Genomic DNA, 72,089 nt, shown 5'->3' on the forward strand with positions numbered 1-72,089 from the left:
ACTAGCGCTGGGAAGGTAGCAGCAGTGGAATTAATTAAGGTACACCTGTAGCATTTTCTTGGTGTGAAAATGGGAACCCACGGCCAAACATTTTTTAGCTGCCGGCGGTGGGATTCAAACCTACCATATCCCGAGTGCAAGCTCACTGCTGCGCGACCATAACCGCACGGCCAACTCGCTCGGTAAATGGAAGAATGCTGCCGCGTGTGTGGTGTGGTGTGTGTGTGTGAACTTTGTACCACGTACAGATTTTGTGAGACTGTGTGTGCGGGCGTAGACAATGAAGTGTACGGCCGCTATAGCAGTACAGTGAGTACAGCGAACTACCCTAGCATCTGAGTGACAGTTGAAGAAGTGGCCGCAGTGTAATCGTTTTAGCTTGTACGTGTCAGAGCGAATTACATGTGTGTCTGAACATTGAGAACACAGAAAGAGAGAGCTAACTAGAGTGATTGTGTGCGTGTGTAATTTTATATCCATTAGTGTTGGCTAATACATCTTAGGATAAACGCTACACCGGGCGAGTTGGCCGTGCGGTTAAGAGCGCATAGCTGTGAGCTTGCATCCGGGGTATAGTGGGTTCGAAACCCTCTGTCGACAGCCTCGAAGATGGTTTTCCATGGTTTCCCAATTTTACACCAGGCAAATGCTGGGACTCTACCTTAATTAAGGCCACGGCCACTTCCTTCCCACTCCTAGGCCTTTCATGTCCCATCGTTGCCATAAGACCTATCTGTGTCTATGCGACGTAAAGCAAAATTCCAGAAAAGATAAACGCTACCAGTCTTGTATTTATTTACTTGCTACCCGCCTACACGTTAGAATATTTAGAGAAAAAACAATGCTCCATAGTCCATAAGTTTTAACTATGCATTATTTACCATTTATTTTTTTACGTCTTGTATTTCATTTTCTTTTTCTGTTCACATCGTTTTGTAGCCACTATGCCACACCACTGCTTCATTAGCAGAACGCCAGCAAGCTTTGATTTGTCACATCAGAAACTGGATTGGCAACAGCGAAGGGAAGGAGGCAGGCAAGGTCAGAGTCCACGCATTCCATTACTCATTCCCTTTGTCACAACATGACAAATGATGTTTCTTTAATTCGTTTGACCCGAAAATAAATTCTTTTCAGTCGTTTCGATTAAAAGGTATTTCGGTTCAAAATGTTTCAGATAACAGAGTTTCTACTGTAATTATTGCATTGCTTTGTTGAATGTGGCTGCCTTGAAGCTCCTTGGTATAGCTACGTCGAAACATATTCAAGCATTGGACTCACACTGCACGCTCGTTCATTTTCCTCCTGTTGTAATTCACTCAGGTGGAAACAGCCTATCGCTGTCTTCAACGTGAAAATATTAGGTGGTTCAAGTCACGGACAATACACGTGATATTTCGGAAATGTCACCTTCCTGTGGTTCAGATTCCACATAGAACTGGGGGTCCCTTGGCTATGATCGTGATTTCAACAATCGCATAAAATTACAAGCTTGCATTTCTGTAACTTAGGTTGCATCTATATCTACGAAGCTATCTCTTGAAGGATGCAAGATTTCTGCCTCTGTGTTTAGAGACAGGCCAGAGCAAAATGTAGCTTCCATCGAAGTCTATATCTCATTTACGTCTGTGGCAGATGCTGAGGTATAAGTAATGCTGAGTAATGACATTCAGAGCACGATTAGTGTGTCTCGATTAGAGTCCTGCATTACCGAGTATGAAAACCATTGATTAAATTAATGAAATAGTCTGACGCCTGGCTCTATCGGCAAACACCAAACGTTATCGTGAAGCAGTACTGTATGCTACAAACGAGTATGATGTATCCGGCCGAGTCAACGTATGTTCGATCTTTCTGTCTATATGAAATGTCTCCCTTCTGGTTCCCTTGTTTGTCCTGGAAACGTACCACCACCACCACCACCACAACAACAAAAACTTCGTCATATGGTATTGTGATTTTTATGGCTTTAGTGTCATTATCAGCGTCGGGCTAAGTAGCTCAGACGTTAGAGCCCTGATCTACTGAGTCGAACTTGGCAGATTGGATCCCGGCTCAGTCCGGTGGTATTTGAAGTTGCTTAGATATGTCAAGCTCGTGTCGGTAGATTAACTGGCACGTAAGGGAACCCTGCGTAACAAAATAGTGGGACGTAACACCAGTATTATTATTGTTGTACCAGGGGCACATCTTCCCCGGCTAGTTAAACTGCGCGCCTTCTCTAAGGCGATCTATGTAAACAAACTTGAACTGGTGAACTACAAGAAACTTTGGTCTTCAACTGTTATATGTCTCTACCATTGGTTTATTTGCTCTCTCTAGCGGGCTAAACTCTAATTACTTCATTAAAATGTTTATTTTTGATATTTATAAACCTGGTACTGAGGATTGTTTTTTTCAATGTTCCGAAGTTCTCAACACTTCAGCTGGTTCCTCCTCGATTGCAATCAACCTATAAAAAACTTGGGAATCTGGGATGTATACAGGAATCCAGCCTATCAGAGAAGAGTTCTGCAATCTTCCCCTTGTGGTACTATACGGGCCATATTTTGAGTGCGGCGTGTACGAAGGGAGGCAGGGGCGCGGCCTGCGTGAGGAAGGCCCGGCGACTCAAGGTAATGGCAGAATTTTCATAGACATGTGCTTGCTCCTGAGGGGAAGGTTTCAACCTCTTTTATTTAATGCAAATTTCGAAATCTGGTGGTTTAAATGTAGAATTTTCGACAAGTCTGTGGACTCTTTTCTATTCTATTCTCCATCTGTCTGTAAACTGCACTCCCCGGCAGGCATATCCCCTCCGGGGTTACGTCATGAGCCAGTAGAGGACCAAGCTCACCCTCTCTTTGGTCACCAACCTCCAAGGAGACGGCTCAAGTCAATGAAAATCTTTGTGCGGACAACAACAGCGCTCACTGCAAACCTGACCTAGCCGGGACAGAGCTATAGCAATCCACTATACCACCAGACTGGACGAAGGCCAAAGAAAGCCTTTCTGCAGGCCACGGCACCAACTGGAATATCTGGCGATCACTCAACATACTTCAGAGTGGTGTGGGGAGATGTAGAGTTTCTTTACTTAATTGGGGATACCTACAGAGTTCAGACCTCCGTGGGTGTGGGGAGTGACAGACAATGTTACAGCTGTGTACCTGTGAACTGTGGCCATACTCTTGCACAACCCAAGAGTTAATGGTAGGCTGTGATAGCGCTATGAAAGTGGCATATTTCTGGGCGAAGATCTTTTAATCTGAGACATTTAAATTATTCATTTTTCAATCGTATACTTGTAAAATTCCTTTACTTCGTTGTACGTTATTGCTTCTGACTCGAGTAAATATTAAGGGGTTTTGAACTCCGCACAACAGTACACTAAACTCACTGAAAGTAGTTGTAAATAACGATTTGGCGAGGTATTTAAAAATGCAATGCTATCTTTCTTCTGCCACTTTTTCCAAACCCTGGTGGAGTCACGAGTACGAACTCAAGTCTTCACTCAAGTCAGACATGTGAATTTCACCATGTTTTATCGCCGGATTCCCTTCCTGACTTCAACCCTATCTGAAGGTATGTATTTATTATTTTGTGCTTCTGTGGTGGTTGGTAGCGTGGTTCTGAGCGTATCAAGAAGGGTGGATTGGGACGAACGCTAACATGTTAACCTCGAGTTCGAGGAATTAACCACACCTGGCTAAAATCCCCCACCCGGCTGGTAATCAAACCTGGGACCCTCTTATCTGAAGTTCTGAACGCTGACCATTTAGCCAACGAGCTGGACGAACTTAAAATCTAACAGGTGAGTTTAATTTTCCTGGGTCTGCAGATGATTACTTTTCAGTTAGAACATATAACCTCTATTTTTCCCCCTTACTGGAGGATAAGAGGATAAATATTCTAACATATATTTTCCCATGCTTTTGCTGGCGAGATGTAGTGTTTACAGTGCACTATGTCTTCTGGTGTGGGCTATATCAAATTTGTTACTTTCATTGACCTGTCTCAGTCTCATCCTTGGCTTTGACAATATGAAAGTGACTGAGGTATGAGTGATGCTAGTAATACCATTGCTTATACAGCCAGTCCCTGCTATGAATGGTGTGAAAATATCGCTCATATGGTCGGTTGGTGCATGCATTTCGGTGGGCTTGGCAGACTGATATGTAATAACAACAGCTGGCTCGGCGAGGAAAGCAACGGGAAACTACCTCACTCCTCATTTCCCTAGTACGCCTCTACAGTGACGCCTAGGCTATTTATGACAGCTGTTGGCGGAGCTGCAGAGGATCAAACCAGCCTTCGGGCTGAATACCCAACGTACAACGTACATATTTTTATCATTTCGTATTATTAATCTAATTACCCTCATTAATCAAAGTATTTCATTTCGGTTCATATGAGTATAATAATAATAATAATAATAATAATAATAATAATAATAATAATAATAATAATAATAATAATAATACCGGGCGAGTTGGCCGTGCGCGTAGAGGCGCGCGGCTGTGAGCTTGCATCCGGGAGATAGTAGGTTCGAATCCCACTATCGGCAGCCCTGAAAATGGTTTTCCGTGGTTTCCCATTTTCACACCAGGCAAATGCTGGGGCTGTACCTTAATTAAGGCCACGGCCGCTTCCTTCCAACTCCTAGGCCTTTCCTATCCCATCGTCGCCATAAGACCTTTCTGTGTCGGTGCGACGTAAAGCCCATAGCAAAATAATAATAATAATAATAATAATAATAATAATAATAATAATAATAATAATAATAATAATAATAAATTATATTATATTATATTATATTATATTATATTATTATTATTATTATTATTATTATTATTATTATTATTATTATTATTATTATTATTATTATTATTTATTGTTTTCCTTTACTTATGGCTTAATACCGTACCAACTCAATCAGGAATTTTTGGCGACATTGACGTAGGAAAAGGCTCGGACCGAGCAAGAAGTGACCGTGGCTTTAATTGAATCGGTTATTTATAGAAGGCCGTAAGTCAGTTTTTGGTGAAAATTGGTTCATTGCAGTAAATGAATCCTTGGACGTAAATGCATCTCGTGTCGTGCAAGGATGTATGTCTGGCCCCTAGAAGTGTATGGAACCTTCCCGCCTTAACGCCTTTTATTTATGTAACAACTTTTAGTAAGCAGGCTTACTGCCTTTTCTAAATACAGTAATCGCATTAGTGTGCCAATTGTTGGGAAGTAAAGTTCTGCGTTCAGTTGTTTTTCCTGTTTCACAGTTGGAAGTACTGCTAAATCTGTTGTAATGTGGAGGGAAACATTGGTAAGTTAACTGGCTATGTAAGAGTATGGATTCTAATGATGTTAAGCTTGTAATTCCAAACAAACGGAAGAGGGGTGTACGAAATACTGAGTCTTATAGGACAGAAAGAATTTAAAAGATGCCACTTGAAGTGAAGAGTACATTAAGAGGGCGTTAGCCTGATATCAATCATACATGCTAATATTTACAAAAAAATTCTAACAAATGAAGTTACCAGTCAATCCAAGTAAAACATTTTGACATAAGATAAGCAATCAAAATTGCCTTTGAAATGGTGTGCGTAAATTGTGTTTTTTACATCATATGTTGCTAATAACAGCCGTTAATTATTTATTATAAATATTTTATCACTCCACTAAAATCAATGTACCTTTTGAAGCCAACCAAAAAACCCAGTGTCCTTGAACTCTGTATTTATTTCTGTTATAAGTTGCTTTCACAATCAAAATCAATTAATTTTCGAATTCCCTTCACTTGTATTTATTAATAATTTGTTAATTAATATTTCCATCAAATTCTAACGTTAAAACTGCTTCGTAGAAAATAAAATAAACATTTTCTTGATGTTCTGTATGATTCAGATTGTTTGAAATGCATAAAATACGTTCAGGAAAAATTTGAAGTTAAGAGATCGAACGGCTCCAGAGAAAAGGAACAGTGTATTTGAGAAAACTAATTCGAGAGAAAAGTATCAAAAGAATGACCTACTTAATAAGAACACTAACACAGTCGATGCACTGAAGAGTTCAATGTGCAGATTCAAATGCTCAAAAGAAAGTGGAAAAGTTAAGATTTTCGTCAGAAATTTTAAACAGAGCTGCATTAAACACTTTTAAATAAAATTACATTAAAAGTATAAACATATTTCTTCCCGATTTTTTCGATTAACACCCCTCAACAAATAACCTGCAGAGTCAGTACCCTTAAGTCGATGCGCTGAGGTGACCAATGTACAGTTTTAAATGCTCAAAACAATACGAAATAATAAAATCCAAGGGATGTACCTTAATTAAGGCCACGGCCGATTCCTTCCGACTCCTAGCCCATTCCTATCCCACCGTCGCCATAAGCCTGTCTTTGTCGATGCGACGTAAAGCAACTTGTAAAAAACCGAACCAAAAACAAAACGAAAACTTAATATTTTCGTCTGAAATTTCACACCGAGTGCATTAGACTCTTAGAAATAAACTTACATGAAAAAATGCAGATTTTTCTGTTTAATGACCCGTTAACAATAAAAATAATCTTGTCCCACCTAAAGCTACAGTCCGACTCGTTGGCTGAATGGTCAGCGTACTGGCTCTCAGTTCAGAGGGTCCAGGGTTCGATTCCCTGCCGGGTCGGGGGTTTTAATCTTCATGGTTAATTCCAATGGCCCGGGGGCTGGGTGTTTGTGATGTCCCCAACATCCCTGCAACTCACACACCACAGAAAACACTATCCTCCACCACAATAACACGCAGTTACCTACAGATGGCAGATGCCGCCCACGCTCATCGGAGGGTCTGCCTTACAAGGGCTGCACTCCGCTAGAAATAGCCACACGAAATTAATTTTAAAACCTGAAACTACAGGCAAGTATTGTTTGAATTGTTTATATAACAATATCTTATTCCGTTTAGCGTGAAGAAATATTAGTATGAAACAGCCCACATTATGGTTCCATCAGAAATGCATAATAAACATTGAATGTTGTAGTGGGTTAGCACAATATTACAGTGATAGGTACCTAATGCTGATTTGTGGAAACCTGTTTTCAGATGTACGAGACAAAGTTTACAAAAGATATATTTTTCTCTACAGGGAAGATTTCTAGATTTTGTACATTCATTTCAGACCAAAAATGAACAGGAAATATTCCTGCCGGAGGTCTACAAAGGGTGAAACTTCTGGAAAGAGGAACTCCTCCTTAAAATATAATGTAATGAAAGGGATTAGAGATTAGAAGTATGAAAGAATTATTTTCTTCAGTTGTACGCCGCATCAGAAAAGAGAGTACAGATAATGCAGAATTTGCTATTGATGGAAAAAATCACTTACAGCCAAACGGGGCCAGCAAGGCATCAGAAAGACAATTCCAGAAGGAACTGTGGACCTAATTCTACAGTACATACGTTACATTCAAGTTACTATTAGTCATTATTCTTCAATAGATGTAAAATATCTTAATGTCGATGTGAATATTAAGATGTTTGCTACTTTTCCAAGAAATATACCCGGAGACAGAAGTTAGATACATAGATTACTGTATTTATCCTGGCAAATTTAAGGACAGCTGTCCCTGTCTTACACTTAACCGGTATCAAAATTAGATTGATAACTAATTATATATTATTTAAATGTAACCTATCATAAAATTAAACTATGCATAACTATTCAACTATAGCTAACAGTAATTACTTGTACAGTAAAATTACAAAAATCAAAGGGAAAGAGCACAATAATATAGAAAAGATGTACAGCTTTAAAGATATACATACACAATAAATTGTAAAAGAAAAGAGAATTACTAACGAAATAGAATTATCTGCGAAATATAACTCTTGTCCTGTGAGTTTCCCCCATGTTGAGAAAGGTACAGGGGTAGAATAAAGTGGAGAGGAGGGAGAGGATTTAAAAGAAAAGAGGACGAGGGAGTAGGAAAGAGATTATGTTTTGCTGCCTTGCTATTTATATCTTTCCATCAGATATTTTGCGCATGCAATTTTAAATTTCTTCGACGCTCATATCCCTTTGATGCCTTGAGGCAGGTTCTTCCATTCATGAATTACAGTAACTGTGAAGGAATTGTCATATGCTGCCAACTTGTGACTGGGTATGGTAAGGATATACATGTACTGTGCTCTTGTGTTTTCTTCGTGGTTTAATGAGTGATTACAGAAACGTTCTTTAAGATAAGGAGGAGAATAGACATGTAAAGTTCGTTGCAGCAAGGTTAGTCAGTGAAGATTACGCCTGTCTTGAAGACGAAGCCAGCCGATTTTGGTGTAAAACGATGTCACATGGTCTGTGTATTAAAGGTTGCAGATGAACCTCACACATGCATTTTGCGTGCGCTGTAAGTTCTGTAGTGATTCATCAGTGCAGTCGATGTAAACTATATCACAGCAATAGAAAATTGGCATAACTAATGTTTCTATTAAAATATTTTTGAGCTTAAAGGAAATATAAATTTGAACTTGCTGAGGGTATGCAATGCCGCAAATACTCACCTGCACATTGATGCCGTTTGTGCGGACTATGCTAGGTGTTCACCTAGAGTGATTCCAAGGTTTTACTGTAAGATATGACTTTGTTCTGTATCCGTATCGCTGGAAAAGTTGCGTAATCTGCTTCAGATAATAGTCTTGGATTGGCCATAAGGACTGTTTGGGATTTGTCAGGGTTGAGAGACAGTCCATGCTTTACTCACCAGTTGTTTACTGATTCGAGATCTAAATGTAATTTCTCCGTTGTTTCAAAAATGTAATCCTGTCTACAATGAATGCACAGTTGCACGTCGCCTGCGTATATGTGATGCCTGCTGTACTTAAGAAATTTAGATAGTTCATTATAATACAGTGAAAAAAGAAGAGGCGCCAGTGTAGAACCTTGAGGAACACCTGTTTCCACTGTCCGCCACGAAGAAGATTGGCCACCTTTGTTGTAATACATTGCTGCCAACCGTGTATAAGTTCATCCAGTTCAAGGTGCTACACTATTTGAGAAACCTAATAGATAAAGTTTTGACAGTATTAAATTATGGTCTGCAGGATCGAATGCCTTGCTGAAGTCGGGGAGGACCATTAGTGTTGTCAGTCTTTCATCCATCGCTTGTCCTACGTCATCAGTCACTTTAAGTAAGGCAGTGCATGTGCTATGATTGCTGCGAAAACCTGATTGAAATGTGTCTAGAGTATTGTTTTCACCCACATAAGTTTTGATTTCATTGTAAACAATGTACTCTAGTCTCCTTAAGTACTCATTGTACTACAAGATATTCAACAATTGTTTTGATTTAGTGTATGTTTCGGTAACCAAAAATTGACACTTGTGTCATGTGTGATGCCTTAAGGTACCGAACGAGTAGCTGCGCGGTTTGTCTAACGTAGCTTTCAGATTGCATTCGGGAGATAGTGGGTTCGGACCCTACTGTCGACAGCCCTGAAAATGATTTTTGCTGTTTCCTATTTTCACACCAGGCAAATGATGGGAATCAAAGTCACTTCCTTCCCAGTCCTAGTTTTTTCATATCACATTGTCCCCATAAGACCTATCAGTGTCGATGTGACGTAAAGCAAATTGTATAAAAGAACTTAAGGTGAATATTAAGAATTCAATTGGAATTTGAATGACTGTAAAGCGCGTGGCATTTGCTGAATTATCAGTTCACGTAATAAGAAGTGAGAGTTTTTAGAGCAATATACGAAAGACCAAAGTTGTGTGTAAAACCCACGGCAAGATGTGACAAGATGAAGGGCCTCACATTTGATTTCATGCAGAATATTTCACTTCCATGTATGGCTGTACATGAATTGTATTACTATAGACAGATTTCTGTTTTTAAGTTTGCTATACATAGCTTTAAAACTGGATGTCATGATTCCCTTTTGTAGCATGAAAGGCAGGGAAGAAAAGGGAAAAATGAGATATGCTCGTTTTCTTGGAAATGCATGAACGAACATGTTCGTACTAAAGACGGAGAAATCCATCGTTACAGCGGTTCTTTTGGGTGGGTAGCGTGGGGGCGGGGGCAGAGCAAAATTCACATTATGATAAGGTTCTAGGTAGCTCCCACAGACATTGGGATGTTTTCAAGGTTTATTCGTGGCTCTGCGTGATTAGATTACTCATGTTTTGTCATGAGACCATGGCTGTGGCCTTGTAGAGAGGGTTTTGAGAAAGAACGATAGGTATTATGAGTCCATTACATTTTTGAAATATGTTTTTCTGCCTATCCACGGAAATTTAATGTCCACATGATTTCAGCAGATGATTTCCTGAACTTCAAAGTACGGTGGTCCAAACATTATAAGAAAACGTGTATATCTGATAAATCCAAGTTTTCTCCAGTTCCGTAATCCCAGAAACAGGATTTCTCTATCGCAAGCCACAAGCAATTTGAGTACAACAGTAGCACCAAACGAACTGTTACGGCATATTAACACATAAAGGGTTTGCTGACGAATACGTTTGTACTATGGCACAAGTTTCAGGAGAATTTCCCGTATCGAACGTCAACTGAGAAAGCATATGGTGACAACGAAGGTAAAGAGTCATGCCTAAAATCTCCATCTGTCTGTAAACTGCACTCCCCGGCAGGCATATCCCCTCCGGGGTTACGTCATGAGGTCATAGCACAAACTGAACGAACAAAGCCAGTAGAGGACCAAGCTCACCCTCTCTTCGGTCACCAACCTCCAAGGAGACGGCTCAAGTCAATGAAAATCTTTGTGCGGACAACAACAGCGCTCACTGCAAACCTGACCTAGCCGGGACAGAGCTATAGCAATCCACTATACCACCAGACTGGACGAAGGCCAAAGAAAGCCTTACTGCAGGCCACGGCACCAACTGGAATATCTGGCGGTCACTCAACAGACTTCAGAGTACCGGGCGAGTTGGCCGTGCGCGTAGAGGCGCGCGGCTGTGAGCTTGCATCCGGGAGATAGTAGGTTCGAATCCCACTATCGGCAGCCCTGAAAATGGTTTTCTGTGGTTTTCCGTTTTCACACCAGGCAAATGCTGGGGCTGTACCTTAATTAAGGCCACGGCCGCTTCCTTCCAACTCCTAGGCCTTTCCTATCCCATCGTCGCCATAAGACCTATCTGTGTCGGTGCGACGTAAAGCTCCTAGCAAAAAAAAAAAAAAAAAAAAAAGACTTCAGAGTGGTGTGGGGAGATGTAGAGTTTCTTTACTGAATTGGGGATACCTACAGAATTCAGACCTCCGTGGGTGTGGAGAGTGACAGACAATGTTACAGCTGTGTACCTGTGAACTGTGGCCATACTCTTGCACAACCCAAGAGTTAATGGTAGGCTATGATAGCGCTATGAAAGTGGCATATTTCTGGGCGAAGATGTTATAATCTGGGACATTTAAATTATTCATTTGTCAACCGTATACTTGTAAAATTCCTTTAATGCGTTGTACGTTATTGCTTCTGACTCGAGTAAATAAATAATACTGAAGATATAAAATCAAAGATTTATTCAAAATTATTAAGTACATACCGGCAGAACATCAAGCGGTCTATACTGACATTCTGCAATACCAGACTACCAGGAAATGCTACTAAAATTAGTGGTGCACAGCTAATTATTTTTTTTACGTTTATCACTATGAAAATAGTTCCATAAAAGCTTCTTGCAGTGTCCGAGACATGAGATTATTTTGTTACCGGCATATACTTTGTACATTTAAAACTCTGAAAACGAGTCAAAAGTAATACATAACGATATTATTACAATAATTTTGAAGAAAAAATTTTATGTTTATTTTTGGAAAGGTGTAAGTCAAGCTTTCATAAAAAATGTTAACGTGCCACTCTTAATAAACTACGCTGTTGAGATACAAACTTTCATTGCTGATACTCGCAAACTATGTGACGGAATAACTTCACGGCCTTTGTGCTGTTCCAACATTCCTGCAACTCACACACACAACACTATCCTCCATTTCACAAACACGCAGCTTCCCATACACAGCAAATGTCACATATTCTAGTCGCAGGGTCTACCCTACAAGGGCTGAACCAGGTTAAGTTTTCATCCGTGAAGCTTGGGAAAATTTATCAAGTTTATAATAATAATGTTATTGTTTATATGCCGTCTGACTCATTAGCTAAATGGTCAGCGCTGACGCCTTCGCTTTAGAGGGTCCCGGGGTCGATTCCCGGCCGCGTCGGGGATTTTAATAGCGTCTGATTAATTCTTCTGGCCCGGGGACTGGGTTTTTGTGTTTGTCCCATCACTTTCCTCTTCATACTCCGACAGCGCACTACACTACCACCCACCACAGAAACACGCAATAGTGATTAAATCCCTCCCTATAGGGTTGGCGTCAAGAAGGACATCCAGCCGTAAAACATGACCAAATCCACATATGCGACACAGTTCGCACCCGCGACCTCACAGATGTGGGGAAAGCGGAGGAAGAAGAAGAAGATTGTTTATACGCCCCACTAATTACTTTCATGGTATTCCGAGACGCCGAGGTGCCAGAATTTAGTCCAACAGGAGTTCATTTACGTGCCAGTAAACCTAGTGACACGAGGCTGACGTATTTGAGCACCTTCAAATACCACCGGACTGAGCCAGGATCGAACCTGCCAAGTTGGGTTCAAAAGGTCAGCGCTTCAACCGCCTGAACCACTCAGCCCGGCTGCATCAAGTTTTAACCCAATTCTCTACAGTCGATTTTTTAAACTTATATCCTTTCATAAATTTTCACTTCAATTTATGTGGAAAAACCATTTTCAGGTCTGCCGATGGTAGGGTTCGTACCCATCATCTTCCATATTTAAACTGAAAGATAAGTTGTTTTGGGTTGTGCGTCCACTTACGATTTTTGGAGACGCCACCGAGCTGGAATTTTGTCCCACAGGTGTACTTTCATGTGTCGATAAATCTTTTCTACACAATGCCGGGCTGAGTGACTCAGACGGTTGAGGCGCTGGCCTCTGATCCCAACTTGGCAGGTTCGATCCTGGCTCAGTCCGGTGGTATTTGAAGGTGCTCAAATACGTCAGCCTCGTGTCGGTAGGTTTACTGGCACGTAAAAGAACTCCTGCGGAACAAAATTCCGGCAACTCAGCGTCTCCGAAAACCGAGAAAGTAGTTAGTGGGACGTAAAGCCAATAATATTCTTATTTATTATTATATTTTCAAGACGAGGCTGGGGTGTTTCAAATACGAATGAACTGAGCCAGGATCGAACCCGCCAACTTGGGTTCGGACGACCTTTGCTCTACCGTCTGAGCTACTCGATCCGGCAGTATTTTGAAAAACTGATGTGATTAACTTAACGTTTCAGTTCTGCCAAACGTGTACACTTACATTTTTCAATTTACCATAATTTATGAAATTTTAATCGTAAAACGTTTAACTCCGTTGGCTCGGGAACTAAGCATTTGTTCAGACCCCAACATTCCTGCAACTCACACAGCACACATGACACAATCATCCACTTCGCCAGCTCGCAGTTTCCCAGCAGAACCGGGCGAGTTGGCCGTGCGGTTGGAGGCGCGCGGCTGTGAGCTAACATCCGGGAGATAGTTAGTTCGAATCCCACTGTCGGCAGCCCTGAAGATGGTTTTCCGTGGTTTCCCATTTTCACACCAGGCAAATACTGAGTCTGTACCTTAGTTAAGGCCACGGCCGCTTACTTCAAACTCCTAGGCCTTTCCTATCCCATCGTCGCCATAAGACCTATCTGTGTCGGTGCGACGTAAAGCCACTAGCAAGAAAAAAAGAGTTTCCCAGTACATCTTAGTCGGAAGATTGGCCCTACAAGAAATACAACAATTTATCAATAGCCAGGCAAAATCATTATTAAATTCTATCGTCATCGAAGGGATGATACTTGATACAGTAGGCTGCACTGAGAAATCAGGAAGTACTGAAGTTAAATGCGTAATTCTCCTTGAAATTATCAAGTTCCTTCAGGACTGTTAAGAAGATAAAATTTAAAAAGGTGAAAAACCACACACACACACACACACACACACACACACAGAGTTCAATGTCATACAGCCATTGACCTAGTATTATTACTTTTAATGTCTTATATTGCTGAGAACTTCAACTATGTTATTAGAATTTGCTCTCTCGGGGAAGGAGACGAAGTATGGTACAGTGAGGGTAAAGTACAGCCCCACTAATTGGAAACAAGTCCTGATATTAGTCGTAATTAAGTGGAATATTCCGCATCGAATGCCGATGTCTAATAAAGACTTCTTGTTAAATTAAACAGAGCTCCACTTCAGAATTCCTGTAAATATTCAACTCTGGGCCAAGTCAATGATAACAAGCGAAAGGCTCAATATACGTTAATGAAGACATAATCTGCCTCAAAAATTACGCAGACTGCATTAATTAACTGTCAACTCTCGGGGGAAGTTTTTAGTAGAGTGAAGACCTGTATGCAGTATTTGTACACCCTGTTCATAATGTAAAGTATAAAGTCGAATAAACCTGAAACCAGCGAAAACTTGCAATTGACCAGCGTAGCGTAATACGAACTTTCGACAGGGTTCGCGACATGCAACTGCAAGGATTCAAGGCGCGCCAAGGACGTTACGGCCTTATCTACCAGGTTACAGGTTATCTTTTTTTAAATTTTTTTTGCTTATTTTTTTTTTGATAGCATTGCATTTTTTTTGCTAGTTGCTTTACGTCGCACCGACACAGATAGGTCTTATGGCGACGATGGGATAGGAAAGGCCTAGGAGTTGGAAGGAAACGGCCGTGGCCTTAATTAAGGTACAGCCCCAGTATTTGCATGGTGTGAAAATGGGAAACCACGGAAAACCATTTTCAGGGCTGCCGACAGTGGGGTTCGAACCTACTATCTCCCGAATACTGGATACTGGCCGCACTTAAGCGACTGCAGCTATCGAGCTCGGTTTTAATTTCGTGTGGCTATTTCTAGCCGAGTGCAGCCCTTGTAAGGCAGACCCTCCGATGAGGGTGGGCGGCATCTGCCATGTGTAGGTAACTGCGTGTTATTGTGGTGGAGGATAGTGTTATGTGTGGTGTGTGAGTTGCAGGGATGTTGGGGACAGCACAAACACCCAGCCCCCGGGCCACTGGAATTAACCAATGCAGGTTAAAATTCCCGACCCGGCCGGGAATCGAACCCGGGACCCTCAGAACCGAAGGCCAGAACGCTGACCGTTCAGCCAACTAGTCGGACATCGAGCTCGGTAGGTAGAGTATATTAAACCCACGATCTCCCGGATGCAAGCTCACAGCCGCGCGCCTCTACGCGCACGGCCAACTCGCCCGGTATCTCGCACGCATCCTTGCTGTGGTGTGTTGCAAGTCAATACAGCACACAGGCGGTACAACTTGTTACGGCATGTAATAGAATGAATGTACAGTGTCTCTCATATAAACTCAGACCGAACGCACATTGTTTGTACTCTGCGCTATGGCAGCTGCCTCAGCCGAACTTAATGTCGCGCGCGGCCGCTCTGCTTTAAACGTGTATAACATCTTATATGAAATCTTACCTTATAAAAGATGCTGGAAGTATCGTCCTTCCTGGGTTATACCGACATTGCATCCGGTAACCCATCTCACACAGAGCTCGATAGGTGCAGTTGCATAAGTGCGGCCAGTATTTAGTATTCGAGAGATAATGGGTTCGAACTTCACTGTCGCCAGCCCTGAAGATGGTTTTCCGTGGTTTTCTATTTTCACATCAGGCAAATGCTGGGACTGTACCTAAATTTTGCTAGTTGCTTTACGTCGCACCGACACAGATAGGTCTTATGGCGACGATGGGACAAGGAAGAGCTGGGAGTGGGAATGAAGCGGCCGTGGCCTTAATTAAGGTACAGCCCCAGCATTTGCCTGGTGTGAAAATGGGAAACCACGGAAAACCATCTTTAGGGCTGCCGACAGTGTGGTTCGAACCTACTATCTCCCGAATACTGGATACTGGCCGCACTTAAGCGACTACAGCTATCGAGCTCGGTGTACCTAAATTAAGGCCACGGCCACATCCTTCCCACTCCTAGGCATTTCCTTTACCATCGTCGCCATAAGACCTATCTGTGTCGGTGCGATGTAAAGCAACTTGTAAGAAAATGTAACCACATTCTGGCTGACGCGGGTGAGTTATGCCACTGTAATGTTTCTGATTTCATTCGTAATGTTTTCTTTCAGTTCCTCCAATGTGTGAGGATTAGTTCGATACACTTCTTCTTTCAGTTTAGCCCACAAGTAAAAAATCACACACTGTTAGATCTGGAGAACGAGGGGGGAAGTGGACCAGCACTGATCATTCTGTCTGCAAACTCTTCCGAGATTGTAAGGAAGAAATCTTCCGCTGTATGAGCAGGGGCGGAATATTGTTGAAACCACCCACGCGATTTTTCTTCTTCCGTTAACTGATGGAAGAACAGCATCAGAATGTAATTTTGATACCTCTCTGTATTTACTGTCGTCTCGAAAAAATAGGCCCAATTATTCGTCTTGCACGAACAGCACACCAAACACCAATCTTCCTATCATAATGAGGGACTTCATAAGCACCATTAGGAGTATCTGCACACCAATAGTGACAGTTATGACTGTTCACACGACCATTAAGATGAAACCAGAACTTTTCATACGAAAATACGTTGTTGCAATGGTAACTCTCACCATGTTAACACCTGAGATCCAGAATGGCAAATTTTGCTTGCCAGGTCGAACATGTGCAGGCTGCTTGCAAGGTGCGCGCGCCTCCAATACTGCAGCTGCCGTAGCGAAGAGTACAAACACCGTGTGTTTCGTACTTATGGACCAATCAAATGAAGTTAGTAGGCCTACTCGAAATCAGTCGAAGACATTCGAATGAAATGTCTGTTATCGAGCAAGTGGCCGCGTGGTTTGGGTCACTTAGCTATCAGCTTGCATTAGGGAGACAGTGGGTTTGATCCCTACTGTCAGCAGCCCTAAAAATGGTTTTCGGAATTTTTCTCATTTTCTTCATCATCTTTATCTGTTTACTCTCCAGGGTCGGATTTTCCCTCGGACTCGGGATGCCACCTCTACCGCCTCAAGGCAGTGTCCTGGAGCTTCAGACTCTGGGTCGGGGGATACAACTAGGGAGGGTGACCAGTAGCTCGCCCAGCCGGCCTCACCTGCTATGCTGAACAGGGGCCTTGCGGGGGGATGGGAAGGTTGGAAGGGATAGACAAGAAAGAGGGAAAGAAGCGCCCATGGCCTTAAGTTAGGGGCCATCGCGGCATTTGCCTGGAGGAGAAGTGTGAAACAACGGAAAACCACTTCCAGGATGGCTGATGTGTGAATCGAACCCACCTCTACTCAGTAGACCTCCCGAGGATGAGTGGACCCCGCTCCAGCCCTCGTACCACTTTTCAAATTCCGTGGTAGTGCCGGGAATCGAACCCGGGCCTCCGAGGTTGGCAGCTAATCACACTAACCACTACACCACAGAGGCGGACATGTTTCCCATTTTAATAATAATAATAATAATAATAATAATAATAATAATAATAATAATAATAATAATAATAATATGGTTTTTACGTCCCATTAACTAGTTTTTTTACGGTTTTCTGAGACGCCGAGGTGCCGGCATTTAGTCAGCAGGAGTTCTTTTACGTGCCAATAAAGTTTTCCCATTTTCACACCAAGCAAATGCTGGAGCTGTATCTCAATTAAGGCCACGGTCACTTCCTTCCCCTTTCTATCTCTTTCCTGTCGTATCGTCGCCTTAAGACCCCCCTGTGTTGGTGCGACGTAAAGCAAATTGCAAATTGCAAATTAAAAAAAAAGAGAATTCTTGGTTCTTCAAAATCTTCATTAAGTTCGCGGCAACATTACTTAATCTATCCCTGGGCAACTTTGTTCTTTTAAACAACAACAATGCATTAACACAAGCTGCAAGATGGTGGCGTGGACGCCAGTGGTTGCAGGTGCTCTGGGTGCTTTAATAATTGTCAGTTTGGTGAAATATGTGAGATTACGTTCTTGAAATAAGCCCCTCATCATTTGAAGAAGATCCTTTTCCTGAAAAAACACATTGTAAGTTTCCGGTTCCATGGCCGAATGGTTAGCGTGCTGGCCTTTGGTCACAGGAGGCCCGGGTTCGATTCCCGGCAGGGTCGGGAATTTTAACCATCACTGGTTAATTTCCCTGGCACGGGGGCTGGGTATATGAGTCGTCTTCATCATCATTTCATCCTCATCACGACGCGTAGGTCGCCTACGGATGTCAATAAAAGACCTGCACCTGGCGAGCCGAACATGTCCTCGGACATTCCTGGCACTAAAAGCCATACGCTATTTCATTTCATTTCATTTCTTTGCAAGTGAGAAATATCCTGTTAAGTGTCTCTCTTGGTGTGGCAGTGAGAATCTCGGACTGCTGGCAGCAAGGCGGACTCGCCGTGTTCGGGAGGGTAAGGTTGCCAGACTTCCTATCGCTGGGTGGCCACTGTGGTGCTTATTTCTCGCATTCATTGGAGACATTGAACTGAACCCTGAACCTCTACACGGTCCAATATGTTAAAGCTGTGGACATCGTAACCAACTGTTTGTGAAATGTAGCAGTTGTTTGTCAAGTAATCAGAGAACTTGTGCAAATGTTTCAGGTTCCGAATTTCAGAGCATTTTTCGTTGTATTCAGTTTCCAATGTCATTTTGCAAAACAAAATTAATATTACTATACCGTACTGTAGAAATGTATGTTTGCATGATGAATTTACGCATTCCTACAGTATAATGCCTTTACGCTTCATTTTCCTTTACAGATTAGCATAGGAAAATGAACACATCGAAAACTGTTCTGATGGATTGCATGTACAAATGTGACTAGGAGGTGGATCAGCCAGTCTTCTAACCAATAAATTCCTTATCAAGTCAGTGTATCGTGCAGAAGTCTTCGTATGTGACGAAAGATGCCTTGCTCTCCTCTCCGTTTCGTACACAACAAATACATTATAATTAAGGCGCAATTTATATTGCCGGTGACTTCAACCTCGAAATTACATGTTCTAGAAATGCTGCCCAGTGCCAAATAATCCACTTGCCAATAGTTTCTTTTACACTTTCTATGATATTTGGCTCCGCCAATTAGTGTTTGAAACTCTCAGAATTCACTTCCATTCCTCAACAGAACTGTTTCTTACTAACTCTTTATCATCGGTCAAGTATTTAGACGCAAGTACTGGATTTTGTGATAACCAAGCTATTTTAACAACTTTGATCTTCAGCAAACCCTCCCCAAAACTCCATTCTAGAACGACATATAATTCTTCCCGCAGTAATTGGAACGATCTTTTTTGAAACAATTTCCCGTTCCTCTCACGTGTTTCACCGACAATATAGGCCCTAAATATCAATGAGATATGGCAAAACCGGGGGAAAATCTACTTCGAGTGCGTTGCTCAACCATTGCCAAAATTTTCCATCTATAATGAGCGAAAAACGCCATGGGTCACACATCTGGTATCCGAAAGAGGGAAATGGAAGAAAAATTCTAGTGGCAGTAGGTGGGAGGAGTACAGACTGGCTAGGAACAAAACCAAATCATTAATCCGTGATGCCTACAATTTATATCCACAGCCTTAGTTCCAATAACGAAAGGCTATGGGCTTTCATCTGAAACAAAAGCGGTGACAATGCTCCACCCATCTTCAAGTAAATTGGACTCCAAATTTCCCCACCCCAAGAAATAGCCGAACCATTTACTGCAATTTTTTTAAAAAAAAACTTGATTACAGCCGACATGAATGAAGTCTTGTTTACCACAAGGACACACCCTGGAGCGCCTAACTGGCAAACAAGTGCTAGATTTACTTAATGACAGAGACATCTTGAATAACAAAAACATGGGTTCATCCCTGGAAAATTCTGTAGTATACTTTTAACAACCTCGTCAACGACTATTGTTAAAGTGAAGTACGGCATTCAAGGCGAGCTGCTGGCGACTTTGAGATCATTCCTGGAAGGTCGAACGCAATGTGTTATATACAGCAGGGCCAGGTCACATCGGCTGTGATCCAAGGTGATGTGATAGGGCCGATTCTGTTCACGATTTTTACGCTGGGTTTACCAGGTTGTGTGTAGTCAGCTATGGCGGAGTACGCTGATGACACCACCGTTTATTAAACCATTAGAAATGAGAACGATGTGGATAGATTCCAGTAAAACCTTGATAATGCGGTTCTGTAGTGGAGTGTAAATAGAATATCTTAAAATGTACAGAAGTGTAAATATATCCGATTACCTACATCCAGAACAGTTATTGCAGCAAAATTCTCGGCGTAGTAAAAACGTTATGCCTTGAAAATCAAAATAATAATGTTATTTGTTTTACGTCCCACTAACTACTTTTTGGTCTTCGGAGACGCCAACCTTCAAAATCAATAGAAGTACTTGGTATCCATATCTGCACTCATTTAAAATGGAAAAAGCATGTGGAGGAGATAAGGTGCAGAGTATACAGATTTTTAGGATTTATCTGGAGATATCTACTGGGTGCTAAGAAAGAAAGAAAGAAAGAAAGAAAGAAAGAAAGAAAGAAAGAAAGAAAGAAAGAAAGAAAGAAAGAAAGAAAGCTATTCAAATGGCCTATTTGACACTAGTACGGCCAATATTACCCAGCCCTCAGATCCAGGTAAAAATCCCTCTCCTGGCCGAGAATCGAACCCGGGACATATGGGTAAAAGGCAGGCATGCTACCCCTACACCGCGGGCCCGGCGTTACATTATTCTGTAGGAATGTATAAATACGTTATACTAACAGCATTCCTTTGTCTCCTTTTTCTCCTTAATCTGTTTACCCCCCAGTGTTGGTGTTTCCCTCGGACTCAGCGAGTGATCCCACCTCTACAACCTCAAGGGCAGTGTTCTTGGGCGCGAGACTTTGAGTCGGGGATGAAACTAGGGAGAATAACCAGTACCTCGCCCCGCCGGCCTCACTTGCTATGATGAACAGGGGCCTTGTGGAGGAATGGGAAGATTGGAAGGGATAGACAAGGAAGAGGGAAGGAAGCGGCCGTGGATTTCAGTTAGGTACCATCCCGGCCTTTACCTGTAGGAGAAGTGGGAAACCACGGAAAATCACTTCCAGGATGGCTGAGGTGTGAATCGAACCCACCTTTACACATTTGACCCCCCGAGGCTGAGTGGACCCCGTTCCAGCCCTCGTACCACTTCTTCAAACTACGTGGCAGAGCCGGAAATCTAACCCAGGCCTCCAGGGCTGGTAGCTAATCACACCAACCACTACACCACAAAGGCGGAACAACATTCCTACAGTACGATACGGTAAGGTTCATTTTCCGGTACACACAAGCATAGAAAATTGTTGTGACGGACTCCACATCCATATGTGGCTGAAGTGCGGAGCAAGTCTTAAGGGAAATAATGGACAGGAACAGAAATGTTAGATACGTGGTAGTGGAACTAGGCCGTCGATATGCAGGTATTTAATGAACTCTTCTGTACGTGACGTAAATTTTCTTATCTGTGTGAATTGTTTTGGACTCGTGGGATGCGATGAACGTTCTGTTAGAAGAACATTTCTCCTTGATATCCAAGGGATGTATTTTAATTACATCTAGCCATTAGCGCATGTGCTAGATATCTTGTCCATTAGGTGAAGTTCCTGTAATACAAGGTATCGGTCTTTAGGGATATGTTTGGTAATTAACACGCCAGCGCTGACTGAGGGTGGTTTTCCGGAGTATTTCTGCACGGGTAAATGCACGGACAGCACTTCGCTGAAATTCTGATACAATCTAAGAAAGAATCACTGGCTCAATAATTACAGGTTAAACATCAGTATAGTATTTCTCTTAATAACAAATTTTAAGCAAGGAGCGAAAGAGAAAATGTCCAGGACGAGGAAATTAGACAGAAGTACATGGATATGATCAGTGCGAAGTTCCGAACAGTGGACCGTAAGCAGGTTCAGGATACAGAAAGAGAATGGGTGGCATACAGAGATGCTGTAGTAGCAACAGCAAGGGAATGCTTAGGAACAACTATATGCAAGGATGGAAAAAAGCGAACATCTTGGTGGAATGATGAAGTGAGTGCAGCTTGTAAACGTAAAAGGAAGGCTTATCAGAAATTGCTTCAAACAAGGGTTGATGCAGACAGGGGATTCTACATGGTAAGGTAAGGGTAATTAATTTCGTGTGGCTATTTCTAGCCGAGTGCAGCCCTTGTAAGGCAGACCCTCCGATGAGGGTGGGCAGCATCTGCCATTTGTAGGTAACTGCGTGTTATTGTGGTGGAGGATAGTGTTATGTGTGGTGTGTGAGTTGCAGGGATGTTGGGGACAGCACAAACACCCAGCCCCCGGGCCACTGGAATTAACCAATGAAGGTTAAAATCCCCGACCCGGCCGGGAATCGAACCCGGGACCCTCTGAACCGAAGACCAGTACGCTGACCACTTAGCCAACGAGTCGGACAAGGTAAGGGTTATTCTGCCCGAAGGCAGGTCCGAACCTCCACAGAGGTGTTCTTGAGCCGGAGTTTACGTGCGGTAGGGTGGCCAGTTCCTTTCCGCTCCTCCATTCCCTTACCCCCCACATACAGCGCGTGGCAACTCATCCAACTCCTGACCACGCCCAATGTTGCTTAACTTCGGAGATCTCACGGGATCCGGTGTTTCAACACGGCTACGGCCGTTGGCGACCTGTATATAGATGAAAGAAACAGAGCGAAACAAATAGTTGTTGAATCCAAAAAGAAGTCGTGGGAAGATTTTGGTAATAACCTGGAAAGGCTAGGTCAAGCAGCAGGGAAACCTTTCTGGACAGTAATAAAGAATCTTAGGAATGGAGGGAAATAGGAAATGAACAGTGTTTTGGATAATTCAGGTGAACCCATAATAGATCCCAGGGAATCACTGGGCAGGTGGAGGGAATATTTTGAAAATCTTCTCAACGTAAAAGGAAATCTTCATGGTGGTGTCGCGAACAACGGAGCTCATGGGGAGGAGGAAATGATGTTGGTGAAATTATGCTTGAGGAAGTGGAAAGGATGGTAAATAAATTCCATTGTCATAAAGCAGCAGGAATAGATGAATTTAGAACTGAAATGGTGTATAATGGGAAGGCAAGGATGAAATGGCCTCATAGAGTAGTAAGATTAGCACGGAGTGTTGGTAAGGTACCTTCAGATTGGACAAAAGCAGTAATTGCACCTAATTATAAGCAAGGGAACAGGAAGGAATGTAACAACTATCGCGGTATCTCATCGATTAGTATACCAGGCAAAGTATTCACTGGCTTCTTGGAAGGGAGGGAGCGATCGGTGGTTGAGAGGAAGTTGGATGGAAACTAGTGTGGTTTCAAACCACGGAGGGGCTCTCTCGATCGGAATTCAGTATGCTCCAGGTAACTGAAAATTGCTACGAGAGGAATATACAGTTGTGTTTATGTTTCGTAGATCTAGAGAAAGCATATGTCAGGGTACTGAGGGTACTGAGAGAAAATATGTTCACCATACTGGGGGACTATTGGATCAAGGGTGGACTATTAAAATCAGTCAAAGGCATTTTTGTTGACAATTGGGCTGCAGTGAGAATTGATGGTAGAATGAGTTCTTGGTTCAGGGTACTTACAGGGGTTAGACAAGGCTGTAATCTTTCACCTTTGTTGTTCATAGTTTACATGGATCATCTGTTGAAAGGTATAAAATGGCAGGGAGGGATTCATTTAGGTGGAAAAATAGTAAGCAGTCTGGCCTATGCTGACGAGTTGGTCTTAATGGCAGATTGTGCCGAAAGCCTGCAGTCAAATATCTTGGAACTTGAAAATATGTGCAATGAGTATGACATGAAAACTAGCCTTTTGAAGCCTACATTGATGTCAGTAGGTCCGGAATTCAACAGAATTGAATGCCAGATTGGTGATGTAAATTTGGAACAGGTAGATAATTTCAAGTAGGCCTATTCATGATGTGTGTTCTCTTAGGATGGTGATATATTAAGTGGGATTGAATCAAGGTGCAGTAAAGCTAAGGCAGTGAGATCGCAGTTGCGATCAACAGTATTCTGTAAGAAGGAAGTCAGCTCCCAGATGAAACTATCTTTACATCGGTCTGTTAACAGACCAACTTTGTTTTACGGGAGCGAAATCTGGGTTGACTCAGGATATCGTATTCATAAGTTAGAACTAACAGACATGAACGTATCGAGCATGATTGCTGGTACAAACAGGTGGAGACAATGGCAGGAGGGAACTCGGAATGAGGAGATAAAGGCTAAGTTAGGAATGAAGTCGATGGATGAAGCTGTACGAATAAACCAGCTTCTGTGGTAGGGTCGTATGTGGTGAATAGAGGAGATAGGTCACTTAAAGAATAATGGACTCTGTTATGGAGGGTAAGAGAAGTAGAGGGAGACAAAAACGACGATGATTAGACTCAGTTTCTAACGATTTAAAGATAAGAGGTATAGAACTAAGTGAGGCCACAGCACTAGTTGCAAATAGAGAACTGTGGCGACATTTGGTAAATTCACTGAGGCTTGCAGACAGCACGCTGAAAGGCATATCGGTCTATAATGATGATATATGTAATAATACACTGACTGACAGAGCAAATGCAACACCAAGAAGGAGTAGTTCGAAAGGGATGAAAGTTGGGGAAAAAACAGAGACGGCACGGACGAATAATTGATGTTTATTTCAAACCGATATGCAGGTTACACAATGCGCACGGCATCGACTCAGTAGGATGTAGGACCACCGCGAGCGGCGATGCACGCAGAAACACGTCGAGGTACAGAGTCAATAAGAGTGCGGATGGTGTCCTGAGGGATGGTTCTCCATTCTCTGTCAACCATTTGCCACAGTTGGTCGTCCGTACGAGGCTGGGGCAGAGTTTGCAAACGGCGTCCAATGAGATCCCACACGTGTTCGATTGGTGAGAGATCCGGAGAGTACGCTGGCCACGGAAGCATCTGTACACCTCGTAGAGCCTGTTGGGAGATGCGAGCAGTGTGTGGGCGGGCATTATCCTGCTGAAACAGAGCATTGGGCAGCCCCTGAAGGTACGGGAGTGCCACCGGCCGCAGCACATGCTGCACGTAGCGGTGGGCATTTAACGTGCCTTGAATACGCACTAGAGGTGACGTGGAATCATACGCAATAGCGCCCCAAACCATGATGCCGCGTTGTCTAGCGGTAGGGCGCTCCACAGTTACTGCCGGATTTGACCTTTCTCCACGCCGACGCCACACTCGTCTGCGGTGACTATCACTGACAGAACAGAAGCGTGACTCATCGGAGAACACGACGTTCCGCCATTCCCTCATCCAAGTCGCTCTAGCCCGGCACCATTCCAGGGGTGCACGTCTATGCTGTGGAGTCAATGGTAGTATTCTGAGCGGACGCCGGGAGTGCAGGCCTCCTTCAACCAATCGACAGGAAATTGTTCTGGTCGATATTGGAACAGCCAGGGTGTCTTGCACATGCTGAAGAATGGCGGTTGACGTGGCGTGCGGGGCTGCCACCGCTTGGCGGCGGATGCGCCGATCCTCGCGTGCTGATGTCACTCGGGCTGCGCCTGGACCCCTCGCACGTGACACATGTCCCTGCGCCAACCATCTTCGCCACAGGCGCTGCACCGTGGACACATCCCTATGGGTATCGGCTGCGATTTGACGAAGCGACCAACCTGCCCTTCTCAGCCCGATCACCATACCCCTCGTAAAGTCGTCTGTCTGCTGGAAATGCCTCCGTTGACGGCGGCCTGGCATTCTTAGCTATACACGTGTCCTGTGGCACACGACAACACGATCTACAATGACTGTCGGCTGAGAAATCACGGTACGAAGTGGTCCATTCGCCAACGCCGTGTCCCATTTATCGTTCGCTACGTGCGCAGCACAGCGGCGCATTTCACATCATGAGCATACCTCAGTGACGTCAGTCTACCCTGCAATTGGCATAAAGTTCTGACCACTCATTCTTGGTGTTGCATTTGCTCTGTCAGTCAGTGTAATAATAATAATAATAATAATAATAATAATAATAATAATAATAATAATAATAATAATAATAATAATAATAATAATAATAATAATAATAATAATAATATGACTCATACTCATATTCCTGGTATTCCTATAGATTTGAAGTCACTCCGGGGTGTTAGTATTTTGTCCCACATGAGTTTTTTCAAAAATGTCAATCCCCTGCCTGCCTCTTAACCAGAAGCCCCGGGTTCGATTTGCGGTCAGTTCAGGAATGTTAATCGTGGACTGCGGGTCGGAAGAGGGCTCCTTCACCCCCACGAGGCGAAATGAGGAGCTTTCTCATATAGGAGATATCGGCCGAGCATTACGGAGAAGGATGGCGTCACCCAGACCGCATGACACTCCAGTGTCTGCCGGCCATTTGACTAGTCAATAGTCGTTCTTTGCAAAGCAAGGAACTAATGGGGTGTTGCGTCACAAGTTTGTTCTGTCTAAGAGTTTCTGAGCGTGGAGCAAGCCTCTCCAACGCGACGCCCATGGTATACCTTCCTGAGCACCGTCCAAATGCAGATTTTATTATTGTACTAACTTCAACCGTAGCTACAAGTTTAGGATCATTTTTGATCATACACCTGAAATGAAACTTCTTCCCCTGGCAATCCCACAATTGTGATTCACGCCTTTCTCTTCTTATTTTTAGCTGGAATCATTGCAAGGAATACACCTTCCGATATACACCGTGCTGGTGCAGCTCTGTGCATTTTGATCCCTGCTTTCTGCTGAGTGGTAGGCGTTATAGAGAAAGGCTGGGGGATTAGGTGAATATGCTGACACTTGGTATTTCCCGGTTAGAAAACCTTCAAGTAGGCCTACACTTTATTTGCACCGGGCTGAATGGCTCAGACGGTTGAGGCGCTGGCCTTCTGACCTCAACTTGGCAGGTTCCATCCGGTGTTATTTCAAGGTGCTCAGATACGTCAGCCTCGTGTCGGTAGATTTACTGGCACCTAAAAGAACTCCTCCGGGACTAAATATGGCACCTCGGCGTCTCCAAAAAGGTAAAATTTTACGTCACTAATTTATTCGCAACATTTTAATCGTGACTAAACGGTTAGGAACCTTCAGTTTTCATAGTGAGTGGGAAGAGCAACACTGTTTTGTTGAGTTCATAGGGAAATCGGTGAGTTTACTGTGTAATGTTAGTGTGTGTATTCCCTAAAAACGTAACAGAGCGACATTTTCAAATAAACATGTCTGAAATTCAATAGTTAATACCCTATCAATTCAGAACCAAGGAGGCTACTCTATGCAGGTATTCACAGCTATATTTTAGCTATTTATAACAGAGCGTCTCCTATAAAACGAGAAGATAATGTTATTTAAACCATAATCTAATCCTATACAAACGGTCCCATAAGTATAATACTCACGGCAATCTTTTAACCCTCAATCGCTAACAGTAAGTCGTACTTTCTGAGGGAATTCTGTCATCTCTTCTGGGAATGTATTCGTTGTAGATAACCTCACAGATGAAATAAAGAGAACCCTGTGTTCCAGAACTACACGCAGATGATCTAAAAATGTTCAAAAACGTAGTGAACTCGAGTGATTTTGACAGCATTCGAAATTCATTGGGCTTGTGCTACGACTGGGTAACTAGATGGAAACAGAAAATTAATGTGAAAAATGTGTTAAAATATCGATCTGCCTAAAGGAACGTGAGGTATGAAATAAACGGCACTTCACTGAAGGCTGTTACTCAGGTCAAAATCTTGGAATAATTCATGATAACAAACTAAATTACCGAGCTGCAGTCGCTTAAGTGCGGCCAGTATCCAGTATTCGGGAGACAGTAGGTTCGAACCCCACTGTCGGCAGCCCTGAAGATGGTTTTCCGTGGTTTCCCATTTTCACACAAGGCAAATGCCGGGGCTGTACCGTAATTAAGGCCACGACCGCTTCCTTCCCACTCCTAGCCCTTTCCTGTCCTCGTCGCCAGGAGACCTATCTGTGTCGGTGTGACGTAAAGCAAATAGCAAATAGCAAAAAAAAAAAAAGAGCAAACTAAATTCTCTTTTCATATTGACGAAGTTAAATCCTGTGCCCTGAGGTCTCTTTGACTTTTGTTCAGATGTGCTGAAGTTCGTGGCTTAAACGCTCTTAAATTACACTCCTGTACTTATGTTCTTCCTATCGTTGATTTCTGCTTTTCCATCTGGTCATCAGCTCCCCTCTCAAATGTCAATTATTCTTTTGCGTACATTGTGAAGACCCGTAACCCCGAGCTGAGACAGTATACTATCAAAAAAACTCTGTCATATTTCAACATCTTGGACCTCAGTAAATGTCTACAGTACACAGATCTCTGCTTTCTTCACAGAATTGTTAATAGTACTCATATTAAATGCACATCTTTGTTAGCTCATTTCCCGTTACATGTTCATCCGCGCAGTATCCGAAATAGACCGCTATTACATATTCCTTGAGTGAGCCTGACACTCCACGAACGCTCCATATAATATCGTCGCTGCACCGGCAAAACCTCGTATCCCACAGTGTTCCTATCCATTAGTGGTGGTTCGTGACATTTTACTCTGGCAGGGTTGTGCCGTCATCTCTTCCCCCACCCCAATCGGTCCAGTTTTCACTGACCAAAACAACGATACGTTTAGTTGAATAATAATAATAATAATAATAATAATAATAATAATAATAATAATAATAATAATAATAATAATAATAATAATAATAATAATAATAATAATCCAATGACACACGCTGAATAGAAATCTGCTTGCACTACAACATTAATTAATTAACCACACTAAAATGGCATTTATGCACACACATTAACAGGCTGTTCGACTCGTTGGGTGAATGGTCAGCGTACTGGCCTTCGGTTCAGGGTTTGATTCCCGGATAGGTCGGGGATTTTAACCTTCATTTGTTAATTCCAGTGGCCCGGGGGCTGGGTGTTTGTGCTGTCCCCAACATCCCTGCAACTCACACGCCACACATAACACTATCCTTCACCACAATAACACGCAGTTACCTACGCATGGCAGATGCCGCCCACCCTCATCGGAGGGTCTGCCTTACAAACCGCACGAAATTATTTTATTAACAGGCTAACAGCTAATGCAATCTCGACTACTATGTCACTGCACTGTTTCAATGATCACAATAATAACGACATTCATGAAAAGAAACGGTGCACTCCCGAATTTCTCTCTCCTTGCTTAAATTTCAAAACATGAAAATGTATTTAACAACTTGACCACCCTACAAATAGTGCCGTCACGTTTTGAATCTTTAGTTTGGTTTCCTTATAGAACTGAATTGTTCAAATAGTCAGTATAATGGAAATGTTTCGGATTTAATCTCCACAACAATTAAGTTAAATCGTGGCGGAAAAGGCCTAGGTACATTGCAAAGTGGTTGGCGATGTTGCTGAGGACTCTGCCGTTCAGCCCTTACACCCACCTGCAGTCTTCCATCCCCTCACAAGCCCATATCGTTCTTCCAGACTCCTCCCGCGCCCGGCACACTAGCTAACTCATTGGATGTACTGACGGCCCAGCCGGACTGACCATACACCCGCCTGCACTCTTCCTTCCCCTGACAAACCGTCTTGTCCTTCCAGGCTCCTCCCGCACCCTGCACACTTGCTAAGTCTAGGGACTTGCTGAGGGCTCTCCAGCCACAGTCCGAGCGCCTCAAGACTAAAGAGAAAACATTATGCTTGCTGGACAGCAGCCACGGTCTGAAAGCCTTTGCCATTTTCCTGAAAATAGGAAAGCGAAATGTTTACAGCCGAAATAATAAGGATAACATTGTATAACTTAACAGCGTACTAAACCAAAACCAAACCCCATGGTGCAACAGCCCCGAAGGGCCATGGCCTACCAAGCGACCACTGCAATGCCGGAAGGCCTGCAGATTACGAGGTGTCGTGAGGTCAGCACGACGGATCCTCTCGGCCGTTATTCTTGGCTTTCTAGACCGGGGCCTCCATCTCACCATGAGATAGCTCCTCAATTGTAAACATGAAGGCTGAGTGGAGCTCGAACCAGCCCTCAGATGCAGGTAAAAATCCCTGAACTGGCCGGGAATCGAACCCGGGGTTTCTGGGTAAGATGCAGGCACGCTACCCCTACACCGCGGGGCCGGCGAATAGCGCACCACATAAGACCAATTCGCTACATTTGTCCAGCTGTTTATGTTATCAATTACGGAGTGAAATAATGTCAAATATTTTTGGAAAGGCGGTGGGATGGCGCCTAAAAACCCTTCATACACGAACCGCCACTGCTATCCATTATTCTCTTTTAGACTGGTCACGCCTCCCAGCCACATATGGATATGCAATCCATCAGAACTACATTCGTTGTGTTCATTTTCCTATGCTGACGGGCAAACGAAAATGAACCTTAAATGCATTATACTGTACGACTACCTAAATACGTCATTCAAATTACACATTCCTACAGCGCGATACAGTTAGGTTCAACTTCCTTTACACATTGGCACACGAAAATGAAAACGAGGAAAATTGTTCTGATGGACTGCATATTCATATGTGGCTGGGAGGCGTGACCTGTCTTAAGGAGAATAATTGATAAGAAGGGCATTGTAGGATACGAGGTTTCGACGATGCAGCGTCGATATAGCCTTCCCACAACAGCAAATGCATTGCATAAAACTGACATCTCCATTCCCTATTATCTTTTCCAAACCAAACTGAAACGAATACTACAGAAGTAAGCTCTTGATTTTTCTCTTGACAACCTGGCTAGAACATTACTAGTAAATACAATAGAATAGAATAGAATAGAACACTCCCATTCCCCATTTTCTGATCGCCTGAATCATTCATCGTAATACAAAATGTGTTTTGATACAGGAATTCTTTTCCTTAATACTATTTTTCTATTATTTTATTAAACATTTCAATTAAACTTATTAACTATTTCAACCAAATTTCTAAATTGTATTCTTTTAACTTTGTTTATATATTTTGTCCTAGACGTTAGCAGAGTTATATGGTCTAGGACAAACATGCATCTTATCCTCCCTACGTTGTATTGGTGCTCACTTTTGTATCACAAGTCTTTATAGAGTTATCCTACAATTACAACACATATTTTGAATTTATGTATGTATGAATGAATGAATGAATGAATGAATGAATTGGTGAATAAATGATTTCATGATTGATTTGTGTTCATGCATGAATGAACGAATAAACAATCTTCTCACCCACTCACGGATAGCCACCAACTGGGGAGAGAGCATTCATAAATATAAAATCCTCCCTCCCAGTCACAGATTGCCACCAACTGCGGAAAGAGCATTCATAAAAATAACAAATAAAAAGTCCTATCTCACAGTAACGGATAGCGACCAACTGGGGAGAGAGCATTCATAACAATATCAAATAAAAATTACTCTCTCCCAGTACCGATAGCCACCAACTGGCGAGAGACCATTCATAAAAATAACAAATAAAAAGCCCTCTCTCCCAGTCACGAATAGCCACCGACTGGGGAGAGAGCATTTATAAAAATACATACATACTTACATACATACATACATACATACATACATACATACATACATACATTATCATTATAGACTGTTATGCCTTTCAGCCTTCAGTCTGCAAGCCTCTGTGAATTTACTAAACGTCGCCACAATCCTCTTTTTGCAACTAGTGCTGTGGCCTCATTTAGTTCTATACCTCTTATATTTAAATCGTTAAAGACTGACTCTAACCATCGTCGTCTAGGTCTCCCTCTACTTCTCCTACCCTCCATAACAGAGTCCATTATTCTCCTAGGTAAACTATCCTCCTCCATTCGCCTCACATGACGCCACCACCGAAGCCGGGTTATGAGTACAACTTCATCCATAGAGTTTATTTCTAAATAGGCTTTTATCTCCTCATTCCGAGTTCCCTCCTGCCATTGTTCTCACCTGTTTATACCAGCAATCGTTCTGGCTACTTTCATGTCTGTTACTTCTAACTTATAAATACGATATCCTGAGTCCACCCAGATTTCACTCCCGTAAAGCAATGTTGGCCTGAAAACAGACCGATGTAAAGATAGTTTCATCTGGGAGCTGACTTCCTTCTTACAGATTACTGTTGATTGCAACTGCGAGCTCACTGCATTAAGTTTACTACACCTTGATTCAATTTCACTTACTATATTACCATCCTTGGAGAACACACAACCTAAATACTTGAAATTATCGACCTGTTGTAGCTTTGTATCACCAATTTGACATTCAATTCTGTTGAATTTCGGACCTACTGACCTCAATTTAGCCTTTGAAACGCTAATTTTCATACCATATTCCTTATACATATTTTCAAGTTCCAATATGTTAGACAGCATTCTTTCGGCACAATCTGCCATTAAGACCAAGTCGTCAGCATACGCCAGACTGCTTACTACATTTCCACCTAACTGAATCCCTCCCTGCCATTTTATACCTTTCAGCACATGATCCATGTAAACTACGAACAGCAAGGGTGAATGATTACAGCCTTGTCTAAACCCTGTAAGTATCCTGAACCAAGAACTCATTCTACCATCAATTCTCACTGAAGCCCAGTTGTCAATATAAATGCCTTTGACTGAATTTAATAATCTACATTAAATTCCATAATCCCCCAGTATGGTGACCATCTTTTCCCTCGGTACCCTGTGATATGCTTTCTCTAGATCTACGAAACACAAACACAACTGCCTATTCCTCTCCTAGCATTTTCAATTACCTGGCGCATACTGAAAATCTGATCCTGACAGCCTCTCTGTGGTCTGGTTTTCATCCAACTTCCTCTCAAATACTGATCGCACCCTCTCTTCCAAGATGCCAGTGAATACTTTGCCTGGCATACTAATCAATGAGATACCTCGATAGTTGTTGCAATCTTTCTTGTTCCCTAGCTTATAAATAGGTGCAATTACTGCTTTTGTCCAATCTGAAGGTACCTTAGCAACACTCCTTGTTAATCTTACTAGTCTTCGAAGACATTTCATCCCTGCCTTCCCACTATATTTCAACATTTCAGGTCTAATTTCATCAATTCCTGTTGCTTTATGACAATGGAGTTTATTTACCATGCATTCCACCTCCTCAAGTGTAATTTCACCAACATCATTTTCCTCCTCCCCATGAGCTTGGCTGTTCGTAACACCAGCAGGAAGATTTCCTTTTACGTCGAGATTATTTTCAAAATATTCCCTCCACCTCTCCAGTGATTCCCTGGGATCTATTATGAGTTCACCTGAATTACTCAAAACAATGCTCATTTCCTTTCTCCCTCCCTTCCTAAGATTATTTATTACTCTCCAGAAAGGTTTCCCCGCTGCTTGACTTAGCCCTTCCTGGTTATTAACGAGATCTTCCCATATATTTGGATTATATTTGGATTCAAGAACTATTTGTTTCGCTCTGTTTCTCTTTCTGCATCGGCCCTTGTTTGGAGCCATTTCCGATAAGCCTTCATTTTACGTTTACAAGCTGCTCTCACTTCATCATTCCAACAAGATGTTCGCCCTTTCCCATCTTCACACACAGTTGTTCCTAGGCATTCCCATGCTGTTTCTCTTACAGCATCCCCGTATGCCACCCATTCTCTTTCTATATCCTGAACCTACTTACTGTTTACTGTTCGAAATTTCTCACTAATATGCATGTACTTCTATCTAATTTCCTCGTCCTGGAGATTTTCTACCCTTATTCTTTTGCAGACAGATTTTACTTTCTGTACCCTAGGCCTAGAGCTACTTAGTTCACTGCAGATCAGATAGTGGTCTGTATCATTGAAAAATCCCCGGAAAACTCGTACATTCGTAACAGATTTCCTGAATTTGAAGTCGATTTAGATATAGTCTATTATGGATCTGGTACCCCAAGCCTCCCATGTGTACCGGTGAATAGCCTTATGCTTGAAGAATGTATTCATAACTGCTAAACCCATACTAGTACAGAAGTCCAGCAAACGCTTCCCATTCCCATTAGCCCATGTCTTCCCCACATTTACCAATCACCCTTTCGTATCCTTCACTTCTATCTTCAAACTCTCGCATTGAAATCGCCTATTAGCACTAATTTTATCCTTGCTGTTGACCCTGACCACGATGTCACTCAATGCTTCATAAGACTTGTCAACTTCAACTTGTCAACTGCACCCTCACATGGTGAATACACTGAGACAATTCTCGTCCTAATTCCTCCAACTGATAAATCTACCCACATCATTCGCTCATTTTCGTGCTTAACAGAAACTATGTTGCGCGCAGTTGTATTCCTGATAAACAGCCCCACCTCATACTCTGCCTTCCCTTTCTAACTCCCGTCAAGTACACTTTATAATTGTCTACATCTTCTTCGTTATCTCCCCTTACCCGAATATCACTTACTCCTAGCACATCCAGATGCATCCTCTTTGCTGACCCAGCCAGTTCTACTTTCTTTCTTCCATATGCCCCATTAATATTGATAACTCCCCATCGAATTCCATTTCGTTCGCCAAGTTGTTTCCAAGGAGTTCCTCGCCTGTCAAATGGGAGTGGGACTCAGTTACTCCCATAGGTCCGAGGCTTGCTTAAAATGTTCTGAGCTCGGTAAAATCATGAAGCAGGATGCTACCCCACTTACACGTAGTCCAAGTGGGGATCTCTCCTCTAACGTGTTATGGACCCCCGTGGATTGTATAGTCCTGCCGCCTCAGCACAAGGAGGGCCATGAGTCAGAGTATGTCCGAGATGTCCACTCACATTCCATAGCAACTGGTATGCCGACTCTCATGACCACTCACTGGGCCACTCAGCCGTTGCCCATAGTTCATGAACTAGGACGTGACTACAGTAACCCACACCATGAACCATACCCACACCATGAACCATTTATAAAATAAAAATAAAAAATAAAAATTCCTCTTTCCCAGTCACTATAGCCACCAACTGGGGAGAGAGCATTCATAAAAATAACAAATCAAAAGTCCTCTCTCCCAGTCACGGATAGCCACCAACTGGGGGGAGAGCATTCATAAAATTAACAAATAAAATGTCCTCTCTCCCAGTCACTACGCCCACCGACTGGGGAGAGAGCATTCATAAACAGCCCTCTCTCCCAGTCTCGGATAGCCACCAACTGGGGAGAGAGCATTCATAAAAATAACAAAACGTCCTCTCTCCCAGCCACTGACAACCACAAACTACGGAAATAGCATTCATAAAAATAACAAATTAATGTCCTCTCTCCCTGTCACGGATAGCCACAACTTGGGAGAGAGCATAACAAATGAAAAGTCCTCTCTCCCAGTCACGATAGACACCAACTGGGGAGAGAGCATTCATAAAAGTAACAAATAAAAAGTCCTCTCTCCCAGTCATGGATAGCCACCAACTGCGGAGAGAGCATTCATAAACATAACAAATAAAAAGTCCTTCTCCCAGTCATGGATAGCCACCAACTGCAGAGAGAGCATTCATAAACATAACACATAAAATTTCCTCTCTCCCAGTCACGATAGCCACCGACTGCGGAGAGAGCATTAAGAAATAAAAAATTAAAAGTCCTCCCTCTCCCAGTCACGGATAGCCACCACCTGGGGAGAGACCATTCATAAACAGTCCTCTCTCCCAGTGACGGATAGCCACCAACTGGGGAGAGAGCATTCATAAAAAAGTCCTATCTCCCAGTCACGGATAGCCACCAACTGGGGAGAGAGCATTCATAATAAAAGTCCGCTCTCCCAGTCACGGATAGCCACCAACTGGGGAGAGAGCATTCATAATAAAAGTCCTCTCTCCCAGTCACGGATAGCCACCAATTGGGGAGAGAGCATTCATAAAAATAACAAATGAGAAGTCCTCTCTCCCAGCCACGGATAGCCACCAACTGGGGAGAGAGCATTCATAAAAAGTCCTCTCTCCTAGTCACGGATAGCCACCAACTGTGGAGAGAGTATTCATAAAAAAGTCCTCTCTCCAAATCACGGTTAGCCACCAACTGGGGTGAGAGAGCATTGGTAAAGAAGTCCTCTCTCCCAGTCACGGATAGCCACCAACTCCGTGCCTTTATCTAATTACTGCTCAATTAATAAAAACGTGTATGCTGCCTGAATTTCACACATATGAAAAATGGTGACATCAGAAGACTTGTTCATTCATCCGTGTAGCGGGAGTGAAAGTAATAGTAATTTCTAACGTACGTTCGAAATATATGTATATACTCCTGTGACGAGTACATTGATAAGTTTCTCATATATGGAGAAACATAGTAGAAGTCATCACAGTCGAAAAGTCTGAACTACGTGTGATTTCCTGGGAGAAGAAAACCGACAGCCAGTATGTTTTAGGGCCTTGATCGACGATCATGTGCTACTGGGGCACTTGGAAGAAAGCTTCCTGTTAGAGGTGCTCTAATCATAATGAAGAGGTTGTTTGTAACGTTGCCCAGAACGTGGAGCATATTGGTACTCAGGTAGTTGTACAATGGACCAAAACAGACGTAACATCTGCAATTATATCAGAAGCTCCGCGAATCTGGCAAAGTGCGCAATAATGCAGCCTTTTTATCAACACTCGTTTTTTGGATAAAACTGGGATTTCAAAACAATTGAGCTACGTAACAGCCTTTAAAAGCGGATCTTTTCAGAGGCAAACAAAAATCCATTCTTTGAAAATTAGTAGAAGAGATGGTAACGAAAAAACTCTACTTGCTGGGATCTGAACCTGTGTCTACATGGGCGGGATTCCTAGTCATAGAGGCCTGGCATTCGGTAGAATGCTCTCAATGTATATTTGTTCAGAGGCTCAATATACACTTCCAGTGCTGACGTGTTATTCCAGCTGTGATCGCTTCGTGCATTTATTACAGTTTCTACTGTTGAATTATCATTGGCGCTAATGATTCCGTCCATATTGTCAAGCCTAAACACAAACATATCGTTGCACTAATCCCGTATAGGAACAGAGACCGTTAACTAAATTACAAGGGGATCGTGGACTACACTGTACAGTATGTGTGTATGTTTAGTCCTCTGCCCGAAGGCTGGTTGGATCCACAACAGATCCACGGTTAGCTGCCATAGATTGCCTAGGCGTCACTGAAGAGGCGTACTACAGAAATGAGGAGTGAGGTAGTTTCCCCTTGCTTTCCTCACTGGGCCAGAAGTTGCTATTACATATCAATCTGCCAAGCCCACATAACCACTAAAAAAAGAACAAATGCATGGTATTGTATGTTCCTCGTATTTAATATTTTAACGCGCCTACTTTTAGTTATTATCAGAATGTATAGTAGTTCACTTCCAATGTAGATGAAAACCCTGTGGACGACCCCCAACAAATATTATATCAAGAGGCTTCGTGCGTATAGCAGTGTGATGCTGCGGGTGGATACTACGAGAATTAATCAGAGGCATGTTCATCAAAAATTGACCGTAATAAGCTGAAGTATGGGCGAAGTTTACGTGCATTTATTCAATCATTTTATAGTGCTGTCTTTACATTATTATTTTTAATGCCATAACGTTCCGGGAGAACTATGTGCTTACTGTTGGGTGCATTAATAGGGTAGATACTGTATTATAGAGCTTTCTATCACGATCTAGCGAAATTGATTTCAAAAGACGGTGGATCTTTGCCGTAAATCGAGAGAAGGAACTCGGTTTAAATATTTTGAATTAATACAAAATAACTCTACGAAAGTTATTTTAAATTTTTTGCAAATAGATTAACACTTACAAACATATTATTATAGCAATTTTGCGTTTACAATGTAAGCTGCAGTAGGCCATCATTTTTAAAGCACACTTGTAGACACACTATTGCAGTCTATAATCTTAGCATGAATGATAAGCAGTATAATAATAATAATAATAATAATAATAATAATAATAATAATAATAATAATAATAATAATAATAATAAAACACCGGGCGAGTTGGCCGTGCGCGTAGAGGCGCGCGGCTGTGAGCTTGCATCCGGTAGATAGTAGGTTCGAATCCTACTATCGGCAGCCCTGAAAATGGTTTTCCGTGGTTTCCCATTTTCACACCAGGCAAATGCTGGGGATGTACCTTAATTAAGGCCACGGCCGCTTCCTTCCAACTCCTAAGCCTTTCCTATCCCATCGTCGCCATAAGACCTATCTGTGTCGGTGCGACGTAAAGCCCCTAGCAAAAAAAAATAATGTATCATATTTTAATTTAGAACAACGTTTGAAATATTATAGTATTCAGTCACGACCTCACATAATCAATTATAAAATGCACTATATAGAAACATAATTAGAGAAATACGCCTACATTACACAATACGAATAGCTCACAGAAATACCTTATTTTACACACGCGTAATCATGCGTAAATTCGTGTCCTCGTCCCGAGGTGGTGCAACTCTTTTCAGGCACAGTCCTAGTGGAAATGAGTTGCATATACCGTTTTTACCGCATAACAGACCTAATGCCAATCAGACATTTCTGGCAGTATCGAGAATCAAATCGGGAACCCGAGGACGGTGGCTAACAGCGCTAACACTAAGAACATCATCAGATTCTATCAAATCAAAAACTGATGATATTCTTTTAAGAGCGAAACATGCCATTCTTTGTTTAACGGTGTGTTCTTTTAGAAGTATGTTACAGTGTAATATTTATATTGAACTTGTGTGTTCGACAGACTGAAAAGATTTGAGGGTACGTTTAACTGAGCCGACAATGGAAAATATGGCGTCCTACTTAACAAAACATTCACAGGGTTGATTAGTTCTGAGTAAACTGCATAAATAACAACTGAAATATGCTTACATTTCTCTCACGGAGTGCATTCTCCGGAACAATAAATCACCCCCCTTGCAGGATTTACCTTCGCTAACATGATATCGTATTAGAAATAGGCTAAAACTAGTTTTGTCTGAAGACAGCATGTGTACATGAACATTAATCTCATTATCGCCCACTACTGATACATAAATACTACGTTGCCTCTATCATGAAATGGTAGGGTCGGTAGTGAACCGATGTTTCTCGCATCACATTAGGAATTATTACTCTGTTGCTATTTCCTGCGAACTTTTTTTCTTGTAAATATTACCACTTTCTACAAGATTGGAAGAATTAGACTGATTACCCCACATGGCACAACAGCCCCGAAGGACCTGGGCTTACCAAGCGACCGCTGCTCAGCCCGAAGGCCTGAGGTGCCGTGTGGTCAGCACAACGGATCCTCTCGACCGTTATTCTTGGCTTCATAAACCGGGGCCGCTATATCACCGCCAGATGGCACCTCAATTGTAATCACGTAGGCTGAGTGGACCTCGAACCAGGCCTGAGATGCAGGTAAAAATCCCTGACCTGGCCGGAAATCGAACCCAGGGCCTCAGGGTAAATTAGGCTGATAGTTGACATATAAAACACTCTGAAGACCCATTGTTGTTTTTCAGTCGGCCATTGCAACACGCGGCGAGACTACAGCAGATTACCCGCCGATATATAATAACTTACACTGTTCGCCACACGCACTGTAGCGGTGTATTTCTCCTATTAACGCACGGAGCCTATAGGTTCAATAATTTTTGAGAACAGTGTGCTTGCGAGGAAGTAATTCAATACAATGCGCCCATTCCTTCTTTGAGCAACTGTATGTCAGTAGTGGTGATGATAGTAGTAACGCCATCCTGAGAGACTGAGACGATAGAGCGGCCGTATGAGCCAAGTTGGCAGGTTCAATTCCAAATACGTCAATCTTGTATCGGTAGAATTAACGGTACGTAAATACCGGCACCTTGGTGTAGTAGTTAGTAAGACGTAAAACCAATATCATCATTATTATTATTAAAACGATGCTGAATGAGCTAGCTTCGCAGTACGGGTCGTGTAGCTTGCTCTTGGGAGATGATGGGGTTGAACCCCAGTGTCGGTAGTGCTTAGGTTGATGTTCCTTTATTTCTGCTCTTCTACACCGAGGTTGCTCCTTAATTAAGACCACCATCTGCTATTCTCCCAGGCCTTGCTTTCTCCTCATCACTATGCCACCGAAAAACCAGTATGTGTTAGACAGACCTTAAAAAGAAAAGAGAAACTGAAGGAAATAGTAATATTTTGTAAACTAATGAATGGGGTGTTCACTCTCTGGTGTAGTGGTTGGTGTGATTTGCTGCCACTCCCGGAAAACCGGGTTCGATTCCTGGCTCTGTCACGAAATTTGAAAAGTTGTACGAGGCTTGGAACGGCCTCCACTCAGCCTCGGGACGTCAACTGAGTAGAGGGGCGTTCGATTCCCGCCTTAGTCATTCTCGAAGTGGTTTTCCGTGGTTTCCTACTTCTCTTCCAGGCAAATGCCGGGATGGCACCTAACTGAAGGCCATGGCCGCTTCCTTCCCTCTTCCTTGCCTATCCCTTCCAATCTTCCCATTCCTCCACAAAGTCCCTGTTCAGCATAGCAGGTGAGGCAACCTGAGTGAGGTACTTGTAAGCCTTCCCAGTTGGAACTCCGATCCAAACTCTGTTGCTATAGGACACCGCCTTTGAGGCAGTAGAGGTGGGATCTCTCCCTGAGTCCGAAGGAAAAACCAACTCAGGAGGGTAAACATATTAAGAAGAAGAAAGAGAAGAAAGGGGTTATAACGATCATCAGCCTCACTAATAAAGTAATCACTGTGCAAGTGACTGTGCGATTTGGGTGACGTAGCTATTAGCTTGCATCCAAGAGATAGAGGTTTCGAACCCAACTTTCGGTAGCCCTGAAAATGGTTTTTCGTGGTTTCCTATTTTCACACCAGATAAACGCTGAGGCTGTGCGTGATTTAAGGCCACGACTGCCTCCTTCCCACTCCTACCCCTTTCCTATTCCATCGTCGGCATAAGTCCTATTGTGTCGGTGCGATGTAAAGCGACTTGTAAAATATTAAAAATACAGTAATTGAATACATAACTGATAGATACTCTCTGCTCATCGTACCGGTTCCTGAACTGAATTTACGAGCATTCATTATATCAAGGAAATATAAATATTACAAAATGATCCTCGCAACCTAACTACGTCTACATCAGCCTTTTTATCCTTCACTTGCCTTGTTGTACGTACAAATCTCAGTGACATTTATGAAATGTTTTCAACAATTCAACCATAGCATTTTTTAAATTGAATGGTCGAAACACATTCAATATCTGTAAATATATATACACTATTTATTTCCAATAGATTTATTTGCCAGTCCGTCCGTCTAAGGGTAGCGAGTCTGTCTCTTACCGGGAGGACGCGGCTTTGATTTCCGGCCAGTTTAGGGAAAGTTATCTGGATGTGAGGGATGATTCAAGGCCTTGTCTGCCTATATAAGAATAATTGAGGAGCTACATTGCAATAAAAAAGCGGCGCGCGTCTAGAAAAAAAGAATAATGACAGAGAGGATTCGTTACCCTGACCACGCGATCATCATAATCTGCAGGCCTTCGAAGTGAGCAGCGGTCACTTGGTAGGCATAAGACAATCTGGACTGTACGACCATGAGTTTTAATTGTTTTATATATTTAGTGCTTTCGTTGTTCTCATCATCTTCCACCTCACACGACTGAGAGCAAACCGTGTTTAAAACCCGTGATGGTAAAAGTGCAAGAAAAAAGTGATTGGATTCAATTACAGTTACGTGACAAACATTGTACTAAATTAGAATGACAAAGTAATCAGTAAAATTCAAAAATTACTTCGTAGAACGCCAGTCTTAAGGACGTCAGGGACATTTCCTTTCTTTTTCACATGGGGCTGGAATGATACTAAAGTTTCTAAGGAAAAGGATATTACATTATTACAACATTTTGTGTGTTTGTTCTTTTTCTTACCATGGAGACATTAATTGACTATCATCACTAAGGGACACTAAACATGAGATACCTTGGAACGTTCAAAAAAATCCCGTAATTTTTATTTTGGTTAGTAAATTTAAGAATTTGAAATATTCTCCCCATGTACTTTACAAACTAAAGTTGGTTCCTAAAATGTAAGACCTGTTGGGGGAAATTACATCTTTGCATTTGCCCTAAAGGGGCACTTGAAGGAATAACTGTGTTGAATAGTAAGAATATCAGCAGCAGTGAAGGATGTTGTAGGATATGTTCGATATTCTTGCAAGTACTAGAGAAGTAACAAGTACCTCATCCAGGGCTGGTAAAACTACGAGTTCTGCTGCAGTAGAACTGGAAAATGTTATTTTCATCATCCCATGTTTCTTACCTGTTTTTGCTTCCATGGGATGTATCTCGATTACCAGAGTGTAACGATTGCAATTTGATTTCAAGAAGTATGTTACGAGTAAAAATTACATTTTGTGGAAAGTATCGATGAAAAGTATAAATTACATAAAAAAAATTAAAAAAAAGGATTCGTTACAACTAATCAGATTACTTTTGCACACTTAATTCCCAACTCTGTTTACAGCTATACTGGTTTATAATGATACTATTTACCCAGCACCTTGGTTTTCGTTATAACCAAGTTCTTAATTAATAATTAATTAACTAGGCCTAATATTATTTGCTTTACGTCCCACTAACTACTTTACGGTTTTCGGAGACGCCGAGGTGCCGGAATCTAGTCCCGCAGGAATTTCTTTTACGTACCATTAAATTCACCGACACGAGGCTGACGTATATGAGCACCTTCAAATACCACCGGACTGAGCCAGGATCGAACCTGCCAAATAGGGGTCAGAAGGCCAGCGCCTCAACCGTCTGACCCACTCAGCTCGGCTAATCAAGTTCTACTGCAGAACAAAGAAATGAGCTATAGTATTGTATGTTCCCAACATTTAATACTTTATTAGATTTAATTTAATTATTACCAGAATGTGATTCACTTCCCATATAAATACTAACCCTGTGGGTACCCACAACAAATATTATTATCTATGGGTTCAGTTGTTTCTGAGGAAAGTGTACCTGCGAGGAATTTAATACAATACAATGCGCATATTTCTTGCTTGAGCGACTGTACTTATTTACTTTCGGGCCTGGCAATTAAATTGAAGTATATACAACGTAAAATACGGTGTTACATTTCATAAAAGGGTTTTAGCTCGTCCCGTTCAACTTTCGAGTACAGCTCGGTATGCACAGTACTCATCAAACCCCTTCACTTACGAATTAATTTTTGTCTGTTTTCTCCTGCTTGGCCAATACGAAATTACGTTTTCTGATCAATAATATGCGTCGAAATTTCACTACAACCTCCCATAGCTTCGTAGAATATGTTCACAACTCCGGTAGCTTCTAAAACATGATTCTACCGGGCAAGTTGGCCGTGCAGTGAGGGGCGCGCAGCTGTGAGCTCACATCCGGAATATAGTGGGTTCGAATCCCACTGTCGGCAGCCCTGAAGGTGGTTTTCCGTTGTTTCCCATTTTCACACCAGGCAAATGCTAGGGCTGTACCTTAATTAAGGTCACGGCCGCTTCCTTCCCATTCCTAGGCCTTTTCTGTCCCAGCGTCGCCATAAGACCTATCTATTTCGGTGCGACATAAAGCAAATAACAAAAAAAGAAATCAACAACACGATTCACTGTTGTGATAGGCCCCACAGACTTTTGTCTTTCCTCCTCTTAGTGATTACTGTGGACTTTGTTCTTCTCTTCTCCTACCATGTTGTCATCCGTGCTTCCGTTGTAACTAGGCTATCTTTTATTGTTGCATACGTCTCATAGTCACATTGATTCACTATATCACAATCTATATTTCACAGCAATTCAGGTAACAGCAAATTATCACCACTTTCATGAGCATCGTCTTCAACTTCAGAATGTTCAATTGACAATAGGGATTTTACAATACTTTGGTTTTAAGAAAGTTCTAACCCAAATTGGGGTTTAAAATTACGTTATTCCGAGTGTTTCCGTGATGATAAAGCAGACTTTCAGGGGACCTTGAGAAGGGCATATGTATCAATTTGAGACAGGGAACACTCGTCCGAAGTCTCAATCACATATTATACGCCAACACCTTTTTTCCGTAGGAAGCAGGTTTAATAATAATAATAATAATAATAATAATAATAATAATAATAATAATAATAATAATAATAATAATGTAAATGTAATTAATAATAATATTGATTTTACGTCCCACTAACTAATTCTGAGGGTTTCCGGAGGCGCTGAGGTGTCGGAATTTTGTCCGCTGGAGTTCTTTTACGTACCAGTGAATCTAACGATATGAGGCTGATGAATCTGAGCACTTTCAAGAACCACCGGACTGAGCCAGGATCGAGCCTGCGAAGTTGTGGTCAGAAGACCAGCGCCTCAATCGTCTGAAACAATCAGCCCGGTGGTTGTAGGTTTGTCAACGCATGTGGGATCAACATGATGCGGACCAAGCCCAATTTTCATTCGCTACTCGAGAACAATTTAATCAGATGCTTCCGGGAAAGTGAACAAGAAGAGGAGATCCTGTTGAATGGCCACCTCGTCCGCCTGATCTTATCCCACATGATTTCTTTTTGTAGAGTTATGGAAAAATCTTGTCTAAAAGACACTTGCAGGGATTGAAAATGGGCGCCTAGCAAGAATCCTCACTGCTAGTGACACTGTTAGAACGACGCCAGAGATGTTCGACCGGATACGCCAGAACTGGGGGACCCTATTTTGAACAGTTATTCTACATGTATTCGTAGGGTGATAATAAATTGTGTTATTTGTTTTGCGCTCCACTATTATTATTTCGTATGGCAAAAACAAGGATACATTATAAGTACATGTAAATACATATTTCTTAAATAAGTATGTGATTTACAAGTCAGCATTCAAAACTTAATGTCCAGACTTTTCAGCCAGTCCACTGCTTCTGTAGAGGCACTATGTAATTCACGCTCCACTAACTACATGTTTTTCGGAGACGCCGATGTGGCATAATTTTGATCCACAATCTCAAACTCATACGTGTACCCTTCTTCAGCATCCCTGAAAGTCTGTATTATCATCACGGAAACTCCTTGTATACGAGGTAGACGCATATAGATAGAGGCATGATTTTTTCGCATTAACGGTAAACGCGACAAAAATATTTTGAAGCGATTTTGAAATATCCTAACGAATCATATGATTCCAGTTAAGAAGTTTGTGATTTTCTTTTCGCCAATTACAGCGAATTAAAGCAAGAAACCCAGTTTGAAGAGAAATTACTCATTTTGCGATAAGTGCGAAAATGCAGCGAAATTCATGGAAAATTACGATCTTGAAAATGTATTCCAATATCACGTGAAGAGAAACAGAAGACAGAATGAGGGTTTCTCATTTCGACATAACCAACTGTTCGTACTAATATTCTATATCATCCCTTATCTTTCACATAAATAATTCACAAATCTCACGAATTAAACCTTTTATGAAATTAAATTAAAGCGATGGGGTCAATTTTTTTCGCGAAATAACGCAAAAATTGTTTCCTTTTCGCGAAATCGAACATAAATTAACACGAAATAATCATGCCTCTACGATATAGACTATGTATGTCGTATTAAGCGAGGCTGAAAAGCACTTTCCATACAAAGAATATGTTGGAGTACCACAGAATACATGCCGGTATAAACGAGGTGTCACTGAAACCGATGTCACCGAGCGAGTTGACCGCGCGGTTAGGGTCACGTAGCTGTGAGACGGTGAATTCTACTTGTACCTTAATTAAGCCCAAGGTCGCTACCTTCTCAACCCTTGCGTCGCAGAAAACCTTCGATGTGTTAGTACGATGTTAAACCGCTGCCCCCCCCCAAAAAAAAAACATGTCGCTATAACAAAGTTCTCCTCTAGATCATTTTCCACTGATAGGGACAATAAGACTCGTTAATAACGACACAATTTATCACATTCCTTCCGTGTCTTTATAACCAAGTTTCACTTTATCTAAAACAAATTTCCTTCCACGATAATTAATGAAAGGAAAAAAAGATACGATATTTTCAACTTTTCTTAATAGAATACGAAGTATCCTCCAGTTAATTGGACGTTACACGTGGCCTGTGCCTTGACACATCTGCAGGTTGTTCATAATTATTTTGTGGAGCAAATGACGTGCAAGTGCTCCCAGGCCTAGACGCACTAGAGTCATGTGGTAAGACGCTCTCAAGCATTCTGAAGCCACAATGCCACACCATTCTCACCCTAACGTCCCACAAACTAATGAGGATGTGTTACTATTGCCGTGCCTTAGGATGTGTTTAATTAGTGTTTTCTTAGACGTCACTCTTTTTCTGGACGTTCATGAGAGTGCTACACACGACTCTGTAGAACTTCGAACCTGTTCATGTAACTGCAAAGAAAAATTCGTGACAACAATTTTGCAGAAGCCCATTTCAGTTGGAGGAACGAATAATAACTCCTTGTACTCATTCAGTAAATTTTTGTATTCTGGTCAACAAAGCGAAGCAAAGCCACCTCCGTACAGGCCATGAAGGCCCTTGGAGGAGTGGAAGGTAAAGGCTTCCACCATTGTTAACCTCGACACTTGATGGGGTAGAGTTATTTTTGCTAGGGGCTTTACGTCGCACCGACACAGATAGGTCTTATGGCGACGATGGGATAGGAAAGGCCTAGGAGTTGGAAGGAAGCGACCGTGGCCTTAATTAAGGTACAGCCCCAGCATTTGCCTGGTGTGAAAATGGGAAACCACGGAAAACCATTTTCAGGGCTGCCGATAGTGGGATTCGAACCTACTATCTCCCGGATGATGGGGTAGAGTGGTTAGCTCTACGCCCGGCCGCCTTTGCCCTCTGGAATTAACCTGGTACTCATTTTTGGTGTAGGCTGAGTGAACCTCAGGGCCATATGCACCTCCGGAAGTGGAAATCTCGTTTCTTAAATTCTGGTCAACACCGTTTAAAAAAACACTTTGCGTGAACTATCACTTTAATATTAACTGCTAAAATGGTTTTGTATTCAAATGTCACATTTGAGATACTGTACTGTAAAGCTACACACGAAAATTAAGCTTAAAGTTCCACGTGACTGGTTATAACCACGGGACACCCGTTTCACTTTTCCCACTTGTTTAACGTCGCACTAACACATCGAAGGTTTTCGACGACGACGACGACGAAGAAAGGGGACTGGAAAGGAAGCGGTCGTGGCTTTAATTAAGGTACAACCCCAGCATGCACATAGTATGAAAATGGGAGACGACGGAAAGCCATCTTCAGGGCTGCCGATGGTCGGATTCAAACCTACTATCTCTCGAATGCAAGCTCACAGTTGTGTGCCCCTAACCGCACGGCCATCTCGCTCGAAAGATCCAATTTAACGTAGAATCCGAAGCACAGGAACGATATATTCCACTTCAAAATTATCATATACATTGGTCGGGATTCGAACTGTGACCGCCTTAGTGACAAGCCAGAAACGACGTATATCGACCATCACATCCCTTAATATGTTAAATGAGTGATATTAAAGAAGAATTATGTGGTGAGTAATTTTTCACGAACACACATTTTCTACATTATTGTTATATTACCGCAAACTTCTGCAAGCAAAATGCACATAATAATTTTTCAGTTACTCCGTCAATAATCACTGAATATTTTATCTGATTTCAGCCAAACTTGGCCATTAATAAATGTGTAAGAACATCATATATCATCATATATCATCAGTCAATATCAATGCAGTATTCACGTTTAGCATTCCAGGTACTTTCCTGCCAACTATGAACAACAGACGAGCTAGTTATTAGCTGGCATGGGGGATGAGTTCGTATTTAGGATTACAGTAAGTATGGAGTCAAGAATCCAGAAAGGATTGAGGCAAAACGAAAAGAGAACATGACGGAAATAGTAATATTTTGTAAACTAAAGGAATGGGGTGTCCGCTCTCTGGTGTGATTAGCTGCCATCCCCGTAAGTATGGAGTCAAGAATCCAGAAAGGATTGAGGCAAAACGAAAAGAGAACATGACGGAAATAGTAATATTTTGTAAACTAAAGGAATGGGGTGTCCGCTCTCTGGTGTGATTAGCTGCCATCCCCGGACGCCCGGGTTCAATTCCCGGCTCTGCCACAAAATTTGAAAAGTGGTACGAAGGCTGGAACGGGGTCCACTCATCCTCAGGAGGTCAACTGAGTACAGGTGTGTTCAATTCCCTCCTCAGCCATCCTGGAAGTGGTTTTCTGTGGTTTCCCACTTTTCCTCCAGGCAAATGCCGGGATGGTACCTAACTTAAGGCCACGACCGCTTCCTTCAATCTTCCTTGTCTATCCCTTCCAGTTTTCCAATCCACCCACAAGGCCCCTGTTCAGCATAGCAGGTGAGGCCGCCTGGGCGAGGTACTGGTCCACCTGCCCAGTTGTATCCCCGACCGAATACCTCATGCTCCAGGTCACTGCCCTTGAGGTGATAGAGATGGGATCCCCGCTGAGACCGAGGGAGAAACCAACCCTGGAAGGTAAACAGAAGATGAAGAAGATGAAGAATAACATGGCTGTATTCACACGTATAATGCGACATATATAAATGATATTTTCCTACGAAAGCCCGGAGAAGTAACGCGGTTCGAAGTTCTGTGAAATTCTCCGTGGTTCTCAGGTTGTATATTGTTGTCCCTGACCACTAGCGTGGTGCTGTGACTTTGTTGAGACATCCCACAAAATATGTCCTATCGAAAAGAGTAGAATGGCTCTTTTCTGTTTCCCGTTACCCACCTTGAAGTGACATGCAGGACATGCCCAAGGGAACTTGGATTAAAAATCCAAATTTTCATAATAATCTAAGTTATCCGTCGTACGATAAATACGGATGTGATTACCATATGCACCTGATAACACAATCCTGAGTGAGTAGATTCCAAATACACAGTTTGATTGAAATAAGTCCAGCAATTTTCCACTAATAGGAACAGACAGACAGACACCATAGGGAAAAGTTCTACCCCATGTTTCCTCGGTGTTCGGTTACATTACGTGGTGCTAATTTTCAAGCCGAGCGAAATATTATTCATCCCCTGATTTTCTCCTGTTATGGTTCCTTCAAATAACTGTAGGTCAGCGAGGGTGTCCATCACTGGCTGCAGAGCATGGAGCTCGTAGAAAATAATAATTTTCTCCATAATTTGAAAAGTAAACGAAATGATGTACACAGCAAAAAATATTTAAAATGAAGAGGCTTTCCACATCTATAGATTTTACGTATAAGCAATAATTGAAGAGAAAATGGAAACAAATCCTTTCTTGTTCTCCTATAGACTCCCACTCTGTATAGTGATTTTTTAAATGATATGCATATCGAAACCTCTTCCTGGATGAGTGATTCTAAATATGAAGTTTGGTAGATATATAATGAATAGTGTAAGAGAAAATTGAAAAAGAAACTCTTCTGGTCTTCCTATAAAAAACCCAACCCATTCAGTGATTTTTAAATTAAATGCATACCGAAATCTGCACCTGGATTAGTAGACTCTAAATATGAAGTTTGGCCGTGATCTATTCAACCATTTACCCGCGATGGTGGAACAAACATACCAACAAACAGACGAGAAAGCTAAAATCTAGTGATACGATATTGAGTTGACTTAAAACGGATAAATATATCAAAATATGGGAAAAAATGACATAACAGACAGCGGAACCCCTACAACTTTATTTATAAGATACGGCTGGTATCTCAAAGCCATTTTCCTAACTGCTGCGGACGGGAAGGAACGTTTCATCATTCGAAGACAACCTGGTATTGACATGTCTACCCACGATGAAGATGTATGGCCACTGTCGAAGTTCCTGAGTCATTCGTTGTGAAAGTGCACTCTTTCCTTTATGTTTCTTTCTTCAATAAGTAGAGGACGACTGGATAATGAACACTTAAACTTTCCTGGCAATCTGATCGATATAGCCTATAACTTATTTTACGAGGTTTCCTTTTGGAGGAATATGTACATTTCCTCTCAGAATAAGCAGATCAAACTTTTAAATATAACCCTGCACACGATCGCCTGGTCTCCCTCACGAATGTATAATGGCAGACGAAGATCTCAGTTAAGGCATACATAAGAAATTTCAAGTTTTATGGTAATACAACACAATGTGTCTGCCACTAGTCGGTCAGTCATCGTCCTTCTCTTCCCAAGACAGCAGATTGAAGTTTAGCATAGGGCATCAGGATACGAGTGTGTATGAAAGTGACAACCCCTTGTCGTTGGCTCCTGGCATTCCATATAGTGACTGAAGGGATGGTAAAAGCAGCTTCTTCTTCTTCTTCTTCTTCTTCTTCTTCTTCTTAATGTGCGGCTCCTTGGCTGTATGGTGAGGGACTGGGTACTCATCTACATACAACACACAACACCACCGGTTATCACAGAAACACAAACACATGCAAACACGCAACAGTGAGTGCATCCCTCCGCATAGGGTTGGTGTCAGGAAGGACCTCAATCTGTAAAACTGGACCCAATTCCAAAGCAGTACCGACCCCAATAATTTGGACAATAAGGCCAGGAATAATAATAATAATAATAATAATAATAATAATAATAATAATAATAATAATAATAATAATAATAATAATAATAATAATAATAATAATAATAATAATAATTATTTCACCGATACCGTACGCAGGGGACGATTGTAATTCTGTGGCCACATCTGTAGAATGGACGACACTAGAATGCAAAAAAAAACTGCTTGGTATAATTAAATCAAAAAAGGTCAAAATAAGCTGGTTAGAGGAAATAAAGCAGGATATAAAAGAAATGAATATCACAGAAGATATCATCAGGGATCGCAAGGCTTTTGGGAATCTGGTTGCAAAGCAGACGTTCACGGAAAAGGCTAAAAGAAGCACAGGGAAGCAATGGACGGAAGAACGCAAGAAAAAGCATAGCGAGTTCATGAAGAGATTTTGGGAGGAGGAGAAGAAGAAAAGAAAACTACCATCAAGCTAACAAGTTCCAACGCGCTCTATAAACGGGCATAACGGAGAAATAATAATAATAATAATAATAATAATAATAATAATAATAATAATAATAATAATAATAATAATAATATACCGGAACATAGAAAACATAACAGAAACAATGAGGAAAAGGTGGTTGATATCTTTTGGACAGTTATTCAGAATGGATAACAACAGGTTAACCAAACAGATCTTCAAATGCCTTTGAACAACAAGTCAACAACAACATGGATTCATTAAGTCAAGAAAGATTTGGAAAGAAACAGTATAAGAGAAGAAGCAGCAACAGACAGAGAGATTTTTAGAAATAAAGTGTTAAAAATGGAAGGATTCCAATGTCGGGTGGGAAAGAAAACAGGCTTAAAATGGTTCGAGGTGAGGAAAAGGAGATCTAGTGAGCAGATGAAGGCGTAATGAAGGAAGAAGAAGAAACAACAAACGATGAAGCACTGAAATTGTCACGTAGTCCCTAGAAGACCCTAACAATGAAATAATAATAATAATAATAATAATAATAATAATAATAATAATAATAATAATAATAATAATAATAACTCATTTGATTTTTATGTCTTCCACTGTTCAGTCTGCCAGGTTATCGAGCCACTATTTCTCTGAGTCTCTTGCGAGAAACTTTTGCCTCTCATATGTATTTGGGGGCGGCTCCGCGTTGTAGGAGTAGTGTGCCTGCCTCTTCCCCGGAGGCCCTGGCTCGATTCCCGGCCAAGGCAGGGATTTCTACCTTGATCTGAGGGCTGGTTCGAAGTCCACTCAGCTTATGTTATTACAGTTGAGGAGATATCTGTCGGTGAGATAGCAGTCCCGGTGTAGAAAGCCAAGAATAACGGCCGGGAGAAATCGTCGTGCTGACCGCACGACACCTCGTAATCTGCAGGCTTTCGGGCTGAGCAGCGGTTACTTCGTAGACCATGTCCCTTCGGAGATGTTTCGCAGTGGGGTTTTGTTTTGTTTATGTATTTGAGGCTCTGCTAAAGACATTGTCCTTTTGCTAGTGGTTTTAACGTTGCACTACCGCAGCGAAGGTATTCGGCAACGCTGGAATGGGCAAGGGTTAGGAATGAGATGAAAGAGGCCTTGGCCTTAATTAAACTACAGTCCCAGCATTTTCCTGACGTGGAAATGGGAAACTAGGGAAGAACACTTTGAGGTGTGCCGCCAGTGGGATTTGAACCCACTATCTCCCGAACGCAAGATTTTTCTGCGTGACCTGATCCACGCAACCAACTCGCTTGGAGCAAAGCATACTGTGTGCGTGCTGGGAAAAGATCTGTGAAGCAGGGTATGAGCCTTACACATAGTCAGAGTGAGTTTATAAGTGAGTTCAGTGGGGAACGCTGGGACGGCCAATCACAAGGAAGATCACGATTAAACCAGTCCTTAAGGGCTGTTTTTTTACCTAGAGACAGGCCTGGTGCGTCGTGCCGGACGCAGCACGCCCTCCACTCCTCTATGTAAAAATAGTGTTGATGTTTTCCTACAGAAAACAACACGTCCTACGCCAGCGACAAACGCTCGGCGTGTTAGACCGACTGGTTCCGAACAACTTATTGCGTCTCAACCAGCGTACTATTTACACTGACTGACAGAGCAAATGCAACACCAAGAAGGAGTGGTTCGAAAGGGATGAAAGTTGGGGAAAAAACAGAGACGGCACGGACGAATAATTGATGTTTATTTCAAATCGATATGCAGGTTACACAATGCGCACGGCATCGACTCAGTAGGATGTAGGACCACCGCGAGCGGCGATGATCACAGAAACACGTCGAGGTACAAAGTCAATAAGAGTGCGGATGGTGTCCTGAGGGATGGTTCTCCATTCTCTGTCAACCATTTGCCACAGTTGGTCGTCCGTACGAGGCTGGGGCAGAGTTTGCAAACGGCGTCCAATGAGATCCCACACGTGTTCGATTGGTGAGAGATCCGGAGAGTACGCTGGCCACGGAAGCATCTGTACACCTCGTAGAGCCTGTTGGGAGATGCGAGCAGTGTGTGGGCGGGCATTATCCTGCTGAAACAGAGCATTGGGCAGCTCCTGAAGGTACGGGAGTGCCACCGGCCGCAGCACATGCTGCACGTAGCGGTGGGCATTTAACGTGCCTTGAATACGCACTAGAGGTGACGTGGAATCATACGCAATAGCGCCCCAAACCATGATGCCGCGTTGTCTAGTGGTAGGGCGCTCCACAGTTACTGCCGGATTTGACCTTTCTCCACGCCGACGCCACACTCGTCTGCGGTGACTATCACTGACAGAACAGAAGCGTGACTCATCGGAGAACACGACGTTCCGCCATTCCCTCATCCAAGTCGCTCTAGCCCGGCACCATGCCAGGCGTGCACGTCTATGCTGTGGAGTCAATGGTAGTCTTCTGTGCGGACGCCGGGAGTGCAGGCCTCCTTCAACCAATCGACGGGAAATTGTTCTGGTCGATATTAGAACAGCCAGGGTGTCTTGCACATGCTGAAGAATGGCGGTTGACGTGGCGTGCGGGGCTGCCACCGCTTGGCGGCGGATGCGCCGATCCTCGCGTGCTGACGTCACTCGGGCTGCGCCTGGACCCCTCGCACGTGCCACATGTCCCTGCGCCAACCATCTTCGCCACAGGCGCTGCACCGTGGACACATCCCTATGGGTATCGGCTGCGATTTGACGAAGCGACCAACCTGCCCTTCTCAGCCCGATCACCATACCCCTCGTAAAGTCGTCTGTCTGCTGGAAATGCCTCCGTTGACGGCGGCCTGGCATTCTTAGCTATACACGTGTCCTGTGGCACACGACAACACGTTCTACAATGACTGTCGGCTGAGAAATCACGGTACGAAGTGGGCCATTCGTCAACGCCGTGTCCCATTTATCGTTCGCTACGTGCGCAGCACAGCGGCGCATTTCACATCATGAGCATACCTCAGTGACGTCAGTCTACCCTGCAATTGGCATAAACTTCTGACCACTCCTTCTTGGTGTTGCATTTGCTCTGTCAGTCAGTGTACATTCAGAATTCATCACGTGATATCACCAGTCGTCCGCCTCTGTGGTGTAGTGGTTAGCGTGATTAGCTGCCACCCCCGGAGGCTCTGCCACGAAATTTGAAAAGTGGTACGAGGGCTGGAACGGGGTCCACTCAGCCTCGGGAGGTCAACTGAGTAGAGGTGGGTTCGATTCCCACCTCACCCATCCTGGAAATGGTTTTCCGTGGTTTCCCACTTCTCCTCCAGGCGAATACCGGGATGGTACCTAACTTAAGGCCACGGCCGCTTCCTTCCCTCTTCCTTGCCTATCCCTTCCAGTCTTCCCATCCCTCTACAAGGCCCCTGTTCAGCATAGCAGGTGAGGCAGCCTAGGCGAGGTACTGGTCATTCTCCCTAGTTGTAACCCCGACCAAGAGTCTGAAGCTCCAAGACACTGCCCTTGAGGCGGTAGAGGTGGAATCCCTCGCTAAGTCCGAGGGAAAAACCGAACCTGGAGGGTAAACAGATGATGATGATGATGATGATGATATCACCAGTCAATTCATAGTTGGTGTACATACGCACATTGACAACAATGCCATTGCTTGCACGTTTCAGTGCTGTGGACGATGAATAATTAATTGAAATAGATAATGGCCATCCAATTCTGTGAGAGCTAAATGAAATGGCGTATGGCTTTTAGTGCCGGGAGTGTCCAAGGACATGTTCGGCTCGCCAGATGCAGGTTTTTCGATTTCACACCCGTAGTCGACCTGCGCGTCCTGATGAGGGTGAAATGATGATGAAGACGACACATACACCCAGCCCCCGTGCCAGCGAAATGAATTAATTAAAGTTAAACGTCCCGACCCTGCCGGGAATCGAACCCGGGACTCCTGTGACCTAAGGCAAGCACGCTAACCATTTAGCCATGGAGCCAGACTGTGTGGGAGCAGAAGAATCCTCAGTACAAAAGTACCGTAAATAAAATGGTTTGGGCAGATATCGGCAATATGATCAACAAAACATATAAGCACCTATATGAAAAGAAATATCTTATTGACAGTACATTATATGAAACATTTCATTATTGTTTATTATTATTTCGTGCAGAGTAAAACGAAAGAATGTATATAAGTAAATATTAGTATCATTATTATTGAATATCATCATCATCATCATCATCATCATCTGTTTACCCTCCAGGTTCGGTTTTTCCCTCGGACTCAGCGAGGGATCCCACCTCTACCGCCTCAAGGGCAGTGTCCTGGAGCTTCAGACTCTTGGTCTGGGGATACAACTGGGGAGTATGACCAGTACCTCGCCCAGGCGGCCTCACCTGCTATGCTGAACAGGGGCCTTGTGGAGGGATGGGAAGATTGGAAGGGATAGGCAAGGAAGAGGGAAGGAAGCGGCCGTGGCCTTAAGTGAGGTACCATCCTGGCATTCGCCTGGAGGAGAAGTGGGAAACCACGGAAAACCACTTCCAGGATGGCTGAGGTGGGAATCGAACCCACCTCTACTCAGTTGACCTCCCGAGGCTGAGTGGACCCCGTTCCAACCCTCGTACCACTTTTCAAATTTCGTGGCAGAGCCGGGAATCGAACCCGGGCCTCCGGGGGTGGCAGCTAATCACGGTAACCACTACACCACAGAGGCGGACATTATTGAATATAAGTAGTCATTATTATTTTTGAATGACTGTTTTTATTGAAGTCTATGCTCATAGATCGCGTGAGACATCCAAGCGAACAAAATGTGCACAGTTGAAGAAAGCTGTAAATCTGCTTCTTTTCTGAAATCATATGGATTTCCCATAACCACCCGCCCCTGCAAGAGGGATCATATTCTTTGTAGGGAAATCCTCTTCATGGGAATTCTGTGACCCCTTGTTCACGGCATGGTGAGCTGATTAAGTGTCCGACTCGTTGGCTGAACGGTCAGCGTACTGGCCTTCGGTTCAGAGGGTCCCGGTTTCGCTTCCCGGCCGGGTCGGGGATTTTAACCTTAATTGGTTAATTCCAACGGCACGGGGGCTGGGTGTATGTGCTGTTTTCATCATCATTTCGTCCTCATCACGACGCGCAGGTCACCTACGGGTGTCGAATAGAAAGACCTGCACCTGGCGAGCCGAACTTGTCTTCGGACACTCCCGGCACTAAAAAAAAAAGCCATACGCCATTATTATTAGCTGATTAAGTATTCATTCCTTCAACAACAGCTCACGGTAACTAACAAATATACAGTTTCAGATTGATAGGCATGTAAAAAATTGGGAAGGCTGTGCGCATGATTCCTAAGGAGTCCTCAGATATTCTTCTTGCTCTGCTCAGTTGATAGTTGAAAGTTCGTTTATGCCCATTTGCTATTTACTTCAGTGTAAGGCCCACTTTCTCAGCAGGTGTTATTGGTGACTTGATTACATTAGCTTTAATTATTCCTCCCTCTCCGTCAAATGCTTTGTAATCAAAAATTCAACTGCTCCTTCGTCGCGTCGGCTCTTTTCCTGTATATCACATTTTCCAATCTCCTTATATTCGACAACTCACCAAGCACAGACTCCTCTTCTTCCTCGTAATAAAATAACAAAAATCATAAGCGCATACCTCGGTTAGATAATCCAGCAGTAGGGCAGCACTTATATGATTGTGTGCGGTAATAGATACAATATTGACTCGAATCACACACTTATATACACCAATTCATCAGCTCTAATACAAATCTCTTCGTGCTTAGAACCTCACAGTACACAGTATATACACTTATTTTATATAAATTGTGTGTTTTATAGAAATAACACCAATAGTAATACATTACAGTACTGTCATTTACTTCTCCCAGTACCCAGAATCGTATGTTGGACACAACTATCCCTGCCGTCACGGTTCTCAATTAAATACTGGCACGGACAATCATGTCAAACAAGTCCGCATCATTATTCGTTAGCGAGATAGACTGAGTGTTCTTTACGGCTGATAGGGCATGTCGGTAGGACTTCACGTTACATAAACCATCTCCTTGAGGCGATGGGTGACGAACTAATAATAATAATAATAATAATAATAATAATAGTAATAATAATAATAATAATAATAATAATAATAATAATAATAATAATAATTGTACCGGGCGGTACACCTCCATGCCGCTTATTTAAAATTTGCGCCAGTTGAAACTCCTCTGCTGGAGGAAGTCTGAACTTTATCTACGGTATTAATTTTCTACTTTCTCAGAAGATGTCACTACGTGGAAAATTTGGAGTTTTTGAACTGTGTCATTTTCGACGTATTTTTGTTTTGCCGGTAGTAAGAAGTGTGAACTTTCTCTTCTAGAGGACACTACTGAAAAACTACAATGGTGCACCCTAGTGCGACGTGAAAGAACTATTTTTTGGAGAAATTTTTATTTCAAAAGTTTGTTTCTTGTTAAATTTCTTTCTGTTATTGTTTAAGTTGGCTGTATACCCCTCTCTTTCCCCTTGTTTTGTATTTAGCCAATCCCGAATTTCTTTTATTAATTTCTGACCAATCGGATGTATCTTCCCCCAACTTGAATATGTTGCTGTATCCTACCCAATAAAGAGTTTGTGGGAGGGTGTTCTCATTCCCCTAACGCCTCGAACTTTCCGCGAGAGTATATAAACTGCTGATTTTAGGGTCTCCGGGCCACTTCTGTTCCATCTTTTCGTGTGTAAAGTACATAGCAGGGGGCGGGAAGCGCCTCTTTCTTCGGCGGCAGTCAACAACCAGGTAATGGCCGATTAATTACTTCTTTTCTTGCTTGCTCAGCTGTTTAACTTTCGGGGCGGGTCCGAAGTTTTTCCATTATGTAACCTTCCTTAAAATGTAAAGAAACTTGTATCTATTCTATCTTTTAAACTACATATTGGGATAGAGAGTGCTTAACCCTCTCGAGCTCCCACTCATATTGTTTTGAGGTGAACTTATTTTCTCAACCTATTCTTCCTTAACATTATGTAAATTTGTTTCTTTTCTAAAGTCACCTCCGTAGTATGGGATTAGCCCTTGCATCAGTGGCCTAGAGCCAAATTAGGTTTTGAAACAAATACATTAGGAGTGCAGATCGCCTCCTCTCAAATTGTTACTTTAGATGTCATTGTAATTACCCTTTTTCATTTAATTGACCTCAGTAGGTTGGGTATGTTACACCTGTGTCTATGTCCTGAGAGGACAACTTGAAGGTGGAGTTTGGTGTGGCCTTTGAGAGGCTTAAAGTTTGAGAGCGTGTGGCTCTTTCTTGAAAATTAAGTATTGTATGCCTCGAGGAGGCTTTTCTGTGTAATTTTGAGCAAGTGCTCTTGAACATGAATGGGGTTTTCTGCCCCTCTGGTAAAACTTATTTTGGAGTAAAGTTGGGCTAATTGCCCTATAAGTGTGAATTCGGGGCTCGAAGCCCAAATACTGTAAATACTGTAATTGCACCTTTTGTTGCCTTGCTACTCTGTACCTGCCGTACTTGTTATTTCTTAATTTTGAAAAGAAAATATAACCTTGTTAAATTTTAAATTAATTTTACTTTCGTAGCTTGAGACCTGTTCACCACCCCGCACCTTCTTTCACGCATAACTTCCACAAAAACACGGTAACAAGTGGTAGCAGAGCGTGGTTGAATGGGTCTCATTTTAGCCCCTTTTGACGGCTAAACATTGTTTTGATCCGAACTCTAACCATTTTCTCAGTTGCTGGAATTTTTTGAGTTTTTCAAAATTGTTCTGTCATCATGCCCGGCCCTCGCGATGTTCTCCATCTTAACTATTTGCGCAAGGAGGAGTTGATCTATGAATTGACTATTAGAAATGTGCAATCTTGAGGCACGGTTGCGGTAGACACAAACAAGCTTAGAGAGTCCCTTGATTTGCCTATTTCCATCCCCACCTTGGGAGAGAAAGAAATTGACGACTCTCTTTCCACGATCGTCGAGAATATTACTGGGCTAGCATCTGTAGTTAGTTTTTTTGATGAAAATGATCCTTCTCCTAATCAAATTAAGCGTGTGCAAGCCAGGCTGTTTCATTTTTTAAATAGAGTTAACGATCTGTTGTCTCTAAAGCTGAATGACGTTCAGAAAAAGGAAGCTAGTACGCTGCTTGAAACTATTTTTGAATTATCTAGCAAGGTCACTCAATTGTTAACTGGGGAGGTTCCTCCCAAAACCGATCTACCCACCACAGTGAATGTAGGTAGCGAGGAAGAGCCTCCTAAGGGAGAAGTAAATAGGAAAACCATCGCTGCTCAAACAACCTCTGCCCCATTGGACGAGTCTGAACGCCGTGCATCGTTGAATAATATACGTTCGGAATTAACTTCCTTGCCATTGAAACCTTTACCTACTATGTCACCCGGGTTTAGCAGCTTGCCTCATCCATTGGCAATGTTGCTCAGAGGTATCTCTAAGTTCTCCGTTAATACCACCAGTGACGTAATTTCATTTTTAAGATTTTTAGTTGAATTTCAGGACCATGCCCTTGTGTTTTCTCTTTCTCCATGCCAAATTTTGCAAATCATCTATCCTTATGCAATTGGTATTCTCTCTGACAAAATAGTAAGAGCCATAGCCGAACAGTCATCTATTGAAGATTTTCATGCACACTTGCTTGCAAATTTTATTCCCGCCCGTGCGAGGTCATCTCTAATTCAGAAGTACTATTATCGAGTACAGCGTTTGGATGAAAACTTGGCAGACTTTATCCAAGATATTAAATTCTATACTAGGGTGTTTGCTCTTCATTTTCCTGAAGACCAGATTGTACAAGCTATTGTGGAAGGAATTTCACCATCCTATAGGTCATATTTGTGTTTCGCGGCGTGCCCGCAAACCTTCTCTGAACTTGAAGCATTGGCCGTCTCAGCGGAAGGAGTGAGATACGCCGATTCCTTGCGTGTCGCGAAAGAACCCCCGCCTTCTTTTAGTAATACTCGGCCTCCACCTCGCCGACCAGTCACACCCCGTAAATGTTATGCTTGCGGGTCGCCCGACCATCTGCGCAATAAGTGTCCACTGATCAAGTCGAGTGGGACAAGGAATGGGGCTGGTTCATCACAAGGCTGTTTTAAATGTGGGGCTTTCTCACATATCGCCAAAAATTGCCCAAATTCAAATAGCACCCCCTCCTGCTCAACTTCTGGTGCAAACTCCACCTATGCCAATAATAAAAAATGACTAGTGGCTTCGGCTGAGTCGACTAATCCCTCTTCCCGAGGCTCAGCCCCTGGTAAACAGGTCGAAAATTCAGGGAATGTTCTATCTTCAAATTCATCTTTCGAATGCCCCAAAGAATGTCTTAGGATTGCGGCGGATACCCCCGCACCTGTTCCTTTTCTTAAGATTGAGTTAAATAACGAGCCTATAACCGCTCTATTAGATTCAGGCAGTGTTTGTTCAATTATTTCGGACCAATGGTATTCAAAATTGAAGTCTGTTTGTAAATTACCTGACTATGGCTCATCTACTGTTCAATATGTTTCGGCTAATTCATCTCCATTAGAAATTCTAGGTTCTGTAAATGCCAAAATTCGTATTTTTAAATTTACATGGAAAATCAAATTGTTTGTGGCTAAGCACTTGTCTTGCCCCATTATATTGGGAGCTGACTTCATTTCTTACACTGGTCTTGTGCTCGATCTCCAGAGTAGGTCGTGCACATTCAAATTTGCGTCCAATTGTAAAATTCCCTTGTTAAAGTGTAATTCTGTATCATGTTCATCTATTTCGCCTACCCAGGATGAGATGTTGTTAGACCTTAGACATCTACCTGAGGAGCAGGCTGATAGTATTCGTAAATTATGTCAGTCATTTCCAGAGGTGTTCTCTGATACTCTTGGTGTTACTGACCTTATTGAATACAAAATTGAGGTCACGGATTCGATTCCTGTCCGTTATCCACCATATAGGCTATCTCCACCTAAAATGAAGGCTCTGAAAAAATTATCGATCAAATGTTGAAGGATGGTATTATTAGGCCCTCTAAGTCGGCGTATTCGTCACCTATTTTTCTAGTCCCGAAACCCCAAGGAGGCTTCAGGCCTGTCATTGATTATAGGGCTCTCAATCGGAAGGTGGTGTTGCAATCCGTGCCCCTTCCTGACCTTCATTCTTGTTTTTCATGGTTTCGTAAGGCCAAGTTCTTTACTATCTTGGACTTGAATCAAGCCTACAATCAAATTCCTCTAGCCGAAGAGTCTAAACATCTTACAGCGTTTGCCACGGACTGGAACTTATACGAATACAACCGCGTGCCTTTCGGGCTCCCCACGGGAGCAGCTGTACTCACTAGGCTACTAGATAGGGTCTTCTCCGACATCAAATTTGAGTACTTATATCACTACTTGGATGATGTCGTCGTATTTTCAGAGACTTTTGAAGAACATCTAGATCATATGCGAGAAGTTCTCGATCGCCTTCGTAAGGCTGGGTTAACTGTCAAGTTGTCCAAGGTTGCCTTTGCTAAGCCGTCTATGTCATTCCTAGGGCATATTGTGTCACCTGATGGTGTAGCAGTCGATCATTCTAGAACACAGGCCATCCGTGATTTTAAACCTCCCAAGGACATTAAAGGTATCGCCAGGTTCATTGGTATGGTGAATTTCTTCAGGAAGTTTATTCCTAACTTCGCTAATAGAGCGGCGCCCTTGAACCTTCTTCGTAGGAAAGGCATCAAATTCGAGTGGGGACCTTCTCAACAAGCCGCTTTTGAAGATCTTAAATTAGCTCTCTGTAATGCCCCTGTCCTTGCTATGCCTGATTTCTCAAAGAAATTCATCGTCCAAACCGACGCGTCGTCGTCAGCAGTAGCTGCAGTCCTTCTTCAAGAGACTGAACTAGGGAGGCGACCCATCGCCTATGCATCTAGGACCTTGTCGGCTCAAGAAGCCAAGTATTCTATCTATGAGCTCGAAGGTTTGGCAGTCTTATTTGCCTTAGAAAAGTTCCGTCTCTATCTTGAACATGTCAAATTCGACCTGGAGACAGATAATCAAGCCTTAAGCTGGGTCTTATGTAGGCCGCGTCGTACTGGCCGTATAGCCCGTTGGGCCATCCGTATTTCTGCCTTCCAATTCGATGTCAGGCATATCAGAGGTACCGAAAATGTTGTTGCTGATGGACTCAGCCGTATGTTTTCCAACGACGTCGAGACCCATGAACCGGTCGACAGTTCATCTCCTTCCGAGTCCATACCATCTGATGTTAATGCCATCTTAACAGATGCTCCCATGCTCTTTAGGGATATCGAGAAATACCAACGTGAAGATCCGACGCTGGCTCCGATAATGGAAATCCTTTCTTCTGGGGAACATGTTGTTCCTTATGTTCTGAGGAATGGTGTTTTATGTTGCCCATCGAGGCATGATAAGATGATGAAAGTTGTCGTTCCAGCTGTTCTTGTACCTATGATCTTCAAGTATTATCATGAGACCCCATTAGGAGGGCATCTTGGTATCTTTAAAACTCGTGAGAAGATTCGTGAAATGTTCATCTGGAAAGGTATGGACGGTGAAATCCGTGAACTAGTAAAAGCTTGTAAATCTTGTTTGCTCAGTAAACCCACCATGTCCACCAAGGTAGGCCTTTTGTCTTCCCATCAAGCGTCGCGCCCCATGGAACGCCTGTATATTTATTATGTAGGACCCTTCCCCCAGTCAAAGGGAAATGCCAACAAGTTCATCTTTGTATGCGTAGATGGCTTTACTAGATTTTCCTGGTTATTTCCGACTAAGCTGGCTACGGCTCAGTCCACCATTACTTGCCTAAATTCTATTTTTGCTTCTTTTGGTCCGTGCCAATATATTGTATCTGATAATGCTAAGGCTTTTACATCTAATTTATTTCGTAAATTCTGCTTTGACCTGTCCATCTCTCATGTGACAACTTCTGCTTATTACCCTCAACCATCTCTGGCTGAACGGGTTAATCGTAATCTCAGGTCCGCGCTTATTGCCTATCATCATGAAGATCATTCCAGGTGGGACACGTCCCTGCATTGGTTAGCTTTTGCTTTGAATTCGGCGGTTCATGAATCTCACAAGTTTACTCCAGCTTCTTTGATGTTCAAGTTCGTTCCCAACACGCCGCTCTCTAACCTCTGGTCTCTGAGTGACATTCTACCCGAGACAATAGATCCGGATAATATTAAAGATCTTTGGAAGAAGGCTAAAGCCAATCTTAAAGTCTCTCATGAAAAGGTTAGGGAAAGATATGATCGTGGACGGAGACCCACCCAGTTGAAGGTAGGTGACCAAGTAATGGTCAAGAATTTTGTTCCCGCGGGCAAGCTTGCCCCCAGATTTCATGGGCCGTGTATCATTCTAGATTTCCTTACGCCGGTCACATTATTATTAAGCAATCCAGCCACCGAGAGGATATTTAGGGTTCACCTGTCACAGGTGAAACCGCTGTAATTTCTGGGTTAACTTGCTTCATATAATCGTGAAAGGAATATGAAGGTTATATTTTTTTTGAGTTTTCACTTTTAAGGCATTCTGCCCCTTCTATAATATTTATTTTTATATTTAAGCATTTTTTGTAAACCTTCCCCGCACGGTTAAACTGCCGTCCTATCCTTGCCACGGCCATTACCACGCTCCCGTCTCCTGCTCCACTACACACAGTGGCTCGCATCTGAAATGAATTTCTGCACGCCGCTGGCCCCTCAACCTCTCCACGAAGCTTGTGCCCTCAAAAAATGATGATGGTCCAACAATTCTGCCGCCTAGCTTTAATGTTTCAGTGCCCCCGCAGCCGCGCGGCGCCGTGCTGCGACTGGGTTAGAGGATGGGCCCCCTCTTCCCCAGCGAGGACCACATGTGTACGGCGAGCCGGAGCCCTCCTCCCGGCCAAGGCTGATGTGCGGCGCACGACCTGCTACTTGCCCGCAGCCTGTATATGTTCACCGCGGGCGCGGCGTGCTTCAACACCACTGCTCCCCTCATAATGCGGGCGAGCGGTATCTCAGGGTACTTGAGGGGTCCGAGCGGCCTCCTCTGGACGCAAGCTGCAACGGCCGCTCTGGCCATCCAACTTAATCAACATCAACTACATGGACAGTTACTATCAGCAATTACTACACTTGGGAATTCAACAACAAAATCTGGTGGACTTAGAAAATTTTTCCTCAACTTTAAAACTAAAGTTTTCCTTCTCAATTCAACCTTCTACAAACATTAAGACAGTACTTCCGCTGTTACTAAAAGAAATTTTGAAACTGAATCAAACTAAATTTCAGCCATTTCGATAAATGCTTCTGCAATCAATCTTCATATCCACATCATAACTTGGACCTTGTTTTCAAACAGATTTCATGTGTCACCCCTGGAGGAACCTTTGGGGGGAGGTCTGTACCGGGCGGTACACCTCCATGCCGCTTATTTAAAATTTGCGCCAGTTGAAACTCCTCTGCTGGAGGAAGTCTGAACTTTATCTACGGTATTAATTTTCTACTTTCTCAGAAGATGTCACTACGTGGAAAATTTGGAGTTTTTGAACTGTGTCATTTTCGACGTATTTTTGTTTTGCCGGTAGTAAGAAGTGTGAACTTTCTCTTCTAGAGGACACTACTGAAAAACTACAATGGTGCACCCTAGTGCGACGTGAAAGAACTATTTTTTGGAGAAATTTTTATTTCAAAAGTTTGTTTCTTGTTAAATTTCTTTCTGTTATTGTTTAAGTTGGCTGTATACCCCTCTCTTTCCCCTTGTTTTGTATTTAGCCAATCCCGAATTTCTTTTATTAATTTCTGACCAATCGGATTTATCTTCCCCCAACTTGAATATGTTGCTGTATCCTACCCAATAAAGAGTTTGTGGGAGGGTGTTCTCATTCCCCTAACGCCTCGAACTTTCCGCGAGAGTATATAAACTGCTGATTTTAGGGTCTCCGGGCCACTTCTGTTCCATCTTTTCGTGTGTAAAGTACATAGCAGGGGGCGGGAAGCGCCTCTTTCTTCGGCGGCAGTCAACAACCAGGTAATGGCCGATTAATTACTTCTTTTCTTGCTTGCTCAGCAGTTTAACTCTCGGGGCGGGTCCGAAGTTTTTCCATTATGTAACCTTCCTTAAAATGTAAAGAAACTTGTATCTATTCTATCTTTTAAACTACATATTGGGATAGAGAGTGCTTAACCCTCTCGAGCTCCCACTCATATTGTTTTGAGGTGAACTTATTTTCTCAACCTATTCTTCCTTAACATTATGTAAATTTGTTTCTTTTTTAAAGTCACCTCCGTAGTATGGGATTAGCCCTTGCATCAGTGGCCTAGAGCCAAATTAGGTTTTGAAACAAATACATTAGGAGTGCAGATCGCCTCCTCTCAAATTGTTACTTTAGAGGTCATTGTAATTACCCTTTTCCATTTAATTGACCTCAGTAGGTTGGGTATGTTACCCCTGTGTCTATGTCCTGAGAGGACAACTTGAAGGTGGAGTTTGGTGTGGCCTTTGAGAGGCTTAAAGTTTGAGAGCGTGTGGCTCTTTCTTGAAAATTAAGTGTTGTATGCCTCGAGGAGGCTTTTCTGTGTAATTTTGAGCAAGTGCTCTTGAACATGAATGGGGTTTTCTGCCCCTCTGGTAAAACTTATTTTGGAGTAAAGTTGGGCTAATTGCCCTATAAGTGTGAATTCGGGGCTCGAAGCCCAAATACTGTAAATACTGTAATTGCACCTTTTGTTGCCTTGCTACTTTGTTCCTGCCGTACTTGTTATTTCTTAATTTTGAAAAGAAAATATAAACTTGTTAAATTTTAAATTAATTTTACTTTCGTAGCTTGAGACCTGTTCACCACCCCGCACCTTCTTTCACGCATAACTACCACAAAAACACGGTAACAATAATAATAATAATAATGTCCGCCTCTGTGGTGTAGTGGTTAGCGTGATTAGCTGCCACCCCCAGAGGCCCGGGTTCGATTCCCGGCTCTGCCACGAAAATTTGAAAAGTGGTACGAGGGCTGGAACGGGGTCCACTCAGCCTCGGGAGGTCAACTGAGTAGAGGTGGGTTCGATTCCCACCTCAACCATCCTCGAAGTGGTTTTCCGTGGTTTCCCACTTCTCCTCCAGGCGAATGCCGGGATGGTACCTAACTTAAGGCCACGGCCGCTTCCTTCCCTCTTCCTAGTCTATCCCTTCCAATCTTCCCATCCCTCCACAAGGTCCCTGTTCAGCATAGCAGGTAAGGCCGCCTGGGCGAGGTACTGTTCATCCTCCCCAGTTGTATCCCCCGACCAAGAGTCTGAAGCTCCAGGACACTGCCCTTGAGGCGGTAGAGGTGGGATCCCTCGCTGAGTCCGAGGGAAAAGCCGAACCTGGAGGGTAAACAGATGATGATGATGATGATAATAATAATAATAATAATGATATGTTTTATATATTCTGGCAAAGATAGGGATGTACTCCCTTTCTTAATAAACACTTAATAATAACTACTGATGGCAATAATTTGATAATATTAACAATAATAACAGTAATGGTATTAATAAAAGTAACCACACTTAAAAAGAAATCATATCATCTATATAATACTCATCGTACGTAGAGTAAATTAAAATATATGAATAATGAGTACTATAACTAGGCTACTACATAAGAGAAATTTAGAAAATGTATACATTTCTACAGTATACCGAAATATCGCCTTCAATTGAGAGGTGAAGAGAAGGATTAGTAAGAAGATGAACAGAAGAAAAACATCTGTGAAAGGAAGAGGGAAATAATGATGAAGAGGCGGTAGGAGGAGGTGTTTTCAGGTCGTAATCTGATGATTCATGCATGTTTACCTAGTACTTCGACACAGGCTGAGCTGCTGGACATGCTTCCGACGTCCACCGGTAAGAGATTCCATTGTCGGGCTGCGGTAACGGTGGATGATTTCGTGTAGATTGCTGTTCTGTGTATAGGAGGGGATAAGCACATGGTGATGCAGGATCGGGTATTTTTGTTATGGTCTGAGGAGATGTTTTCTAACGCTATCCTCTGGCTCAACTTCTAGATCAATGGTCTGCACTGACATTACCATAATTACTCTGTTTGAGAATTTGTTGTAGCTATCAGTATCTCGGACATCTTAGATTCATTTGGAATATACATGTACTGAAACGGATTAGGAAGGAAATTTACAGATTTTTTTTCCGTTGTCGTTGTAAAATTTCCTTCCGTTTCTGCTTCAGACAGGTTTCGCTAAATACAGGTATACTTACATGAATATCATACCATAATTTGCTGAACGGGAAAATTTTCCGATATGGACAGTTTTCCGGTTCATAAAAGTTCCGCTAAAGGCAGGTTTTACTCTACTTGAAATGTCCATTAATATGCCACTTATCAGATCGCTCAGCCATTCATGAACTAGGGAGTGGTATAAGAATCTATGACAGAAACCACTGGAATATTATAAATCTGCAAAACATCCCCATGCTCCGGGAATATTGTTATACTTCATATCAGTGTCTCTAATAATGGTCTATAAGAACGCTGCTTCTGACGCCTGTGTCATGGAAAGCGAGATGTGTATGGCATTGTGATCATTCAGAGTTAATAATGGGTGGGGAGGGAGAGGGGTGGACAAAGTACGACAGTGAATTGCCTTGAACGTCAACTGGTCGCACGTACTAGAGCAGCATAGGGAGTGAGTACGAGAATTTAGTGTGCGCTCCTCTGATGACCGACTGAAAATATTGAACGCCTTTTGAAGCTTACAATGCGCATGCACCAAACTCAATTACCCACATCCCTTCTCAACTGCCAGTCTTGCTTACGTTTGGAGTAAGTTGCATTCCAGTGTGAATTTAATTCTACAGCTCAACGTTACAACAAATTAACTCGCATTTCTTTCCCCACGATGCCACAGTTAAAACAATGGTCGGCCAATTTAAACGTGAATTTTATTTACGTAATCAGTGACTGGAAAATACATTACATTCTTCATAAAACTAGTAGACTAAATGGCTCAGAATGCAGTTGCGAAACAAACCTACTGTGCTCAATTTAGCAGGTTCGATCCCGGTTCAGACCGATGGTATTTCAAGTTGCTCAAATACACCAGCCTCGCGTCAGAAGATTTTTTTTTTTTTGCTATTTGCTTTACGTCGCACCGACGCAGATAGGTCTTATGGCGACGATGGGATAGGAAAGGCCTAGGAATTGGAAGGAAGCGGCCGTGGCCTTAATTAAGGTACAGCCCGGCATTTGCCTGGTGTGAAAATGGGAAACCACGGAAAACCATCTTCAGGGCTGCCTACAGTGGGGCTCGAACCCACTATCTCCCGATTACTGGATACTGGCCGCACTTAAGCGACTGCAGCTATCGAGCTCGGTCGTCAGAAGATTTAGCGACAGGTTAAGGAACTCCTGCAGGACAACATTCCGGCAACTCGGCATCTTCAGCAACCGTAAAGACGTAGTTAATGGAACGTAAATCTAATAAAATTATTATCATTAATGACAAAACTAAATTAACTAGTTCAAGTTGCTTTCTTTCAGTAGCTTGATGTGGGAAAGCGTTTTTATCTCGAAGACAGAAGCGCGATTCTCAGTTAATCGAAATATTTTTATCGTGATCTGAAGGTTGTAACAGAGTTCAGACAATTTCACAAAGTTAAGTGAACAACTGCCTGATGTGAGAGATATTTAATATACCGAGTGGTACAGCTGCTCCTATTCACTCAGATTTATGCAACCCGCAGATTAATGCCTAAATTAAAAACATTAACCTTGGCTACTCACAGCGATGTCTGGTCTTACTTTTTTTTTTTTTTTGCTATTTCCTGTACATCGCATCGACACAGATGTGTCTTACGGCGACGATGGGATAGGAAAGGCCTAGGAATTGGAAGGAAGCGGCCGTGGCCGTAATCTGGTCTTACTACGCTTTCTATAATTCGTTTATTCGTGTCAACGTAATCAGCATTAACTATAAAATAGCGAATGATGGTAAAGAATCCTAAAAATTTTGTTTCAGTGTCACATAAAGTTCAAGTGCCGCCTCTGTGGTGTAGTGGTTAGCGTGATTAGCTGCCACCCCCGGAGGCCCGGGTTCGATTCCCGGCTCTGCCACGAAATTTGAAAAGTGGTACGAGGGCTGGAACGGGGTCCACTCAGCCTCGGGAGGTCAACTGAGTAGAGGTGGGTTCGATTCCCACCTCAGCCATCCTGGAAGTGGTTTTCCGTGGTTTCCCACTTCTCCTCCAGGCGAATGCCGGGATGGTACCTAACTTAAGGCCACGGCCGCTTCCTTCCCTCTTCCTTGCCTATCCATTCCAATCTTCCCATCCCTCCACAAGGCCCCTGTTCAGCATAGCAGGTGAGGCCGCCTGGGCGAGGTACTGGTCATACTCCCCAGTTTCATCCCCCGACCAGGAGTCTGAGGCTCCAGGACGCTGCCCTTGAGGCGGTGGAGGTGGGATCCCTCGCTAAGTCCGAGGGAAAAACCGAACCTGGAGGGTAAACAGATGATGATGATGATGATGATGATGATAAAGTTCAAGTACAGAGGATATGATGGCTGAATGACTAGAAATAGTATTGATATAATGTTGATATGCGACGCTCGTGATAGCCGAGCAAGCTTAACGTTGGAGGAAGAAAGCGGTGCTCTTTAGTCGGAAGTTCGAGTCCGATAGAAGACATTGCTCCATTTTGTTGTTAAATGTTCATGCGAGTCTCGTTGTTGAAGACAAATCTAAAGCATGATCAGTTCTCATGTTGCAGGTACTCTGTTATGTCCGTTTCTAAGTAGCTCTTGAAAGAGCTATTTGTAGTAAAGTAAGTTGTTACCGGCAGAGGCTCAATGTGCTTGTTCATGGCCGTTCGATTAATGAAGGAATTTTTCAAAATGACCACCTCCTTTGTTAGTGTGATTAGCTGCCACCCCCGGAGGCCCGGTTCGATTCCAGGCTCTGCCACGAAATTTGAAAAGTGGTACGAGGATAGAGGTGGGTTCGATTTCCTCCTCAGCCATCCTCGAAGTGGTTTTCCGTGGTTTCCCACTTGTGGCAGAGCCGGGAATAGAACCTTGGCCTCCGAGGGTGGCATAACCACTACACCACAGAGGCGGACGGCGATAATTATTATGTCTGTTTAATACAACTTCCTTAGAAGAATATCTGATGCTTCAGATTCAAGTCTTCCTAAAGGATGCCTAGAAGAGTACGAAATGAAAATTTAAATAAAAACGCATGAGTAAATAAAGTTTCGAACTCTTACTAAAACATGTAGCTTATGCATGTACATCTAACTTGCCTAATTCCGCGCAGCTACTTCAAGCGTGATCGTCCGACTCTTGCAACTCTGTATTCACGAGGAGAGAGGAAGTTCTCACTTCGTAAAGTTACTGATGTGTAACAACCTTTATTAAACGCTTCAACGGTGGTAATTACATGGTGTAAGCTATAATATCTGCTGTACAGCATTTGCGTGCTATAGATTATAAAATACTGTGAAAAAACCCATTTCTATCAATTTTGATGTGATGAGACTATACACAATGGCGGTGAATTGACATGTCTGTAAATGGTCCAAACTTATCACGTTTTGTGTGATACCGTGACCATCCTTTTCTGTCCAAAAAATGGCCTCTTGAACTAATAAGGTGTGCAATTCTCTAACGAAAGGTAAAGGAGTGGCTATGGCTTGTGCAGTACAGTAACATTTCGTAATCATTACTGAAGTATAGTACTCCGCTGTAAATAAAATGGTAGGCTACAGTTGTTTTGAAATGGGCCTCTCTTACTGCACCTTGTACCGTTTTTGCATTGTGCGAGGAAATCTATATCGGGCTAACTGCACATAAAATTGCTGTCAGATGTTGTGCACCATAGGACTAAGAGAAATTTAATTCCTAGCTGGTTGCATATGTTCGGAAAAAATCGGGGCTGCTTTATCACCCGGTATTATGAAAAACAAGCAATATGGTTGAAATTGATAACTCTCTTGGGAGATCTGTTACTGAGTTTCAATTTGTTAATTTATTAATTATTTTTTTCGGATAAACACGAAATGTGTCTCCAGAGATATTTCTTTATCTTTCTTTCTTAATCTGCTTACCCTCCAGGGTTGCTTCTTGCCTCGGACTCAGCGAGGGATTCCACCTCTACCGTCTCAAGGGCAGTGTCCTGGAGCGTGAGACATTGGGTCGGGGATGAAACTGGGGATAATGACCAGTACCTCGCCCAGGCGGCCTCACCTGGTATGCTGAACAGGGGCCTTGCGGGGGATGGGGAGATTGAAATGAAAAGACAAGGAAGAGGGAAGGAAGCGGCCGTGGCCTTAAGTTAGGTACCATCCCGGCATTCGCCTGGAAGAGAAGTGGGAAACCACGGAAAACTACTTCCAGGATGGCTGAGGTGGGAATCGAACCCACCTCTACTCAGTTGACCTCCCGAGGCTGAGGTGGCCTCCGTTCCAGCCCTGGTACCACTTTTCAAATTTCGAGGCAGAGCTGAGAATCGAACCCGGGCCTCCGGGAGTGGCAGCTAATCACACTAACAACTACACCACAGGGGCGGACCACCAGAGATATTTCACAAGCCAATATCGTACGACAAGGAGTCCAAAATGAACTTTCTTTCGTCCTTCGAAATTCCGCCTACCGTTATCGGGTTTAAATCCACTTCACGAGAACCGGAGGCCGTCACTCCACCACTGATCTACAAAAGGAGCTAATAATCGCTTGCACTCACTCTCAAATGCTATCGGACTTGGCCGGGATTCGATTCCGCATCCTTGGACGTAAAATTCGAGTTCCTGAAACAGTCGGTTATAGGTCCTATAGTGATTTAGTCTCTTTTTTTCTCTAATCGTTTAATTAGACTGATAACGTTTCTTAATGCAATGAAGACTATACGTTAGTCCCATACGCTTACGTTAGATTGGCTTAAACTATTTCTTAGGCCTGATGTGGTTCTCTGAACACTTACCGATTAAGGACTATTCAACCTAAAGCGATCAATGATTGTTTCCAATAGTAGGAGTGCGATACATCGAACATAAAATCATCAAGGTGGAATTTCCTATCTCGTAGATAATCTGAAAACCCGTACGCGATGCCCACAGTTGACTTCGTTATCGGAAACATACCCATGATAACACTTCGTTCACATTATCGTGCAAGCATGTGAAGCCTAATAGTACTATGATAAACGCAAAGATGTAATTTCAAGGAGCGTACGAGACTTCTCAATTAATCAATAATCAATAATCTGAATTTAGG

The sequence above is a fragment of the Anabrus simplex genome, chromosome 2 (genome assembly GCF_040414725.1).
Source record: "Anabrus simplex isolate iqAnaSimp1 chromosome 2, ASM4041472v1, whole genome shotgun sequence".
Taxonomy (NCBI): domain Eukaryota; kingdom Metazoa; phylum Arthropoda; class Insecta; order Orthoptera; family Tettigoniidae; genus Anabrus; species Anabrus simplex.